Here is a 72,089-nt window from a genome sequence, read left to right as displayed (position 1 = left end):
CATATCTGGCTCCCTCGCTTGCTCTCTTATCTGGCTTGCTCGCTCTCATATCTGGATCGTTTGCATGCTCTCATATCTGGCTTACTCGCTTGCTCTCATATCTGGCCCGCTCGCTTGCTCTCTTGTCTGACTCTCTCGCTCTCATATCTGGCTCGCATATCTGGCTCGCTCGCTATAATATCTGGCTCGCTCACTTGCTCTCATGTCTGGCTCGCTCGCTCTCATATCTGGCTCGCTCGCTTGCTCTCATGTCTGGCTTGCTCGCTCTCATATCTGGCTCGCTCGCTTGCTCTCATGTCTGGCTCGCTCACTCTCATATCTGGTTCACTCGCTTGCTCTCATGTCTGGCTCACTCGCTCTCATATCTGGCTCGCTCGCTTTCTCTCTTGTCTGGCTCGTTCTCTTATATGGCTCGCTCGCTAGCATATCTGGCTCACTGTCTTGCTCTCATATCTATCATGCTCGCTTGCGCTCTTGTCTGGCTCGCTCTCTTATCTGGCTCGCTCGCTCTCATATCTGGCTTGCCCGCTTGCTCTCATATATGGCTCGCCCGCTTGCTCTCATATCTGGCTCGCTCTCTTATCTGGCTCGCTCGCTCTCATATCTGGCTTGCCCGCTTGCTCTCATATCTGGCTGGCTCGCTTGTTCTCATATCTGGCTCGCTCGCTTGCTCTCTGGTCTGTCTCGCTCTCTTATATGGCTCGCTCTCATATCTGGCTTGCTCGCTCTCACATCTGGCTCGCTCGCTTGCTCTCATATCTGGCTCGCTCTCTTATCTGGTTTGCTCGCATATCTGGCTCGCTCGCTCTCACATCTGGCTCGCTCGCTTGCTCTCATATCTTGCTCGCTCGCTTGCTCTCTTGTCTGGATCGATCTCTTATCTGGCTCGCTCTCACATCTGGCTCACTCGCTTGCTCTCATATCTGGCTCGCTCGCTTGCTCTCTTGTCTGGCTTGCTCCCTTATCTTGCTCGCTCGCTCTCATATCTGGTTCGCTCGCTTGCTCTCATGTCTGGCTCGCTCACTCTCATATCTGGCTCGCTCACTTGCTCTCATGTCTGGCTCACTCGCTCTCATATCTTGCTCGCTCGCTTGCTCTGTTGTCTGGCTCGCTCACTTATATGGCTCACTCGCTCGCATATCTGGCTCACTCGCTTGCTCTCATATCTGGCTCGCTCGCTAGCGCTCTTGTCTGGCTCGCTCTCTTTTTTTTTTTTAATAACAATTTATTGAACTGTTTTATAAAGTAAATGTACATACATTTATGTCATGCAGTCACATAGTAAGATCATAGAAGGTATCTGTGCGGTACAGATTCCTGCAACATAATAAAAGAGACTTACATATTCCTAAAATGTGATTATGATGTACATATAGAGCAAACAAGGACCACAACCAGGATAAAACAATGTATCTCGTGCCACATCATGGTCTGTAAATTTTCAATCCAAATATAGAGATACCCAATCCAAAAACAAAGAACACAACATAGCATTGTGAAGCTATAAATTCTTATTTTCATAGAAGCAGGTAATCATTCCTCCACTACAGCAAGAGCTCCAAGAGTTCCCTTCAGGGACTCCAGAGCATACCATTCAGTCATCCGATATTTGAGCATCAGACGTCTCCTGTCCCCCTCAGGCATAATCTTTTCAATGACCCTTCTCCATTTAAGGAAAAACGACTTAGCAAGTTTGTCTGGGTCTTTAAGCGTCTCCCGTGATTCCATTCCCAAAAGATGCAGCAGAGTGTCTCTCACCTCAGTAAGTGTAGGTACTGTGTCTACAAGCCAATGGCGCAATAAACATTTCACTCCAATTAATAAGAAAATATGCACATCCTTGGAGGCCAGGGTGGTCGATGTACCACCTGATGTCGGCCGAGGTATATAGTGAAATATAAAGTGTAATGGGTCTAGTGGTATATGGGTGTCAAAGATTTGAGATACAAAGGTCTGAATGTCCTTCCAGTAACCATCAAGACTATCGCAGACCCACAGGCAGTGCCAGAGGTCAGCTCCCTCCAGTAGACATTTTGGACACGCTTTTAGATAATGAGATGGGACTTCCCAGCGGGAAAAGTTAAAGGCGTATATAGCTTTATGTAGTAACTTAAAGTGCATCTCCCTCCAGTCCTCCCCCACTATCGCATCCCTTACATGTCGTAATCCCTGCAGTAGTTTAGACGTCAGGTCATCTGTGGAGATAGTCGGGGCCCAATGATCAAACACTCTGTCTGCCAGTCCTCTGGAACCATGGTCTCTCATTGTTTTATATATATGGGATAAGGGTAACGACTCAGAGCGCTGGCCTATCAAGTCCGCAAACTGTACCTCCCCCGGCAGTTCATCAAAATTCAAAGCCCTAGATCTACAGAAGGTTCTGACCTGGTAATACTGTAGTATCTGTGAGGTGGGCAAGTGATATCTGTCCCGTACCTCCGGCCATGACATGAAAGTCCCTCTTGGGGGCAGTAAGAGGTCTTTTATAGAGGTGATTCCCTCAGCCTTCCATTTATCGAACAGTTTATTAGAATGTCCAGGGAGGAAGGCTGGGGAATTCCACAGAGACATGACCGGAGAAATCCCAAAGGGTAAGTTATACATTTTTCTTATGGCTTTCCAAGCAGCGATTGTGTCCCTTAGCAGCGCACTATGTCTAACTGACAATGGTAATTCAGAGTATTTGGAATGTAGTAAAGCATTAAGGTTCCAAGGGGCCGCTAATTGTCCATCTACCGACAAGTCAGAGAAATGGGAGCTATGTAGTATCCAGTCTCTGGCATGTCTATATAGGGCCGCTAAGTTATAGGTACGGATACATGGCATGTTCAAGCCTCCCAGGGATTTACTGAGCTGCAATTTACTATAGGCAATACGCGACCTGCGTCCCCTCCACAAAAATTTGATTATGAGTGACTGAAGAGATCGGATATCCCCATGCCGGAGCAACAATGGTATTGTCTGTAGGGGGTATAGGAGCTTACCGAAGCACATCATCTTGACCAGGTGCGCTCTACCCACAACAGACAATGGAAGAGAGGCCCATCTGTCTAAGTCTTTTTTAATCTTATCAAAAATGGGTTTGTAGTTTAGATTGTACAGGTCCGTCGTGGTACGTCCTATCTGTATACCTAGGTACGTCATGTGCGAAGTCGGGACCTCCACCACCGGCATGGGCATCTGTGGTATTCTACCCGTCCCCAAGAATAGCAGCTGGCATTTGGTGGGGTTTATCCTAAAACCGGAAAAAGTGCCAAAATCTTGCAGTATGGATAAAACTGACGGGACGTGGAGATCTGGTGATTCAAGAAAGATCAGCATATCGTCTGCAAAACATGTCAATTTAAGTTCTTTAGGCCCCATCCTAATACCCTCGAACTCCGCGGAGGAGATCAGGTGACGCGCCAGAGGTTCCAAGGCCAAGTCGAAAAGAAGAGGTGATAATGGGCACCCCTGTCGCGTCCCCTTCTGCAGACGAATAGGCTTTGACAGAAAACCCGGGGTATATACTTTCGCTACCGGGGAACTGTACATGGTCTGAATGTACTCCCTAAACGTCCCTCTAACTCCGAATCCGTCCAAGACATCCCCCAGCCAATGCCAGCTGATGTTATCAAATGCTTTTTCAGCGTCTATAGCCAGCAAGGCCGGGGGAGTCCCGGTAGGATCTCGCCTGGCTGCCATGTCCTGGGCAGCAATAACCGCCCTAATATTAGTAACAGCTGACCTCCCCTTTACGAACCCCACCTGGTGCTCTCCAATCAGTTTTGGTAGGAATCTCGCCAGCCTATCAGCCAATATTTTAGAGAGCAGTTTGCAATCCTGATTAATGAGTGATATCGGCCGATAGGATGATGCTAAGTCAGCGGGCTTACCCGGCTTGGGTATAACCTTGATGTACGTCATGTCCCCAGACGGTAGCATACACTTGTCACTTAGTATAGAGTTAAACAATAATGTTAAGGTAGGGGCCACTTCCTCTCCCAACAATTTATATAAATCTGTTCCAAAGCCATCCGGCCCTGGTGCCTTACCTCTCTGCAGTCCACCGATAGACGCTGTGACGTCTTCTAAAGTAACCGGAGCATTCAAGTAAGCTAGATCTTCCTCAGATAAGCGAGGTAAATCGAGTGACTGCAAAAAGGCACGGCCCTTTTCCTTGTTTAAATCATCTCCCTGATATAGAGTTTGATAATAGTCACCCAAAATGGTATTTATTTCTTTAGGCAGCGTTGTTGATATACCCCCGGCATCTCGCAGGCATCTAATGTCAGTCATAGGTCTCCACCCCTTCGCCAAGTTTGCCAGTAGTTTACCTGCTTTATTCCCGTATTTATAAAATGTGGCATTTCTTTGGTCCCTAAATAAAGCATCTAACCTTTCCTGCTTATCCAAAAACTCAGACCTGGCGTCTACCCATTTGGCCTTGTTCTCCGAACTAGGAACCTCCAGAAATATGGTGTACGAATCCCTCAATGTTTGTGTTGCTGCCTTAAAGGCCGCCGCTGCTTGACGCTTTTTGTGTGAGACATACGCCATGACCCTTCCCCTTAGTACAGCCTTCGCTGTGTCCCAGAATAGTCTCGGATCACCTTCATGAGCAGAGTTCGTGGTCTTATAGTCCATCCACCATCCAAGTAGCTGCGCCCTAAAATCAGAGTCAGCAGCCATGGCCAGCGGGAAGCGCCACAAGATATCCTGTCCCTTGGGGATTACAGGTGACATATTCAATAGCACCGGGGCATGGTCAGAAATAACAATGTCTGCTATCTCAACATCTACAATTCTATTAAGCAAGGGAGGGGAAGCTAAAAAATAGTCTATACGAGACCACGTCTCCCATGCCGGTGAGTAAAAGCTAAACTCTCTCTCGTCTGGGTGTAAGTGTCTCCACGTATCTGTAAGGGTCGTACAGTCAAGTAAATCAGTCATCCAGGTCTCACCCCCCCTTCTTCGCATGGATCCCCCTGAGGAGCGCCTTCTATCCTCTCCACTAGAGTGTACCGTATTAAGGTCTCCCCCAATAAGTATATCTCTCTCCCTGTCACCCCGAATGGTGTCTTGCATGCCTCGAAAGAAAGAGGACTGATTGTCATTGGGTGCATACACACTGTATAAGCTCAGTCGCCCCATCGAAGAGTCAATAACAATGTGACACATTCTGCCCTCAGCGTCAACAGTCTTAGAGATGAGTGTGTGCGCAAATGCTCTATTAATCAGGATTAGAACCCCCGCCTTCCCATTCACCGCCGGGGAACCATACACCTCACCGACCCACATCTGACGCATCCTAAAAAAATCTCCTATCTCTAGGTGTGTTTCCTGCAGGAGTGCAACACTAGCTTTAAGTTTATGCAGGTGTCTCAGTACCATACGACGTTTAGTAGGGGAGCGCAAGCCCTTAACATTCCAGGTTATAAAAGTCATGTCCACTCACATCTCTCGGTGTCACTCTGAATAGATCTGGGGACAGGAAACATCTCAGCAGGCATTCCACATACCATCTCTGTGCATGACCTCTGGTAGAACCTAAGTAAAGTAGCTATGTAAACATAACCCAAAAAAAAACGTGAACCAAGAAAAATAATAACCAGTAGCATGTAACATCTCCCTCCAGTGCCTATATCATAATGGGCTTCACTTTTTTCGCTGATGGAAACCCGTGGGGCACTGAACCACACTAACTTGACCCCCATGGGGGCAAAAATAAAGAAACTCAAAAGGCGGCTCCCCGCCCCCCCCCCCCTCCCAAAGCTAAAACATCAAGATACATCCCCCCTTCCTCCTCCATATGATCTCTAATGTGAGAGCGGAGGATAGGACTAATCGATATGCAATGGAAAATCCCATTAAAGCTTGTTAATAACACATTATACAAAGGACTTTGTTCTATGTCCATCGTCCTCCCAAAGACTCCGAAAAACCTGTACGGGAAAAATGTATGTTAGGGCAGATCCAGAAAGGCACTATGCCTGAGAAACAAGAAGGGGGCACTGTTCGTGGCAAAAAAGGCTCTCAGAAGATCCCCCCTGAAAAGTCCGAAACTGCAAGAACAGTCTTTCAGTCAACCATCCAAGATGAAAGGGAAAAAAAAAAAAAAAAGAAGAAAAATAGGGCAAAGTTGGTAAACAGCACTCTCATCCTGTAGGTTCTGGTGATGATCCGGTCTTATCGTCCCTTCTGCGTTTTTGTGCTGATCTGGAAGAGGTCTCCATATCTTCTGTGGAGTCCAACAGCACGGCCGCCGCCTCAGGAGTCTGGTAAGTGGAAGAAGACCCGTCCTTCAGGAACACTCTCAAGATGGCCGGGTATTGTAGAGTAAATCGTATCTGTTTCTTGACAAGGCTGGTGCAGATGGGGGCAAAGGCTTTGCGCCTCTGGGCTACTTCTGCCGAATAGTCACCAAAAATGAGCAATTTATGGCCCTGAAAGAGCAGTGGAGTAGAGCGTTTCTTAAAGGTACGGAGGACCAATTCTTTGTCCGTATAGTTGAGAAAACGGGCAATTACTTGGCGCGTTTTTGGAGAGCGATTAGGCCTGTTAGCGTCCACCTGTGGCGGGGGGCCCACCCTATGTGCCCGTTCAATCAGGTAGCCACCGTCTAAGCCAAGCACTTTAGGTAGATCCACAGATATCAGCTTGCCAAGTTGGCTGTGTGGCACCGATTCCGGGAGCCCCACCACCCTCAAGTTGTTCCTCCTGGATCTATTTTCTAAATCCTCCACCTTGTCCTGGAGTGCTTGCTGGGCCTTAGAAAATAAGCGCATCTCCATTGACATAGTATCCATCTCATTGTCCATTTGAACATATCTGCGCTCCAACTCATTAATCTGTGAGGAGTGGGTGGCCACCTCTAATTTTAACTGCGCCACAGCCGTGGATATGGAAGACGCTATGGTGGCGGTAATCTGGGGAGACAACAAATTCGCCATCTCCATGACAAACTGCTTGGCGTTCATTCCCAGGGGCTGTATTAGAGTGTCAATCACCCCGCTTACTTGCGAGTCTTGGATCCTCTGTGGCATCTGTGGCATCTGCTGCTGCAGCGTCTCCACCTCCGGAGCTGGGCCGCTCGCCGCCATCTTGGGAGCCGTGCTGTCTTGTGGCTGCGGGCTGTGCGGAGGCTGGGAGGAAGCAATAGTGCCGCGGGTTACAAATCTCTCCATCGGAGAGTAGCCAGAGGAGATCCGGGCAGTAGATCACCCTCGTATTGCAGGTAAACTGGCTGGTTCAGCGGCGAATGTCCGGGGGTAGGACGGAGCTCCCGCGAATGCGACTACACCATCAGCGCGCCGGAACCGGAAGCTTGGCTCGCTCTCTTATCTGGCTCGCCCGCATATCTGGCTCACTCACTCTCACATCTGGCTCGCTCGCTTGCTCTCATGTCTGGCTTGCTCGCTCTCATATCTGGATCGCTCACTTGCTCTCACATCTGGCTCATTCGCTTGCTCTCATGTCTGGCTCGCTCGCTCTCATATCTGGATGGCTCGATTGCTCTCATATCTGGCTCGCTCGCTCTCATATCTGGCTCGCTGCCTCTCATATCTGTCTCGCTCGCTTGCTCTCATATCTGGCTCACTCACTCTCAAATCTGGCTCACTCGCTTGCTCTCTTGTCTGGCTCGCTCACTTATATGGCTCACTTGCTCGCATATCTGGCTCACTCGCTTGCTCTCATATCTGGCTCGCTCGCCTGCGCTCGTCTGGCTCGCTCTTTTATCTGGCTCTCCCGCATATCTGGCTCGCTCACTCTCACATATGGCTCGCTCTCATGTCTGGCTCGCTCGCTCTCATATCTGGATCGCTCGCTTGCTCTCATATCTGGCTCGCTCACTTGCTCTCATGTCTGGCTCGCTCGCTCTCATATCTGGATCGCTCGCTTGCTCTCATATCTGTCTCGCTCACTTGCTCTCATATCTGGCTCGTTCGCTCTCATATCTGTCTCGCTCGCTTGCCCTCTTGTCTGGTTCGCTCTCTTATCTGGCTCACTCTCATATTTGGCTTGCTTGCTCTCATATCTGGCTCACTCACTCACATCTGGCTCGCTCGCTTGCTCTCTTGTTTGTCTCGCTCGCATATCTGGCTCGCTCGCTCTCACATCTGGCTCGCTCGCTTGCACTCATATCTGTCTCGCTCGCTTGCTCTCTTGTCTGGCTTGCTCTATTATCTGGCTCGCTCGCTAGCATATCTGGCTCGCTCGCTTGATCTCATGTCTGGTTCGCTCGCTCTCATATCTGGCTCGCTCGCTTGCTCTCTTGTCTGGCTCGCTCTCTTATCTGGCTCGCTCGCATATCTGGCTTGCTCGCTCTCACATCTGGCTCGATCGCTTGCTCTCATATCTGGCTCGCTCGCTTGCTCTCTTGACTGTCTCGCTCTCTTATATGGCTCGCTCGCATATCTGGCTCGCTCGCTCTCACATCTGGCTCGCTCGCTTGCTCTCTTGTCTGGCTCGCTCTCTTATCTGGCTCGCTCGCTCTTATCTGGCTCGCTTGCTCGCATATCTGGCTCACTCGCTTTCATATCTGGCTCGCTCGCTTGCTCTCATGTCTGGCTCGCTCGCTGTCATATCTGGCTCGCTCGCTTGCTCTCATGTCTAGCTCGCTCTCTTATATAGCTCGCTCGCTTGCATGTCTGGCTCACTCGCTTGCTCTCATATCTGGCTCGCTCGCTTGAACTCTTGTCTGGCTCGCTCTCATGTCTGGTTTGCTCTCTTGCTCTCATATCTGGCTTGCTCGCTTGCTCTCTTGTCTGTCTCGCTCTCTTATATGGCTCACTCTCACATCTGGCTCGCTCGCTCTCACATCTGGCTCGCTTGCTTGCTCTCTTGTCTGGCTCGCTCTCTTATCTGGTTCACTCGCATATCTGGCTAGCTCGCTCTCATATCTGGCTCGCTCGCTTGCTCTCATGTCTCGCTCGCTCGCTCACATATCTGGCTTGCTCTCATGTCTGGCTCGCTCGCTCTCATATCTGTCTCGCTCGCTAGCTCTCTTGTCTGGTTCGCTCTCTTATCTGGCACGCTCTCATATCTGGCTTGCTCGCTTGCTCTCATATCTGGTTCGCTCGCTTGCTCTCATTTCTGGCTCGCTCTCTTGCTCTCATATCTGGCTCGCTCGCTTGCTGTCTTGTCTGGCATGCTCTCTTGCTCTCAAATCTGGCTCGCTCGCTTGCTCTCATATCTGGCTCGCTCGCTTGCTCTCTTGTCTGGCTCGCTCTCTTATCTGGTTCACTCACATATCTGGCTAGCTCGCTCTCATATCTGGCTCGCTTGCTCTCATGTCTCGCTCGCTCACATATCTGGCTCGCTCGCTTGCTCTCATGTCAGGCTCTCTCGCTCTCATATCTGGCTCGCTTGCTCACATATCTGGCTCGCTCGCTATTATATCTGGCTCGCACACTTGCTCTCATGTCTGGCTTGCTCGTTCTCATATCTGGCTCGCTCGCTTGCTCTCTTGTCTGGTTGGCTCTCTTATCTGGCTCGCTCTCATATCTGGCTCGCTCTCATATCTGGCTCGCTCGCTTGCGCTCATGTCAGGCTCGCTCGCTCTCATATATCGCTCGCTCGCTCTCATGTCTGGCTCGCTGGCTCTCATATCTGGCTCGCTCGCTTGCTCTCATGTCTGGCTCGCTCACTCTCATATCTAGTTCGCTCGCTTGCTCTCTTGTCTGGCTCGCTCTCTTATATGGCTCACTCGCATATCTGGCTCACTCGCTTGCTCTCATATCTGGCTCGCTCGCTTGCGCTCTTGTCTGGCTCGCTTGCTCTCATGTCTGGCTCGCTCGCTCTCATATCTGGCTCGCTCGCTTGCTCTTATGGCTGGCTCGCTCGCTCTCATATCTGGCTCGCTTGCTTGCTCTCATGTCTGGCTCGCTCCCTCTCATATCCGGCTTGCTCGCTTGCTCTCTTGTCTGGTTCACTCTCTTATCTGTCTCGCTCGCTTGCACTCATGTCTGGCTCGCTCGCTCTCATGTATGGCTCGCTCGCTCTCATGTCTGGCTCGCTCGCTCTCATATCTGGATCGCTCGCTTGCTCTCATATCTGGCTTGCTCGCTTGCTCTCATATCTGGCTCGCTCGCTTGCTCTCTTATCTAGCTTGCTCGCTCTCATATCTTGATCGTTCGCTTGCTCTCATATCTGGCTTACTCGCTTGCTCTCATATCTGGGTCGCTCGCTTGCTCTCTTGTCTGGCTCTCTCGCTCTCATATCTGGGTCGCTTGCTCACATATCTGGCTCGCTCGCTATTATATCTGGCTCGCACACTTGCTCTCATGTCTGGCTTGCTCGTTCTCATATCTGGCTCGCTTGCTCTCATGTCTGACTCACTCCCTCTCATATCCGGCTCGCTCTCTTATCTGGCTCACTCTCATATCTGGCTCGCTCGCTTGCGTTCATGTAAGGCTCGCTCGCTCTCATATATCGCTCGCTCGCTCTCATGTCTGGCTCGCTGGCTCTCTTGTCTGGCTCGCTCGCTTGCTCTCATGTCTGGCTCGCTCACTCTCATATCTGGTTCGCTCGCTTGCTCTCTTGTCTGGCTCGCTCTCTTATATGGCTCACTCGCATATCTGGCTCACTCGCTTGCTCTCATATCTGGCTCACTCGCTTGCGCTCTTGTCTGGCTCGCTTGCTCTCATGTCTGGCTCGCTCGCTCTCATATCTGGCTCGCTCGCTTGCTCTTATGGCTGGCTCGCTCGCTCTCATATCTGGCTCGCTTGCTTGCTCTCATGTCTGGCTCGCTCCCTCTCATATCCGGCTTGCTCGCTTGCTCTCTTGTCTGGTTCACTCTCTTATCTGGCTCGCTCTCATATCTGTCTCGCTCGCTTGCACTCATGTCTGGCTCGCTCGCTCTCATGTATGGCTCGCTCGCTCTCATGTCTGGCTCGCTCGCTCTCATATCTGGCTCGCTCGCTTGCTCTCATGTCTGGCTTGCTCGCTCTCATATCTGGCTCGCTCGCTTGCTCCCATGTCTGGCTCACTCGCTCTCATATCTGGCTCGCTCGCTTGCTCTCTTGTCTGGCTCGTTCTCTTATATGGCTCACTCGCTAGCATATCTGGCTCACTCTCTTGCTCTCATATCTATCACGCTCGCTTGCGCTCTTGTCTGGCTCGCTCTCTTATCTGGCTCGCTCGCTCTCATATCTGGCTTGCCTGCTTGCTCTCATATATGGCTTGCTCGCTTGCTCTCATATATGGCTCGCTCTCTTATCTGGCTCGCTCGCTCTCGTATCTGGCTTGCCCGCTTGCTCTCATATCTGGCTGGCTCGCTTGTTCTCATATCTGGCTCGCTCGCTTGCTCTCTGGTCTGTCTCGTTCACTTTTATGGCTCGCTCTCATATCTGGCTTGCTCGCTCTAACATCTGGCTCGCTCGCTTGCTCTCATATCTGGCTCGCTCGCTTGCTCTCATATCTGGCTCGCTCTCTTATCTGGTTTGCTCGCATATCTGGCTTGCTCGCTCTCACATCTGGCTCGCTCGCTTGCTCTCATATCTTGCTCGCTCGCTTGCTCTCTTGTCTGGCTCGATCTCTTATCTGGCTCGCTCTCACATCTGGCTCGCTCGCTCTCATATCTGGCTTGCTCGCTTGCTCTCTTGTCTGGCTTGCTCCCTTATCTGGCTCGCTCGCTCTCATATCTGGCTCGCTCGCTTGCTCTCATGTCTGGCTCGCTCACTCTCATATCTGGCTCGCTCACTTGCTCTCATGTCTGGCTCACTCGCTCTCATATCTGGCTCGCTCGCTTGCTCTGTTGTCTGGCTCGCTCACTTATATGGCTCACTCGCTCGCATATCTGGCTCACTCGCTTGCTCTCATATCTGGCTCGCTCGCTTATCTGGCTCACTAACTCTCACATCTGGCTCGCTCGCTTGCTCTCTTGTCTGGCTCGCTCTCTTATCTGGCTCGCTCTCATATCTGGCTCGCTCGCTTGCTCTCATATCTGGCTCGCTCGCTTGCTCTCATATCTGGCTCGCTCTCTTATCTGGTTTGCTCGCATATCTGGCTTGCTCGCTCTCACATCTGGCTCGCTCGCTTGCTCTCATATCTTGCTCGCTCGCTTGCTCTCTTGTCTGGCTCGATCTCTTATCTGGCTCGCTCTCACATCTGGCTCGCTCGCTCTCATATCTGGCTTGCTCGCTTGCTCTCTTGTCTGGCTTGCTCCCTTATCTGGCTCGCTCGCTCTCATATCTGGCTCGCTCGCTTGCTCTCATGTCTGGCTCGCTCACTCTCATATCTGGCTTGCTCACTTGCTCTCATGTCTGGCTCACTCGCTCTCATATCTGGCTCGCTCGCTTGCTCTGTTGTCTGGCTCGCTCACTTATATGGCTCACTCGCTCGCATATCTGGCTCACTCGCTTGCTCTCATATCTGGCTCGCTCGCTTATCTGGCTCACTCACTCTCACATCTAGCTCGCTCGCTTGCTCTCTTGTCTGGCTCGCTCTCTTATCTGGCTCGCTCTCATATCTGGCTCGCTCGCTTGCTCTCTTGTCTGGCTCGCTCTCTTATATGGCTCGCTCGCTCGCATATCTGGCTCACTCGCTTGCTCTAATATCTGGCTCGCTCACTTGCTCTCATATCTGGCTCGCTCGCTTTCATATCTGGCTCGCTCGCTTGCTCTCATGTCTGGCTCGCTTGCTCACATATCTGGCTTGCTTGCTTGCTCTCATGTCTGGCTCGCTCGCTCTCATATCTGTCTCGCTCGCTTGCTCTCTTGTCTGGTTCGCTCTCTTATCTGGCACGCTCTCATATCTGGCTTGCTCGCTTGCTCTCATATCTGGGTCGCTTGCTCTCATTTCTGGCTCGCTCTCTTGCTCTCATATCTGTCTCGCTCGCTTCTCTTTTGTCTGGTTCGCTCTCTTATCTGGCACGCTCTCATATCTGGCTTGCTCGCTTGCTCTCATTTCTGGCTCGCTCTCTTGCTCTCATATCTGTCTCGCTCGCTTGCTGTCTTGTCTGGCATGCTCTCTTGCTCTCATATCTGGCTCGCTCGCTTGCTCTCATATCTGGCTCGCTTGCTTGCTCTCTTGTCTGGCTCACTCTCTTATCTGGTTCACTCGCATATCTGGCTAGCTCGCTCTCATTTCTGGCTCGCTCGCTTGCTCTCATGTCTCGCTCGCTCGCTCACATATCTGGCTTGCTCGCTTGCTCTCATGTCTGGCTCGCTCGCTCTCATATCTGGCTTGCTCGCATGCTCTCATATCTGGTTCGCTCGCTTGCTCTCATTTCTGGCTCGCTCTCATATCTGGCTCGCTCGCTTGCTGTCTTGTCTGGCATGCTCTCTTGCTCTCAAATCTGGCTCGCTCGCTTGCTCTCATATCTGGCTCGCTCGCTTGCTCTCTTGTCTGGCTCGCTCTCTTATCTGGTTCACTCGCATATCTGGCTAGCTCGCTCTCATATCTGGCTCGCTCGCTCTCATGTCTCGCTCGCTCACATATCTGGCTCGCTCGCTTGCTCTCATGTCAGGCTCGCTCGCTCTCATATCTGGATCGCTCGCTTGCTCTCATATCTGGCTCCCTCGCTTGCTCTCTTATCTGGCTTGCTCGCTCTCATATCTGGATCGTTCGCATGCTCTCATATCTGGCTTACTCGCTTGCTCTCATATCTGGCCCGCTCGCTTGCTCTCTTGTCTGACTCTCTCGCTCTCATATCTGGCTCGCATATCTGGCTCGCTCGCTATAATATCTGGCTCGCTCACTTGCTCTCATGTCTGGCTCGCTCGCTCTCATATCTGGCTCGCTCGCTTGTTCTCATGTCTGGCTTGCTCGCTCTCATATCTGGCTCGCTCGCTTGCTCTCATGTCTGGCTCGCTCACTCTCATATCTGGTTCACTCGCTTGCTCTCATGTCTGGCTCACTCGCTCTCATATCTGGCTCGCTCGCTTGCTCTCTTGTCTGGCTCGTTCTCTTATATGGCTCGCTCGCTAGCATATCTGGCTCACTGTCTTGCTCTCATATCTATCACGCTCGCTTGCGCTCTTGTCTGGCTCGCTCTCTTATCTGGCTCGCTCGCTCTCATATCTGGTTTGCCCGCTTGCTCTCATATATGGCTCGCCCGCTTGCTCTCATATCTGGCTCGCTCTCTTATCTGGCTCGCTCGCTCTCATATCTGGCTTGCCCGCTTGCTCTCATATCTGGCTGGCTCGCTTGTTCTCATATCTGGCTCGCTCGCTTGCTCTCTGGTCTGTCTCGCTCTCTTATATGGCTCGCTCTCATATCTGGCTTGCTCGCTCTCACATCTGGCTCGCTCGCTTGCTCTCATATCTGGCTCGCTCTCTTATCTGGTTTGCTCGCATATCTGGCTCGCTCGCTCTCACATCTGGCTCGCTCGCTTGCTCTCATATCTTGCTCGCTCGCTTGCTCTCTTGTCTGGATCGATCTCTTATCTGGCTCGCTCTCACATCTGGCTCGCTCGCTTGCTCTCATATCTGGCTCGCTCGCTTGCTCTCTTGTCTGGCTTGCTCCCTTATCTTGCTCGCTCGCTCTCATATCTGGTTCGCTCGCTTGCTCTCATGTCTGGCTCGCTCACTCTCATTTCTGGCTCGCTCACTTGCTCTCATGTCTGGCTCACTCGCTCTCATATCTTGCTCGCTCGCTTGCTCTGTTGTCTGGCTCGCTCACTTATATGGCTCACTCGCTCGCATATCTGGCTCACTCGCTTGCTTTCATATCTGGCTCGCTCGCTAGCGCTCTTGTCTGGCTCGCTCTCTTATCTGGCTCGCCCGCATATCTGGCTCACTCACTCTCACATCTGGCTCGCTCGCTTGCTCTCATGTCTGGCTTGCTCGCTCTCATATCTGGATCGCTCACTTGCTCTCACATCTGGCTCATTCGCTTGCTCTCATGTCTGGCTCGCTCGCTCTCATATCTGGATGGCTCGATTGCTCTCATATCTGGCTCGCTCGCTCTCATATCTGGCTCGCTGCCTCTCATATCTGTCTCGCTCGCTTGCTCTCATATCTGGCTCACTCGCTCTCAAATCTGGCTCACTCGCTTGCTCTCTTGTCTGGCTCGCTCACTTATATGGCTCACTTGCTCGCATATCTGGCTCACTCGCTTGCTCTCATATCTGGCTCGCTCGCCTGCGCTCTTGTCTGGCTCGCTCTTTTATCTGGCTCTCCCGCATATCTGGCTCGCTCACTCTCACATATGGCTCGCTCTCATGTCTGGCTCGCTCGCTCTCATATCTGGATCGCTCGCTTGCTCTCATATCTGGCTCGCTCACTTGCTCTCATGTCTGGCTCGCTCGCTCTCATATCTGGATCGCTCGCTTGCTCTCATATCTGTCTCGCTCACTTGCTCTCATATCTGGCTCGCTCGCTCTCATATCTGTCTCGCTCGCTTGCCCTCTTGTCTGGTTCGCTCTCTTATCTGGCTCACTCTCATATTTGGCTTGCTTGCTCTCATATCTGGCTCACTCACTCACATCTGGCTCGCTCGCTTGCTTTCTTGTTTGTCTCGCTCTCATATCTGGCTCGCTCGCTCTCACATCTGGCTCGCTCGCTTGCACTCATATCTGTCTCGCTCGCTTGCTCTCTTGTCTGGCTTGCTCTATTATCTGGCTCGCTCGCTCGCATATCTGGCTCGCTCACTTGATCTCATGTCTGGTTCGCTCGCTCTCATATCTGGCTCGCTCGCTTGCTCTCTTGTCTGGCTCGCTCTCTTATCTGGCTCGCTCGCATATCTGGCTTGCTCGCTCTCACATCTGGCTCGATCGCTTGCTCTCATATCTGGCTCGCTCGCTTGCTCTCTTGACTGTCTCGCTCTCTTATATGGCTCGCTCGCATATCTGGCTCGCTCGCTCTCACATCTGGCTCGCTCGCTTGCTCTCTTGTCTGGCTCGCTCTCTTATCTGGCTCGCTCGCTCTTATCTGGCTCGCTCGCTCGCATATCTGGCTCACTCGCTTTCATATCTGGCTCGCTCGCTTGCTCTCATGTCTGGCTCGCTCGCTGTCATATCTAGCTCCCTCGCTTGCTCTCATGTCTGGCTCGCTCTCTTATATAGCTCGCTCGCTTGCATGTCTGGCTCACTCTCTTGCTCTCATATCTGGCTCGCTCGCTTGAACTCTTGTCTGGCTCGCTCTCATGTCTGGTTTGCTCTCTTGCTCTCATATCTGGCTTGCTCGCTTGCTCTCTTGTCTGTCTCGCTCTCTTATATGGCTCACTCTCACATCTGGCTCGCTCGCTCTCACATCTGGCTCGCTTGCTTGCTCTCTTGTCTGGCTCGCTCTCTTATCTGGTTCACTCGCATATCTGGCTAGCTCGCTCTCATATCTGGCTCGCTCGCTTGCTCTCATGTCTCGCTCGCTCGCTCACATATCTGGCTTGCTCTCATGTCTCACTCGCTAGCTCTCTTGTCTGGTTCGCTCTCTTATCTGGCACGCTCTCATATCTGGCTTGCTCGCTTGCTCTCATATCTGGTTCGCTCGCTTGCTCTCATTTCTGGCTCGCTCTCTTGCTCTCATATCTGGCTCGCTCGCTTGCTGTCTTGTCTGGCATGCTCTCTTGCTCTCAAATCTGGCTCGCTCGCTTGCTCTCATATCTGGCTCGCTCGCTTGCTCTCATATCTGGCTCGCTCGCTTGCTCTCTTGTCTGGCTCGCTCTCTTATCTGGTTCACTCACATATCTGGCTAGCTCGCTCTCATATCTGGCTCGCTTGCTCTCATGTCTCACTCGCTCACATATCTGGCTCGCTCGCTTGCTCTCATGTCAGGCTCGCTCGCTCTCATATCTGGATCGCTCGCTTGCTCTCATATCTGGCTTGCTCGCTTGCTCTCATATCTGGCTCGCTCGGTTGCTCTCTTATCTGGCTTGCTCGCTCTCATATCTGGATCGTTAGCTTGCTCTCACATCTGGCTTACTCGCTTGCTCTCATATCTGGCCCGCTCGCTTGCTCTCTTGTCTGGCTCTCTCGCTCTCATATCTGGCTCGCTTGCTCGCATATCTGGCTCGCTCGCTATAATATCTGGCTCGCTCACTTGCTCTCATGTCTGGCTCGCTCGCTCTCATATCTGGCTCGCTCGCTTGCTCTCATGTCTGGCTTGCTCGCTCTCATATCTGGCTCGCTCGCTTGCTCTCATGTCTGGCTCGCTCACTCTCATATCTGGTTCACTCGCTTGCTCTCATGTCTGGCTCACTCGCTCTCATATCTGGCTCGCTCGCTTGCTCTCTTGTCTGGCTTGTTCTCTTATATGGCTCGCTCGCTAGCATATCTGGCTTACTGTCTTGCTCTCAAATCTATCACGCTCGCTTGCGCTCTTGTCTGGCTCGCTCTCTTATCTGGCTCGCTCGCTCTCATATCTGGCTTGCCCGCTTGCTCTCATGTATGGCTTGCTCGCTTGCTCTCATATCTGGCTCGCTCTCTTATCTGGCTCGCTCGCTCTCGTATCTGGCTTGCCCGCTTGCTCTCATATCTGGCTGGCTCGTTTGTTCTCATATCTGGCTCGCTCGCTTGCTCTCTGGTCTGTCTCGCTCTCTTATATGGCTCGCTCTCATATCTGGCTTGCTCGCTCTCACATCTGGCTCGCTCGCTTGCTCTCATATCTGGCTCGCTCTCTTATCTGGTTTGCTCGCATATCTGGCTCGCTCGCTCTCACATCTGGCTCACTCGCTTGCTCTCATATCTTGCTCGCTCGCTTGCTCTCTTGTCTGGCTCGATCTCTTATCTGGCTCGCTCTCACATCTGGCTCGCTCGCTTGCTCTCATATCTGGCTCGCTCGCTCTCTTGTCTGGCTTGCTCCCTTATCTTGCTCGCTCGCTCTCATATCTGGCTCGCTCGCTTGCTCTCAGGTCTGGCTTGCTTACTCTCATATCTGGCTCGCTCACTTGCTCTCATGTCTGGCTCACTCGCTCTCATATCTGGCTCGCTCGCTTGCTCTGTTGTCTGGCTCGCTCACTTATATGGCTCACTCGCTCGCATATCTGGCTCACTCGCTTGCTCTCATATCTGGCTCGCTCGCTAGCGCTCTTGTCTGGCTCGCTCTCTTATCTGGCTCGCCCGCATATCTGGCTCACTCACTCTCACATCTGGCTCGCTCGCTTGCTCTCATGTCTGGCTTGCTCGCTCTCATATCTGGATCGCTCACTTGCTCTCACATCTGGCTCGTTCGCTTGCTCTCATGTCTGGCTCGCTCGCTCTCATATCTGGATGGCTCGATTGCTCTCATATCTGGCTCGCTCGCTCTCATATCTGGCTCGCTGCCTCTCATATGTCTCGCTCGCTTGCTCTCATATCTGGCTCACTCGCTCTCAAATCTGGCTCACTCGCTTGCTCTCTTGTCTGGCTCGCTCACTTATATGGCTCACTTGCTCGCATATCTGGCTCACTCGCTTGCTCTCATATCTGGCTCGCTCGCCTGCGCTCTTGTCTGGCTCGCTCTTTTATCTGGCTCTCCCGCATATCTGGCTCGCTCACTCTCACATATGGCTCGCTCTCATGTCTGGCTCGCTCGCTCTCATATCTGGATCGCTCGCTTGCTCTCATATCTGGCTCGCTCACTTGCTCTCATGTCTGGCTCGCTCGCTCTCATATCTGGATCGCTCGCTTGCTCTCATATCTGTCTCGCTCACTTGCTCTCATATCTGGCTCGCTCGCTCTCATATCTGTCTCGCTCGCTTGCCCTCTTGTCTGGTTCGCTCTCTTATCTGGCTCACTCTAATATTTGGCTTGCTTGCTCTCATATCTGGCTCACTCACTCTCACATCTGGCTCGCTCGCTTGCTCTCATATCTGGCTCGCTCGCTTGCTCTCTTGTTTGTCTTGCTCTCTTATATGGCTCGCTCGCATATCTGGCTCGCTCGCTCTCACATCTGGCTCGCTCGCTTGCACTCATATCTGGCTCGCTCGCTTGCTCTCTTGTCTGGCTTGCTCTATTATCTGGCTCGCTCGCTCGCATATCTGGCTCGCTCGCTTGATCTCATGTCTGGTTCGCTCACTCTCATAGCTGGCTCGCTCGCTTGCTCTCATGTCTGGCTCACTCGCTCTCATATCTGGCTCGCTCGCATGCTCTCTTGTCTGGCTCGCTCTCTTATCTGGCTCGCTCGCATATCTGGCTTGCTCGCTCTCACATCTGGCTCGATCGCTTGCTCTCATATCTGGCTCACTCGCTTGCTCTCTTGACTGTCTCGCATATCTGGCTCGCTCTCACATCTGGCTCGCTCGCTTGCTCTTGTCTGGCTCGCTCTCTTATCTGGCTCGCTCGCATATCTGGCTCGCTCGCTCTCATATCTGGCTCGCTCGCTTGCTCTCATGTCTGGCTCGCTCGCTCTCATATCTGGCTCGCTCGCTTGCTCTCATGTCTGGCTCGCTCTCTTATATAGCTTGCTCGCTTGCATGTCTGGCTCACTCGCTTGCTCTCATATCTGGCTCGCTCGCTTGCACTCTTGTCTGGCTCGCTCTCATGTCTGGTTTGCTCTCTTGCTCTCATATATGGCTTGCTCGCTTGCTCTCTTGTCTGTCTCGCTCTCTTATATGGCTCATAGTGTTGAGCGGCATAGGCCATATTCGAATTCGCGAATATATGGACGAATATTCGTCATATATTCGCGAATATTCGCATATTCGTTATATTCTCGTTTTATTTTCGCATATGCGAAAATTCACGTATGCGAAAAGTAACATGTGAAAATTCGCATATGCGAATTTTCGCATATACGAATTTTCGCACGCCAGTCTCACACAGTAGTATTACAGCCTTCTTTACGCCACACAAGCTGGAAGCAGAGAGGGGTGATCACTGTGATGTGTACTGTGAAGAAAAAAAAAAAAAAAAACGAATATTCGTAATTACGAATATATAACGCTATATTCGCGAATTCGCGAATATACGATATTCGCGAATAATATTCGAATTGCGAATATTCGCGAGCAACACTAATGGCTCACTCACATCTGGCTCGCTCGCTCTCACATCTGGCTCGCTAGCTTGCTCTCTTGTCTGGCTCGCTCTCTTATCTGGCTCCCTCGCTCGCATATCTGGCTCGCTCGCTCTCATATTTGGGTCGCTCGCTTGCTCTCATGTCTGGCTTGCTCGCTCTCATATCTGTCTCGCTCGCTTGCTCTCTTATCTGGTTCGCTCTCTTATCTGACTCGCTCTCATATCTGGCTCGCGCGCTTGCTCTCTCTTCTGGCTCGCTCTCATATCTGAATTGCACGCATGTCTGGCTCGCTCGCTCTCACATCTGGCTCGCTCGCTTGCTCTCTTATATGGCTCGCTCGCATATCTGGCACGCTCGCTTTCACATCTGGCTCGCTCGCTTGCTCGCATATCTGGCTCGCTCGCTCTCACATCTGGCTCGCTCACTTGCTCTCTCGCTCTCTTATATGGCTCGCTCGCATATCTGGCACGCTTGCTCTCACATCTGGCTCTCTCGCTTGCTCTTATATCTGGCTCACTCTCATATCTGGATCGCTCGCTTGCTCTCATATCTGGCTCGCTCGCTTGCTTCCTTGTCTGGCTCGCTCTCTTATCTGCCTCGCTCTCTCTCACATCTGGCTTGCTCTCATATCTGGCTGGCTCGCTTGCTCTCTTGTCTGGCTCGCTCTCTTATCTGGCTCGCTCGCATATCTGGCTCGCCCGCTCTCACATCTGTCTCGCTCGCTTGCTCTCATATCTGGCTCGCTCGCTTGCTCTCGTCTGGCTCGCTCTCTTATCTGTCTCGCTCTCACATCTGGCTCACTCGCTTGCTCTCATATCTGGCTCGCTCGCTTGCTCTCTTGTCTCTTGCTCTCTTATATGGCTCGCTCGCATATCTGGCACGCTTGCTCTCATATCTGGCTCTCTCGCTTGCTCTTATATCTGGCTCACTCTCTTATCTGGCTTGCTCGCTCGCATATCTGGCTCGCTCGCTTGCTTTCATATCTGGCTCTCTCTCATGTCTGGTTCGCTCGCTCTCATATCTGGCTCGCTCGCTTGCTATCTTATATGGCTCGCTCGCATATCTGGCACGCTCGCTTTCACATCTGGCTCGCTCGCTCGCTCTCACATCTGGCTCGCTCACTTGCTCTGTCTCTCTCGCTCTCTTATATGGCTCGCTCGCATATCTGGCACGCTTGCTCTCACATCTGGCTCTCTCGCTTGCTCTTATACCTGGCTCACTCTCTTATCTGGCTTGCTCGCTCGCATATCTGGATCGCTCGCTTGCTTTCATATCTGGCTCGCTCTCATGTCTGGCTCGCTCCTCTCATATCTGGATCGCTCGCTTGCTCTCATATCTGGCTCGCTCGCTTGCTTCCTTGTCTGGCTCGCTCTCTCTCACATCTGGCTTGCTCGCTTGCTCTCATATCTGGCTGGCTCGCTTGCTCTCTTGTCTGGCTCGCTCTCTTATCTGGCTCGCTCGCATATCTGGCTCGCCCGCTCTCACATCTGTCTCGCTCGCTTGCTCTCATATCTGGCTTGCTCGCTTGCTCTCTTGTCTGGCTCGCTCTCTTATCTGTCTCGCTCTCACATCTGGCTCGCTCGCTCTCATATCTGGCTCGCTCGCTTGCTCTCTTGTCTCTCGCTCTCTTATATGGCTCGCTCGCATATCTGGCACGCTTGCTCTCACATCTGGCTCTCTCGCTTGCTCTTATATCTGGCTCACTCTCTTATCTGGCTTGCTCGCTCGCATATCTGGCTCGCTCGCTTGCTTTCATATCTGGCTCGCTCTCATGTCTGGTTCGCTCGCTCTCATATCTGGATCGCTCGCTTGCCCTCATATCTGGCTCGCTCGCTTGCTCTCTTGTCTGGCTCGCTCTCTTATCTGTCTCGCTCTCACATCTGGCTCGCTCGCTTGCTCTCATATCTCGCTCGCTTGCTCTTTTGTCTGGCTCGCTCTCTTATCTGCCTCGCTCTCTCTCACATCTGGCTTGCTCGCTCGATTGCTCTCTTGTCTGGCACGCTCTCTTATCTGGCTCGCTCGCATATCTGGCTCGCCCGCTCTCACATCTGGCTCGCTCGCTTGCTCTCATATCTGGCTCACTCGCTTGCTCTCTTGTCTGGCTCGCTCTCTTATCTGTCTCGCCCTCACATCTGGCTCGCTCGCTTGCTCTCATATCTGGCTCGCTCGCTTGCTCTCTTGTCTGGCTCGCTCGCATATCTGGCTCACTCACTTGCTCTCATATTTGGCTCGCTCGCTTGCGCTCATGTCTGGCTCGCTCTCATATCTGGCTCGCTTGCTCTCATGTCTGGCTCGCTCGCTCTCATATCTGGCTCGCTCGCTCTCATATCTGGCTCGCTCGCTTGCTCTCATGTCTAGCTCGCTCGCTCTCATATCTGGCTTGCTTTCATGTCTGGCTCGCTCTCATATCTGGCTCGCTCGCTCTCATATCTGTCTCGCTTGCTTTCTCTCTTGTCTGGTTCGCTCTCTTATCTGGCTCGCTCTCATATCTGGCTTGCTCGCTTGCTATCATATCTGGCTCGCTTTCTCTCTTGTCTGGCTCGCTCGCATATCTGGCTTGCTTGCATGCTATCATAACTGGCTCGCTCGTTCTCATATCTGGCTCGCTCGCTTTCTCTCATATCTGGCTTACTCGCTTGCTCTTTTGTCTGGCTCGCTCTCTTATCTGGCTTGCTCGCTCGCATATCTGGCTAGCTCGTTCTCATATCTGACTCGCTCTCTTGCTCACTTGTCTGGCTCGCTCACTTATATGTCTCGCTCGCTCGCATATCTGGCTCGCTCGCTTGCTCTCATGTCTTGCTCGCGTTCATATCTGGCTCGCTAGCTTGCACTCATTTCTGGCTCGCTTGCTTGCTCTCATGTCTGGCTCTGCTTCTGACAAGGCTGTTCTTTGGTGGGCCTAGGCGACATCACAATCTCCATGGTTACTTACACAACAAAGGTGAGATGTTATTTACACCTGGCCACGCCAACGGTATTGAGTAGCATATCACAGTGCTAAGGGTCCTGCATGCAACAATCTTACAATGGGGAATAGCTGTGCTGAGTTTGTCAAGTGCACCCATGTTGTTTGCAACTCCATCAATACACACATATGTATGTATGTATGTACATAGGCGTGCGCAGCCTATTGCATTAGGGTGTGCACCCTAAAGCACAAACTCACGCTGCGCGCGTGTATATATATATATATATATATATACGCACACAGTTACTATAGTTCCCCCACATTAGGTGCAGTATAGTTCCCCCACATTAGGTGCAGTATAAGTCCCGCCAGACTAGGTGCAGTATAAGTCCCACCACATTAGGTTGGCAGTATAGTTCCCCACATTAGGTTGGCAGTATAGTTCCCCACATTAGGTGCAGTATAGTTCCCCCACATTAGGTGCAGTATAGTTCCCCCACATTAGGTGCAGTATAGTTCCCCACATTAGGTGCAGTATACTTCCCCCACATTAGGTGCAGTACAGTTTCCCCACATTAGGTTGGCAGTATAGTTCCCCACATTAGGTGCAGTATAGTTCCCCCCACATTAGGTGCAGTACAGTTCCCCCACATTAGGTGCAGTACAGTTCCCCCACATTAGGTGCAGTACAGTTCCCCCACATTAGTTGCAGTACAGTTCCCCCACATTAGGTGCAGTACAGTTCCCCCACATTAGGTGCAGTACAGTTCCCCCACATTAGGTGCAGTACAGTTCCCCCACATTAGGCTGGCAGTATAGTTCCCCTACATTAGGTGCAGTATAGTTCCCCCACATTAGGTGCAGTATAGTTCCCCACATTAGGTGCAGTATAGTTCCCCCACATTAGGTGCAGTATAGTTCCCCCACATTAGGTGCAGTATAGTTCCCCACATTAGGTGCAGTATAGTTCCCCACATTAGGTGCAGTATAGTTCCCCCACATTAGGTTGGCAGTATAGTTCCCCACATTAGGTGCAGTATAGTTCCCACATTAGGTGCAGTATGTTCCCCCACATTAGGTGCGGTATAATTTGCCACATTACGTGCAGTATAGTTCCCCACATTAGGTGCAGTATAGTTCCCCCACATTAGGTGCAGTATAGTTCCCCCACATTAGGTGCAGTATAGTTCCCCCACATTAGGTGCAGTATAGTTCCCCACATTAGGTGCAGTATAGTTCCCCACATTAGGTGCAGTATAGTTCCCCCACATTAGGTTGGCAGTACAGTTCCCACATTAGGTGCAGTATGTTCCCCCACATTAGGTGCAGTATAGTTCCCACATTAGGTACAGTATAGTTCCCACATTAGGTGCAGTATAATTCGCCACATTAGGTGCAGTACAGTTCCCTACAAAAGCAAAATAGACATGGAGGCCACCAGCATCTGGGGGTGCTACCTTCCTACTGGCAGGAATAGGGGGTTAATATGAGGGTACTACCTTCTTACTGGGGGGGGGGGGTTAATCTGGGGGTACTACTATCCTACTGGGGGGAGGGGGTTAATCTGGGGGTACTACCTGCCTACTCGGGGCACCAGATTAACCCCCTCCCCACCTGTAGGAATGCAGTACCCCCCAGATTAACCCTATCCCCCCACCCTGTTAGAAGGTAGTACCCCCTGATTACCCCCTCCCCCAGTAGGATGGTAGAACCCCCCAGTTTAACCCCCTCTCCCCCCCTGTAGGAATGAAGTACCTCCCAGATTAACCCTATCCCCCCAGACCCAGTAGGCAGGTTGAAATAACATTCACTCACTCAGCGCGGTAATCCTGCGAACCGCGTACCGTCACGTCACGCTCTGGGGCCGGCGTCCTTGAATACAGCGTGACGTCCTGAAGGTCATGTGACGGCAGTAACGTGCCGTCACATGACCGAACCAACTGAAGGTGAGCCAGAGCGGAGCGGGGCACAAACAGGAGCAGGAGGCAGCGCTGTGCGGTGCGCCTGACGGGGGGGGGCGGAGGTCTGGGCTGGTGAAGGACGGTCGGGCACAGATGGGGGGTGCTGCGGAGCGTCTTGGTGTCACCCGGTGCGGGCCGCACCCGGGTCGCAACGCCACTGGATTAAGGTGTGCCTGGGCACACCCGGCACACCCCGTGTGCACGCCTATGTGTATGTATGTGTATCTATCTATCTCTATATATATATTTATCTTTCTCTCTCTCTATTTATATATTTTTTTTTCTTTTATATATATATATATATATATATATATATATATATATATCAAAAGCAAAGTAGAAGCGGCACTCCAAAATATCAATAAAGCGTGGATTTATTCACACATCTGTGAGGAAAGCGACGTTTGCGGCTCGACAATAGAGCCTTGCTCAAGCATGCTTGAGAAAGGCTCTATTGTCGAGCCGAAACGTCGCTTTCTGCACAGATGTTTGAATAAATCCACGCTTTATTTATATTTTGGAGTGCCGCTTCTACTTTGCTTTTGATATTACTTGGGAATTGGTCTGTTCCTGAAGCTGTGCACCCACACGGATCTGGAATCCTTGAGCAAGGTGCTCCCCTTCATCTAAATTTTATATATATATATATATATATATATATATATATAGATAGATAGATAGATAGATATATATTGATATATATATATATATATATAGAGAGAGAGAGAGAGAGAGAGAGAGAGAGAGAGATGGAAACACGTTTTTAAACATGTTTTCACCTTTTTTTACCTTCTTTTTTTTCTTCTCTCCATGTTTTCCTTCTTTCCTCCTTTTTTCCTATGCTGCTGATTCTTATTTTTCTTCTTTTTCAGACCCTATCATTGCACTATTGCTTATTCAATACCACCAGCAGATGGAGACACTATATTACAACATTAGTTGTGAGCAGCAGTTTGTACAAACAAATGCCTCATAGCTGATGTCCTATCCATTATTGCAATGGATGGCTGGCTGGCAACATTTGTTTTTATTATTCCAATACCACAGTACCAATGCATGGTCAATCAACAGCAATGACACCCCCATGTCAATTAACAAGATTCAGCACCCACTACCTGAAAGACAGCTACCTATCATGTCATGTCCAACCTGCACAGGTGTGCTGGTTGCTGAGCTTATTCCATTAAAGAGGACATTCAGCAGCAGCAGCAGCAGTCCTGTGCCTGGTCGCTCCAACAGGGGCCAGACACAAGCGGCACCACCTATTGTCTTTTGCCTGCAGTAAGGGCCCACTGGACTAGCCAGCAAGCAGCTGAAGCAGCAAATAAACAGGTAATCTTTCTTTCCAACACTGAAACCTGGTGGTGCACTTAATCTATGGTATCAGATAGGTGACAGATCATATATTAACCTCTTCAGGACATAGGGCGTATGGATACGCCCTGCATCCCGAGTCCTTAAGGACCGAGGGCGTATCCATACGCCCGTGGGAATTCCGGCCCCCACCGCTAGCCGGTTGGGGACCGGAGCCGGATGCCTGCTGAAATCGTTCAGCAGACATCCCGGCATATCGCCCAGGGGGGTCATTATGCCCCCCCATGTCGGCGATCGCCGCAGATCGCTGGACAATTCAGTCCAGCGATCTGCGGCAATTCCGGGTCAATCGGGTCTCCAGTGACCCGATGACCCGGAATATCTGGCTGTTCGGGGCCGTCTCTGACGGCCCCGAACAGCCAGAGCCTGCAGGGGTGATGTGGCACTGGTGCCACCTCACGATCGCCCTGATTCGTCGGCCGGATTACCGGCCGACCAATCAGGGCGCCTGCTGCGGGTGTCACTCCCGCACCCACTCCGCCACTCTTCCGGAGGACGTGAGCGGGTGCGGGACGTGCACCCCGGGTGCTGGGGACCCCGATCCCCGGCGCCCCTGTTGGGATCGGGGCCCCAGGAGCAGCTGCGGCGGCGGGACTGACCTGCAGCGTCTGGATCGTTGGAGGTGAGTGACAGCCTCCTGCTGTTGCTTAGCAACAGCTCCCAGCATGCAAAAAGGGCATGCTGGGAGCTGTAGTTATGCAACAGCAGGAGGCAGACCACCACAACTCCCAGCATTCCCTTATGGGCATGCTGGGACTTATGGTTTTGCAACAGCTGGAGGCACATTCTTTCTATGGAAAAGTGTACCTTCAGCTGTTGTATAACTACAACTCCCAGGTTGCACAAACAGCTAAAGTGCATGCTGGGAGTTGTAGTGGTGCATCTGCTGGTTGCATAACTACAACTCCCAGCATGCCCGTTGGCTGTCGGTGACTGCTGAGAGTTGTAGTTTTGCAACAGCTGAAGGCACACTGGTTGTGAAACTCAGAGTTTTTTTTTACCTAACTCAGTGTTTCACGACCGGTGTGCCTCCAGCTGTTGCAAACTACAACTCTCAGCAGTCACCGTACACTATGCACCGTACATGCTGGGAGTTGTAGTTTTGCAACAGCTGGAGGCACACTGGTTGTGAAACACTGAGTTAGGTCACAAACTCAGTGATACATAACCAGTGTGCCTACAGTTGTTGCAAAACTGCAACTCTCAGCAGTCACCGACAGCCAACGGGCATGCTGGGAGTTGTAGTTATGCAACAGCTGGATGTCCCCCCCAATGTGAACGTACAGGGTACACTCACATGGGCGGAGGATTACAGTAAGTATCTGGCTGCAAATTTGAGGTGCCGCAAACTTTCTGCTGCAGCTCAAATTGCCAGCGAGAAACTACTGTGAACCCCCGCCCGTGTGACTGTACCCTAAAAACACTACACTACACTACCACAAAAAATAAAATAAAAAGTAAAAAACACTACGTATACACATACCCCTACACAGCCCCCCCCCCTCCCCAATAAAAATGAAAAACGTCTGGTACGCCACTGTTTCCAGAACGGAGCCTCCAGCTGTTGCAAAACAACTCCCAGTATTGTCGGACAGCCGTTGACTGTCCAGGCATGCTGGGAGTTTTGCAACAGCTGGAGGCACCCTGTTTGGGAATCACTGGCGTAGAATACCCCTATGTCCACCCCTAAGCAATCCCTAATTTAGGCCTCAAATGCGCATGGCGCTCTCACTTTGGAGCCCTGTCGTATTTCAAGGCAACAGTTAAGGGTCACATATGGGGTATCGCCGTACTTGGGAGAAATTGGGTTACAAATTTTGGGGGGTATTTTCTGCTTTTACCCTTTTTAAAAATGTTAAATTTTTGGGAAAACAAGCATTTTAGGTAAAAAAAAATTTTTTTTTTTACATATGCAAAAGTCGTGAAACACCTGTGGGGTATAAAGGTTCACTTAACCCCTTGTTACGTTCCCCGAGGGGTCTAGTTTCCAAAATGGTATGCCATGTGGGGGGTTTTTTGCTGTCCTGGCACCATAGGGGCTTCCTAAATGCGGCATGCCCCCAGAGAAAAATTTGCGTTCAAAAAGCCAAATGTGACTCCTTCTCTTCCTTGACCTGTAGTGCGCCAGCAGAGCACTTTTCACCCCCATATGGGGTGTTTTCTGAATCGGGAGAAATTGGGCTTCAAATTTTTAGGGGTGTTTTCTGCTATTACCCTTTTTAAAAATAAAAATTTTTCGGGAAAACAAGCATTTTAGGTAAAAAATTTTTTTTTTTTTTTTTTACATTTGCAAAAGTCGTGAAACACCTGTGGGGTATTAAGGTTCACTTTATCCCATGTTACATTCCCCGAGGGGTCTAGTTTCCAAAATGGTATGCCATGTGGTTTTTTTTGTTTGCTGTTCTGGCACCATAAGGGCTTCCTAAAGGTAACATGCCCCCCAAAAACCATTTCAGAAAAACGTACTCTCCAAAATCCCCTTGTCGCTCCTTCCCTTCTGAGCCCTCTACTGCGCCCGCCGAACACTTTACATAGACATATGAGGTATGTCCTTACTCGAGAGAAATTGGGCTACAAATACAAGTAAAAATTTTGTCCTTTTACCCCTTGTAAAAATTCTAAAATTGGGTCTACAAGAACATGTGAGTGTAAAAAATGAAGATTGTGAATTTTCTCCTTCACTTTGCTGCTATTCGTGTGAAACACCTAAAGGGTTAAAACGCTGACTGAATGTCATTTTGAATACTTTGGGGGGTGTAGTTTTTATAATGGGGTAATTTATGGGGTATTTCTAATATGAAGACCCTTCAAATCCACTTCAAACGTGAACTGGTCCCTGAAAAATACTGAGTTTGAAAATTTTGTGAAAAATCGGAAAATTGCTGCTGACCGTTGAAGCCCTCTGGTGTCTTCCAAAAGTAAAAACACGTAAATTTTATGATGCAAACATAAAGTAGACATATTGTATATGTGAACCAAAAAAAAATGTATTCGTAATATCCATTTTCCTTACAAGCAGAGAGCTTCAAAGTTAGAAAAATGCAAAATTTTCAAATTTTTCATCAAATTTACGGATTTTTCACCAAGAAAGGATGCAAGTATCGACAAAAATTTACCACTATGTTAAAGTATAATATGTCACGAAAAAACAATCTCGGAATCAGAATGATAACTAAAAGCATTCCAGAGTTATTAATGTTTAAAGTGACAGTGGTCAGATGTGCAAAAAACGCTCCGGTCCTTAAGGCCAAAATGGGCTCCGTCCTGAAGGGGTTAAGCTGATAAAAACAGACTTTTTTATTTTTATTTTTTTTTTAAACCTTCAGGTTTGAATTAAAACTTAATCGTTCAGGTTTACTTCACGTTTGCCTCTCAGATTTACTGAACTTAGTCACAATTCACCAAACTCATCATTAGGTTACTTTATCAACATATAACAAAATACACCCCAAAACAAAGTACATAGCATAACAACACACCACCCTCATACCCTCACAACGTGTCTCCATTTTAAAAACTTCCAAGTCCCCTCCGCATCATCCTCTCCAAATCTCTTCTTATCCCACAAATATACAGTATGCAATCTATCTAATATCATTCTCATACACTCTTCAACCGACACATCCTTCTTCTTAAATACCGTATTTATCGGGGTATACCACGCACCGGCCTATAACACGCACCCTCATTTTACCAAGGATATTTGGGTAAAAAAAGTTGTTTACCCAAATATCCATGGTAAAATGAGGGTGCGTGTGTGCGCGTGTATACCCCGATACACCCCCAGGAAATGCAGGGCGAGAGAGGCCGTCACTGCCCGCTTCTCTCCCCCTGCCTTTCCTGGGGTCTAGAGCCCTGCTGCCGGCCCTTCTCTCCCCCTGGCTATCGGCGCCGCTGCCCGTTCTGTCCCCCTGACTATCGGGGAGATAGTCAGGGGGAGAGAAGGGGCAGCGGCACCCATTGCCGGCGCCACTGCCCCATTGCCTCCCCCCATCCCCGGTGGCATAATTACCTGGGTCGGGTCCGCGCTGCTGCAGGCCTCCGGCGTGCAGCCCCTGCGTCGTTGCTATGAATGGCGCGGCGCACTGACGTCATGCGCCGCGCCGTGCAGCGCATAGCAACGACGAAGGGGACGCACGCCGGAGGCCTGCAGCAGCGCGGACCCGACCCAGGTAATTATGCCACCGGGGATGGGGGGAGGCAACGGGGCAGCGGCGCCGGCAATGGGTGCCGCTGCCCCTTCTCTCGCCGGTACCGATAGTCAGGGGGACAGAACGGGCAGCGGCGCTGATAGCCAGGGGGTGAGAAGGGCCGGCAGCAGGGCTCTAGACCCCAGGGAAGGCAGGGGGAGAGAAGCGGGCAGCGACGGCCTCTCTCCCCCTGCCTTTCCTGGGGTGGTATCGGCGTATAACACGCACATAGACTTTAGGCTAAAAATTTTAGCCTAAAAAGTGCGTGTTATACGACGATAAATACGGTATATACAAATTCCTAACATCCCACAATACCTCCTTAATTATTGCTAACAACACATATAACATTCTCTCCTTCCTCCCACCTACCACCCCCAGACCAAACATAATCACTTCAAAAGACCACTTTCTTACCCCCATAAATTCTTTAGCCAACGGACCAATTCCCTTCCACACTTCTTGCGCTCTATCACAATTCCAAAACAAATGCATAATAATCTCATTCCCTCCACAACCCTCTCTCGGACATCTCTCACTTCTTCCAATCCCCCGACTCTTCTGTACCTCTCTCACTGGCAATGCACCATGCAAACTCTGCCATACAATCTCTCTCTGTCTATTAGTCATACCATCTGTCTCCAAACTCTTCCACACTTTACTCACATTCTATTCTCTCACCATATTAATATTACACTGAACATCCTTCACCCTAATACACTTCACCATACTCTTCTTCTCCTTTAACACATCCTGTCTCACACCTATCAAACCAAACTTTCTCATGAACACCTCAACAAACCCATACCAACCAGGACTCACCAAAGCATACGGCTTTCTCAGATCTCTCTCCATCCACCCTAATCTGCATAACACACCCCCTCCTAGAAACCTCATCATACAAGATTCAACACCCACTACCTGAAAGACTTCTACCTATCATGTCATGTCCAACCTGCACAGGTGTGCTGGTTGCTGAGCTTATTCAATTAAAGAGGACATTCAGCAGCAGCAGCAGTCCTGTGCCTGGTCGCTCCAACAGGGGCCAGACACAAGCGGCACCACCTATTGTCTTTTGCCTTCAGTAGGGGCCCACTGGACTAGCCAGAAAGCAGCTGCAGCAGTAGTAAATAAACAGGTAATCTTTCTTTCCAACACTGAAACCTGGTGGTGCACTTAATATATGCTACCAGATAGGGGACATATCAGATATTAAACTGATATAAACAGACACTACATTTGATACCAGCCAAAAGGAAAGATGAGAAGTGATAACTGTGAAAGGGGAGGAACCAACGCTGTCCCCTTCACATGCACCATCACTACTTGTAGGAAGGGAGGCTGGCTGGCAGCCTCCCATACACACTCTGGCTGGGTGGCAGTCACCCACCAGTACACACAGCAGACCCTAAACCCATATCATTATTGCTAAGCAGGAAGATGGGAGTCCATTTCACTCTGATGGACCATTTTTAAATGCAATCCATAACCTGGCTTTGGCAGGAACCCTTCTTACTCCTCCTACTTGCATTTGATACTGGGTTTAGGATCTGCATAGGAAACACACACACACACACACACACACAAGCACACACTTACCTGTGTTGCCTGCTGACGCCTCCTTGGCTGTCCCCAAACGGTATAAAACCAACAGCCACGGGAAGCTGTAAGGATAGAGGACATACCTGCATCCTATTGGACTCACTTGTCTTGGTTAAATCCAGCTTATTTGACAACCTATGGTGCTGCTGCTTCTGCTCATGGCAGTGCTGCTTCTGACAAGGCTGTTCTTTGGTGGGCCTAGGCGACATCACAATCTCCATGGTTACATACACAACAAAGGTCAGATGTTGTTTACACCTGGCCATGCCAGTGGTATTGAGTAGCATATCACAGTGCTAAGGGTCCTGGATGCAACAATCTTTCAATGGGGAATAGCCGCACTGAGTTTGTCAAGTGCACCCATGTTTGCAACTCCAACAATACACACATATGTATGTATGTCTGTCTATCTATCTATCTATCTATCCACCCATCTATCTCTATATATATTTATCTCTCTCTCTCTATATGTCTATATATATATATATATATATATATTATTTTTTTCTTTCTTTTAAATATATATATATATATATGTATATACATATAGAGAGAGAGAGAGATGGAAATACTTTTTAAACATGTTTTCACCTCATTTTTACCTTCTTTCCTCCTTTTTTCCTATGCTGCTGCTTCTTATTTTTCTTCTTTTTCAGACCCTATCATTGCACTATTGCTCATTCAATACCACCAGCAGATGGAGACACTATATTACAACATTAGTTGTGAGCAGCAGTTTGTACAAACAAATGTCTCATAGCTGATGTCCTATCCACCTAGGCACATAGGCACCACCTATTGTCTTTTGCCTGCAGTAGGTGCCCACTGGACTAGCCAGCAAGCAGCTGCAGCAGCAGCAGCAAATAAACAGGTAATCTTTCTATCCAACACTGAACCCTGGTGGTGCATTTAATATATGCTATCAGATAGGGGACATATCAGATATTAAACTGATATAAACAGACACCACATTTGATACCAGCCAAAAGGAAGGATGAGAAGTGATAACTGTGAAAGGGGAGGAACCAACGCTGTCCCCTTCACATGCACCATCATCACTACTTGTAGGAAGGGAGGCTGGCTGGCAGTCACCCACCAGTACACACAGCAGACCCTAAACCCATATCATTATTGCTAAGCAGGAAGATGGGAGTCCATTTCACTCTGATGGACCATTTTTAAATGCAATCCATAACCTGGCTTTGGCAGGAACCCTTCTTACTCCTCCTACTTGCATTTGATACTGGGTTTAGGATCTGCATAGGAAATACACACACCCACACAAGCACACACTTACCTGTGTTGCCTACTGACGCCTCCTTGGCTGTCCCCAAACGGTATAAAACCAACAGCCACAGGAAGCTGTAAGGATAGAGGACATACCTGCATCCTATTGGACTCACTTGTCTTGGTTAAATCCAGCTTATTTGACAACCTATGGTGCTGCTGCTTCTGCTCATGGCAGTGCTGCTTCTGACAAGGCTGTTCTTTGGTGGGCCTAGGCGACATCACAATCTCCATGGTTACATACACAACAAAGGTCAGATGTTGTTTACACCTGGCCATGCCAGTGGTATTGGGTAGCATATCACAGTGCTAAGGGTCCTGGATGCAACAATCTTTGAATGGGGAATAGCCGCACTGAGTTTGTCAAGTGCACCCATGTTTGCAACTCCAACAATACACACATATGTATGTATGTATATATGTATGTATGTGTATCTATCTATCTATCCACCCATCTATCTCTATATATATTTATCTCTCTCTCTCTCTCTCTCTCTCTATATGTATATATATATATACATATATATAATTTTTTTCTTTTAAATATATATATATATATATATGTATATATGTATATACATATATATAGAGAGAGAGAGATAGAAATACTTTTTTTAAACATGTTTTCACCTCATTTTTACCTTCTTTTTTTTCTTCTCTCCATGTTTTCCTTCTTTCCTCCTTTTTTTCCTATGCTGCTGCTTCTTATTTTTCTTCTTTTTCAGACCCTATCATTGCACTATTGCTTATTCAATACCACCAGCAGATGGAGACACTATATTACAACATTAGTTGTGAGCAACAGTTTGTACAAACAAATACCTCATAGCTGATGTCCTATCCACCTATCCATCTAGGCACCACCTATTGTCTTTTGCCTGCAGTAGGGGCCCACTGGACTAGCCAGCAAGCAGCTGCAGCAAATAAACAGATAATCTTTCTTTCCAACACTGAAACCTGGTGGTGCACTTAATATATGCTACCAGATAGGGGACATATCAGATATTAAACTGATATAAACAGACACTACATTTGATACCAACCAAAACGAAGGATGAGCAGTGATAACTGTGAAAGGGGAGGAACCAATGCTGTCCCCTTCACATGCACCATCACTACTTGTAGGAAGGGAGGCTGGCTGGCAGCCTCCCATACACACTCTGGCTGGGTGGCAGTCACCCACCAGTACACACAGCAGACCCTAAACCCATATCATTATTGCTAAGCAGGAAGATGGGAGTCCATTTCACTCTGATGGACCATTTTTAAATGCAATCCATAAACTGGCTTTGGCAGGAACCCTTCTTACTCCTCCTACTTGCATTTGATACTGGGTTTAGGATCTGCATAGGAAACACACACACACACACAAGCACACACTTACCTGTGTTGCCTGCTGACGCCTCCTTGGCTGTCCCCAAACGGTATAAAACCAACAGCCACGGGAAGCTGTAAGGATAGAGGACATACCTGCATCCTATTGGACTCACTTGTCTTGGTTAAATCCAGCTTATTTGACAACCTATGGTGCTGCTGCTTCTGCTCATCGCAGTGCTGCTTCTGACAAGGCTGTTCTTTGGTGGGCCTAGGCGACATCACAATCTCCATGGTTACATACACAACAAAGGTCAGAAGTTGTTTACACCTAGCCATGCCAGTGGTATTGAGTAGCATATCACAGTGCTAAGGGACCTGGATGCAACAATCTTTCAATGGGGAATAGCCGCACTGAGTTTGTCAAGTGCACCCATGTTTGCAACTCCAACAATACACACATATCTATGTATGTATGTATGTATGTGTGTATGTGTGTATGTGTGTATGTGTGTATGTGTGTATGTATGTGTATCTCTCTATCTATCTATCTATCTATCTATCCACCCATCTATCTCTATATATATTTATCTCTCTCTCTATATATGTATATATGTATATATATAATTTTTTTTCTTTTAAATATATATATATATATATATATATATATATATTTATAGAGAGAGAGAGATGGAAATAATTTTTTAAACATGTTTTCACCTCATTTTTACCTTCTTTTTTTTCTTCTCTCCATGTTTTCCTTCTTTCCTCCTTTTTCATATGCTGCTGCTTCTTATTTTTCTTCTTTTTCAGACCCTATCATTGCACTATTGCTTATTCAATACCACCAGCAGATGGAGACACTATATTACAACATTAGTTGTGAGCAGCAGTTTGTACAAACAAATGCCTCATAGCTGATGTCCTATCCACCTAGGCACATAGGTACCACCTATTGTCTTTTGCCTGCAGTAGGGACCCACTGGACTAGCCAGCAAGCAGCTGCAGCAGTAGCAGCAAATAAACAGGTAATCTTTCTTTCCAACACTGAAACCTGGTGGTGCACTTAATATATGCTACGAGATAGGGGACATATCAGATATTAAACTGATATAAACAGACACCACATTTGATACCAGCCAAAAGGAAGGATGAGAAGTGATAACTGTGAAAGGGGAGGAACCAACGCTGTCCCCTTCACATGCACCATCACTACTTGTAGGAAGGGAGGCTGGCTGGCAGCCTCCCATACACACTCTGGCTGGGTGGCAGTCACCCACCAGTACACACAGCAGACCCTAAACCCATATCATTATTGCTAAGCAGGAAGATGGGAGTCCATTTCACTCTGATGGACCATTTTTAAATGCAATCCATAACCTGGCTTTGGCAGGAACCCTTCTTACCCCTCCTACTTGCATTTGATACTGGGTTTAGGATCTGCATAGGAAACACACACACACACACACACACACACACACACACACACACACACACACATACAAGCACACACTTACCTGTGTTGCCTGCTGACGCCTCCTTGGCTGTCCCCAAACGGTATAAAACCAACAGCCACGGGAAGCTGTAAGGATAGAGGACATACCTGCATCATATTGGACTCACTTGTCTTGGTTAAATCCAACTTATTTGACAACCTATGGTGCTGCTACTTATGCTCATGGCAGTGCTGCTTCTGACAAGGCTGTTCTTTGGTGGGCCTAGGCGACATCACAATCTCCATGGTTACATACACAACAAAGGTCAGATGTTGTTTACACCTGGCCATGCCAGTGGTATTGAGTAGCATATCCCAGTGCTAAGGGTCCTGGGTGCAACAATCTTTCAATGGGGAATAGCCGCACTGAGTTTGTCAAGTGCACCCATGTTTGCAACTCCAACAATACACACATATGTATGTATGTATGTATGTGTGTATGTGTGTATGTGTGTATGTATGTCTATCTATCTATCCACCCATCTATCTCTATATATATTTATCTCTCTCTCTCTCTATATGTATATATATATATATATATATATATAATTTTTTTTCTTTTAAATATATATATATATATATATATGTATATACATATATAGAGAGAGAGAGATGGAAATACTTTTTTAAACATGTTTTCACCTCATTTTTACCTTCTTTTTTTCTTCTCTCCATGTTTTCCTTCTTTCCTATGCTGCTGCTTCTTATTTTTCAGACCCTATCATTGCACTATTGCTTATTCAATACCACCAGCAGATGGAGACACTATATTACAACATTAGTTGTGAGCAGCAGTTTGTACAAACAAATGCCTCATAGCTGATGTCCTATCCACCTAGGCACCACCTATTGTCTATTGCCTGCAGTAAGGACCCACTGGACTAGCCAGCAAGCAGCTGCAGCAAATAAACAAATAATCTTTCTTTCCAACACTGAAACCTGGTAGTGCATTTAATATATGCTATCAGATAGGGGACATATCAGATATTAAACTGATATAAACAGACACCACATTTGATACCAGCCAAAAGGAAGGATGAGAAGTGATAACTGTGAAAGGGGAGGAACCAACGCTGTCCCCTTCACATGCACCATCATTACTTGTAGGAAGGGAGGCTGGCTGGCAGCCTCCCATACACACTCTGGCTGGGTGGCAGTCACCCACCAGTACACACAGCAGACCCTAAACCCATATCATTATTGCTAAGCAGGAAGATGGGAGTCCATTTCACTCTGATGGACCATTTTTAAATGCAATCCATAACCTGGCTTTGGCAGGAACCCTTCTTACTCCTCCTACTTGCATTTGATACTGGGTTTAGGATCTGCATAGGAAACACACACACACACACACACACACACACACACACACACACACATACAAGCACACACTTACCTGTGTTGCCTGCTGACGCCTCCTTGGCTGTCCCCAAACGGTATAAAACCAACAGCCACGGGAAGCTGTAAGGATAGAGGACATACCTGCATCCTATTGGACTCACTTGTCTTGGTTAAATCCAACTTATTTGACAACCTATGGTGCTGCTACTTCTGCTCATGGCAGTGCTGCTTCTGACAAGGCTGTTCTTTGGTGGGCCTAGGCGACATCACAATCTCCATGGTTACATACACAACAAAGGTCAGATGTTGTTTACACCTGGCCATGCCAGTGGTATTGAGTAGCATATCCCAGTGCTAAGGGTCCTGGGTGCAACAATCTTTCAATGGGGAATAGCCGCACTGAGTTTGTCAAGTGCACCCATGTTTGCAACTCCAACAATACACACGTATGTATGTATGTATGTATGTATGTATGTATGTATGTGTATCTATCTATCTATCTATCTATCTATCTATCTATCTATCCACCCATCTATCTCTATATATATTTATCTCTCTCTCTCTCTCTCTCTCTATATGTATATATATATATATATATATATATATATAATTTTTTTTTCTTTTAAATATATATATATATATATATATATATATATATATATATATACATATAGAGAGAGAGAGAGATGGAAATACTTTTTTAAACATGTTTTCACCTCATTTTTACCTTCTTTTTTTCTTCTCTCCATGTTTCCTTCTTTCCTATGCTGCTGCTTCTTATTTTTCTTCTTTTTCAGACCCTATCATTGCACTATTGCTTATTCAATACCACCAGCAGATGAAGACACTATATTACAACATTAGTTGTGAGCAGCAGTTTGTACAAACAAATGCCTCATAGCTGATGTCCTATCCACCTAGGCACATAGGCACCACCTATTGTCCATTGCCTGCAGTAGGGGCCCACTGGACTAGCCAGCAAGCAGCTGCAGCAAATAAACAGATAATCTTTCTTTCCAACACTGAAATCTGGTGGTGCACTTAATATCTGCTATCAGATAGGGGACATATCAGATATTAAACTGATATAAACAGACACCACATTTGATACCAGCCAAAAGGAAGGATGAGAAGTGATAACTGTGAAAGGGGAGGAACCAACACTGTCCCCTTCACATGCACCATCACTACTTGTAGGAAGGGAGGCTGGCTGGCAGCCTCCCATACACACTCTGGCTGGGTGGCAGTCACCCACCAGTACACACAGGAGACCCTAAACCCATATCATTATTGCTAAGCAGGAAGATGGGAGTCCATTTCACTCTGATGGACCATTTTTAAATGCAATCCATAACCTGGCTTTGGCAGGAACCCTTCTTACTCCTCCTACTTGCATTTGATACTGGGTTTAGGATCTGCATAGGAAACACACACACACACACACACACACACACACAAGCACACACTTACGTGTGTTGCCTGCTGACGCCTCCTTGGCTGTCCCCAAACGGTATAAAACCAACAGCCACGGGAATATGTAAGGATAGAGGACATACCTGCATCCTATTGGACTCACTTGCCTTGGTTAAATCCAGCTTATTTGACAACCTATGGTGCTGCTGCTTCTGCTCATGGCAGTGCTGCTTCTGACAAGGCTGTTCTTTGGTGGGCCTAGGCGACATAACAATCTGCATGGTTACATACACAACAAAGGTCAGATGTTGTTTACACCTGGCCATGCCAGTGGTATTGAGTAGCATATCACAGTGCTAAGGGTCCTGGATGCAACAATCTTTCAATGGGGAATAGCCGCACTTAGTTTGTCAAGTGCACCCATGTTTGCAACTCCAACAATACACACATATTTATGTATGTATGTATGTATGTATGTATGTATGTATGTATGTATGTGTATCTATCTATCTATCTATCTATCCACCCATCTATCTCTATATATATTTATCTCTCTCTCTCTATATGTATATATGTATATATAATTTTTTTTTTCTTTTAAATATATATATATACATATATAGAGAGAGAGAGATGGAAATACTTTTTTAAACATGTTTTCACCTCATTTTTACCTTCTTTTTTTTCTTCTCTCCATGTTTTCCTTCTTTCCTCCTTTTTTCATATGCTGCTGCTTCTTATTTTTCTTCTTTTTCAGACCCTATCATTGCACTATTGCTTATTCAATACCACCAGCAGATGGAGACACTATATTACAACATTAGTTGTGAGCAGCAGTTTGTACAAACAAATGCCTCATAGCTGATGTCCTATCCACCTAGGCACATAGGCACCACCTATTGTCTTTTGCCTGCAGTAGGGACCCACTGGACTAGCCAGCAAGCAGCTGCAACAGCAAATAAACAGGTAATCTTTCTTTCCAACACTGAAACCTGGTGGTGCACTTAATATATGCTACCAGATAGGGGACATATCAGATATTAAACTGATATAAACAGACACCACATTTGATACCAGCCAAAAGGAAGGATGATAAGTGATAACTGTGAAAGGGGAGGAACCAACGCTGTCCCCTTCACATGCACCATCACTACTTGTAGGAAGGGAGGCTGGCTGGCAGCCTCCCATACACACTCTGGCTGGGTGGCAGTCACCCACCAGTACACACAGCAGACCCTAAACCCATATCATTATTGCTAAGCAGGAAGATGGGAGTCCATTTCACTCTGATGGACCATTTTTAAATGCAATCCATAACCTGGCTTTGGCAGGAACCCTTCTTACTCCTCCTACTTGCATTTGATACTGGGTTTAGGATCTGCATAGGAAACACACACACACACACACACAAGCACACACTTACCTGTGTTGCCTGCTGACGCCTCCTTGGCTGTCCCCAAACGGTATAAAACCAACAGCCACGGGAAGCTGTAAGGATAGAGGACATACCTGCATCCTATTGGACTCACTTGTCTTGGTTAAATCCAACTTATTTGACAACCTATGGTGCTGCTACTTCTGCTCATGGCAGTGCTGCTTCTGACAAGGCTGTTCTTTGGTGGGTCTAGGCGACATCACAATCTCCATGGTTACATACACAACAAAGGTCAGATGTTGTTTACACCTGGCCATGCCAGTGGTATTGAGTAGCATATCCCAGTGCTAAGGGTCCTGGGTGCAACAATCTTTCAATGGGGAATAGCCGCACTGAGTTTGTCAAGTGCACCCATGTTTGCAACTCCAACAATACACACATATGTATGTATGTGTGTATGTGTGTATGTGTGTATGTATGTCTGTATGTCTATCTATCTATCTATCTATCTATCTATCTATCTATCTATCCACCCATCTATCTCTATATATATTTATCTCTCTCTCTCTATATGTATATATATATATATATATATATATATAATTTTCTTTTCTTTTAAATATATATATATATATATATATATATATGTATATACATATAGAGAGAGAGAGAGATGGAAATACTTTTTTTTAACATGTTTTCACCTCATTTTTACCTTTTTTTTTCTTCTCTCCATGTTTTCCTTCTTTCCTATGCTGCTGCTTCTTCTTTTTCAGACCCTATCATTGCACTATTGCTTATTCAATACCACCAGCAGATGGAGACACTATATTACAACATTAGTTGTGAGCAGCAGTTTGTACAATCAAATGCCTCATAGCTGATGTCCTATCCACCTAGGCACATAGGCACTACCTATTGTCTATTGCCTGCAGTAGGGACCCACTGGACTAGCCAGCAAGCAGCTGCAGCAAATAAACAGATAATCTTTCTTTCCAACACTGAAACCTGGTGGTGCATTTAATATATGCTATCAGATAGGGGACATATCAGATATTAAACTGATATAAACAGACACCACATTTGATACCAGCCAAAAGGAAGGATGAGAAGTGATAACTGTGAAAGAGGAGGAACCAACGCTGTCCCCTTCACATGCACCATCATTACTTGTAGGAAGGGAGGCTGGCTGGCAGCCTCCCATACACACTCTGGCTGGGTGGCAGTCACCCACCAGTACACACAGCAGACCCTAAACCCATATCATTATTGCTAAGCAGGAAGATGGGAGTCCATTTCACTCTGATGGACCATTTTTAAATGCAATCCATAACCTGGCTTTGGCAGGAACCCTTCTTACTCCTCCTACTTGCATTTGATACTGGGTTTAGGATCTGCATAGGAAACACACACACACACACACACACACACACACACACACACACATACAAGCACACACTTACCTGTGTTGCCTGCTGACGCCTCCTTGGCTGTCCCCAAACGGTATAAAACCAACAGCCACGGGAAGCTGTAAGGATAGAGGACATACCTGCATCCTATTGGACTCACTTGTCTTGGTTAAATCCAACTTATTTGACAACCTATGGTGCTGCTACTTCTGCTCATGGCAGTGCTGCTTCTGACAAGGCTGTTCTTTGGTGGGCCTAGGCGACATCACAATCTCCATGGTTACATACACAACAAAGGTCAGATGTTGTTTACACCTGGCCATGCCAGTGGTATTGAGTAGCATATCCCAGTGCTAAGGGTCCTGGGTGCAACAATCTTTCAATGGGGAATAGTCGCACTGAGTTTGTCAAGTGCACCCATGTTTGCAACTCCAACAATACACACGTATGTATGTATGTATGTATGTATGTATGTATGTATGTGTATCTATCTATGTGTATCTATCTATCTATATCTATCTATCTATCTATCTATCCACCCAACTATCTCTATATATATTTATCTCTCTCTCTCTCTATATGTATATATATATATATATATATATATATATATAATTTTTTTTTCTTTTAAATATATATATATATATATATATATATATATATATATATGTATATACATATAGAGAGAGAGAGAGATGGAAATACTTTTTTAAACATGTTTTCACCTCATTTTTACCTTCTTTATTTCTTCTCTCCATGTTTTCCTTCTTTCCTATGCTGCTGCTTCTTATTTTTCTTCTTTTTCAAACCCTATCATTGCACTATTGCTTATTCAATACCACCAGCAGATGGAGACACTATATTACAACATTAGTTGTGAGCAGCAGTTTGTACAAACAAATGCCTCATAGCTGATGTCCTATCCACCTAGGCACATAGGCACCACCTATTGTCTTTTGCCTGCAGTAGGGGCCCACTGGACTAGCCAGCAAGCAGCTGCAGCAAATAAACAGATAACCTTTCTTTCCAACACTGAAACCTGGTGGTGCACTTAATATCTGCTATCAGATAGGGGACATATCAGATATTAAACTGATATAAACAGACACCACATTTGATACCAGCCAAAAGGAAGGATGAGAAGTGATAACCGTGAAAGGGGAGGAACCAACGCTGTCCCCTTCACATGCACCATCACTACTTGTAGGAAGGGAGGCTGGCTGGCAGCCTCCCATACACACTCTGGCTGGGTGGCAGTCACCCACCAGTACACACAGCAGACCCTAAACCCATATCATTATTGCTAAGCAGGAAGATGGGAGTCCATTTCACTCTGATGGACCATTTTTAAATGCAATCCATAACCTGGCTTTGGCAGGAACCCTTCTTACTCCTCCTACTTGCATTTGATACTGGGTTTAGGATCTGCATAGGAAACACACACACACACACACACACACACACACACAAGCACACACTTACCTGTGTTGCCTGCTGACGCCTCCTTGGCTGTCCCCAAACGGTATAAAACCAACAGCCATGGGAAGCTGTAAGGATAGAGAACATACCTGCATCCTATTGGACTCACTTGTCTTGGTTAAATCCAACTTATTTGACAACCTATGGTGCTGCTACTTCTGCTCATGGCAGTGCTGCTTCTGACAAGGCTGTTCTTTGGTGAGCCTAGGCGACATCACAATCTCCATGGTTACATACACAACAAAGGTCAGATGTTGTTTACACCTGGCCATGCCAGTGGTATTGAGTAGCAGATCACAGTGCTAAGGGTCCTGGGTGCAACAATCTTTCAATGGGGAATAGCCGCACTGAGTTTGTCAAGTGCACCCATGTTTGCAACTCCAACAATACACACATATCTATGTATGTATGTATGTGTGTATGTGTGTATGTGTGTATGTGTGTATGTGTATCTCTCTATCTATCTATCTATCTATCCGCCCATCTATCTCTATATATATTTATCTCTCTCTCTCTATATGTATATATTTATATATATAATTTTTTTTTCTTTTAAATATATATATATATATATATATATATACATATATAGAGAGAGAGAGAGATGGAAATACTTTCTTAAACATGTTTTCACCTCATTTTTACCTTCTTTTTTTTCTTCTCTCCATGTTTTCCTTCTTTCCTCCTTTTTTCATATGCTGCTTCTTCTTATTTTTCTTCTTTTTCAGACCCTATCATTGCACTATTGCTTATTCAATACCACCAGCAGATGGAGACACTATATTACAACATTAGTTGTGAGCAGCAGTTTGTACAAACAAATGCCTCATAGCTGATGTCCTATCCACCTAGGCACATAGGCACCACCTAATGTCTTTTGCCTGCAGTAGGGACCTACTGGACTAGCCAGCAAGCAGCTGCAGCAGCAAATAAACAGGTAATCTTTCTTTCCAACACTGAAACCTGGTGGTGCACTTAATATATGCTACCAGATAGGGGACATATCAGATATTAAACTGATATAAACAGACACCACATTTGATACCAGCCAAAAGGAAGGATGATAAGTGATAACTGTGAAAGGGGAGGAACCAACGCTGTCCCCTTCAAATGCACCATCACTACTTGTAGGAAGGGAGGCTGGCTGGCAGCCTCCCATACACACTCTGGCTGGGTGGCAGTCACCCACCAGTACACACAGCAGACCCTAAACCCATATCATTACTGCTAAGCAGGAAGATGGGAGTCCATTTCACTCTGATGGACCATTTTTAAATGCAATCCATAACCTGGCTTTGGCAGGAACCCTTCTTACTCCTCCTACTTGCATTTGATACTGGGTTTAGGATCTGCATAGGAAACACACACACACACACACAAGCACACACTTACCTGTGTTGCCTGCTGACGCCTCCTTGGCTGTCCCCAAACGGTATAAAACCAACAGCCACGGGAAGCTGTAAGGATAGAGGACATACCTGCATCCTATTGGACTCACTTGTCTTGGTTAAATCCAACTTATTTGACAACCTATGGTGCTGCTACTTATGCTCATGGCAGTGCTGCTTCTGACAAGGCTGTTCTTTGGTGGGCCTAGGCGACATCACAATCTCCATGGTTACATACACAACAAAGGTCAGATGTTGTTTACACCTGGCCATGCCAGTGGTATTGAGTAGCATATCCCAGTGCTAAGGGTCCTGGGTGCAACAATCTTTCAATGGGGAATAGCCGCACTGAGTTTGTCAAGTGCACCCATGTTTGCAACTCCAACAATACACACATATGTATGTATGTATGTGTGTATGTATGTCTATCTATCTATCTATCTATCCACCCATCTATCTCTATATATATTTATCTCTCTCTCTCTCTCTCTCTCTATATGTATATATATATATATAATTTTTTTTTCTTTTAAATATATATATATATATATATATATATATATGTATATACATATAGAGAGAGAGAGAGATGGAAATACTTTTTTAAACATGTTTTCACCTCATTTTTACCTTCTTTTTTTCTTCTCTCCATGTTTTCCTTCTTTCCTATGCTGCTGCTTATTATTTTTCTTCTTTTTCAGACCCTATCATTGCACTATTGCTTATTCAATACCACCAGCAGATGGAGACACTATATTACAACATTAGTTGTGAGCAGCAGTTTGTACAAACAAATGCCTCATAGCTGATGTCCTATCCACCTAGGCACATAGGCACTACCTATTGTCTATTGCCTGCAGTAGGGACCCACTGGACTAGACAGCAAGCAGCTGCAGCAAATAAACAGATAATCTTTCTTTCCAACACTGAAACCTGGTGGTGCATTTAATATATGCTATCAGATAGGGGACATATCAGATATTAAACTGATATAAACAGACACCACATTTGATACCAGCCAAAAGGAAGGATGAGAAGTGATAACTGTGAAAGGGGAGGAACCAACGCTGTCCCCTTCACATGCACCATCATTACTTGTAGGAAGGGAGGCTGGCTGGCAGCCTCCCATACACACTCTGGCTGGGTGGCAGTCACCCACCAGTACACACAGCAGACCCTAAACCCATATCATTATTGCTAAGCAGGAAGATGGGAGTCCATTTCACTCTGATGGACCATTTTTAAATGCAATCCATAACCTGGCTTTGGCAGGAACCCTTCTTACTCCTCCTACTTGCATTTGATACTGGGTTTAGGATCTGCATAGGAAACACACACACACACACACACACACACACACACACACATACAAGCACACACTTACCTGTGTTGCCTGCTGACGCCTCCTTGGCTGTCCCCAAACGGTATAAAACCAACAGCCACGGGAAGCTGTAAGGATAGAGGACATACCTGCATCCTATTGGACTCACTTGTCTTGGTTAAATCCAACTTATTTGACAACCTATGGTGCTGCTACTTCTGCTCATGGCAGTGCTGCTTCTGACAAGGCTGTTCTTTGGTGGGCCTAGGCGACATCACAATCTCCATGGTTACATACACAACAAAGGTCAGATGTTGTTTACACCTGGCCATGCCAGTGGTATTGAGTAGCATATCCCAGTGCTAAGGGTCCTGGGTGCAACAATCTTTCAATGGGGAATAGCCGCACTGAGTTTGTCAAGTGCACCCATGTTTGCAACTCCAACAATACACACATATGTATGTATGTATGTATGTGTGTATGTGTGTATGTATGTCTATCTATCTATCTATCTATCCACCCATCTATCTCTATATATATATTTATCTCTCTCTCTCTATATGTATATATATATATATATATATAAATTTTTTTTCTTTTAAATATATATATATATATATATATATATATATATATATATATATACATATAGAGAGAGAGAGAGATGGAAATACTTTTTTAAACATATTTTCACCTCATTTTTACCTTCTTTTTTTCTTCTCTCCATGTTTTCCTTCTTTCCTATGCTGCTGCTTCTTATTTTTCTTCTTTTTCAGACCCTATCATTGCACTATTGCTTATTCAATACCACCAGCAGATGGAGACACTATATTACAACATTAGTTGTGAGCAGCAGTTTGTACAAACAAATGCCTCATAGCTGATGTCCTATCCACCTAGGCACATAGGCACTACCTATTGTCTATTGCCTGCAGTAGGGACCCACTGGACTAGACAGCAAGCAGCTGCAGCAAATAAACAGATAATCTTTCTTTCCAACACTGAAACCTGGTGGTACATTTAATATATGCTATCAGATAGGGGACATATCAGATATTAAACTGATATAAACAGACACCACATTTGATACCAGCCAAAAGGAAGGATGATAAGTGATAACTGTGAAAGGGGAGGAACCAACGCTGTCCCCTTCACATGCACCATCACTACTTGTAGGAAGGGAGGCTGGCTGGCAGCCTCCCATACACACTCTGGCTGGGTGGCAGTCACCCACCAGTACACACAGCAGACCCTAAACCCATATCATTATTGCTAAGCAGGAAGATGGGAGTCCATTTCACTCTGATGGACCATTTTTAAATGCAATCCATAACCTGGCTTTGGCAGGAACCCTTCTTACTCCTCCTACTTGCATTTGATACTGGGTTTAGGATCTGCATAGGAAACACACACACACACACACACACACACACACACAAGCACACACTTACCTGTGTTGCCTGCTGACGCCTCCTTGGCTGTCCCCAAACGGTATAAAACCAACAGCCATGGGAAGCTGTAAGGATAGAGGACATACCTGCATCCTATTGGACTCACTTGTCTTGGTTAAATCCAACTTATTTGACAACCTATGGTGCTGCTACTTCTGCTCATGGCAGTGCTGCTTCTGACAAAGCTGTTCTTTGGTGAGCCTAGGCGACATCACAATCTCCATGGTTACATACACAACAAAGGTCAGATGTTGTTTACACCTGGCCATGCCAGTGGTATTGAGTAGCATATCACAGTGCTAAGGGTCCTGGGTGCAACAATCTTTCAATGGGGAATAGCCGCACTGAGTTTGTCAAGTGCACCCATGTTTGAGAAACTCCAACAATACACACATATCTATGTATGTATGTATGTGTGTATGTGTGTATGTGTGTATGTGTATCTCTCTATCTATCTATCTATCCACCCATCTATCTCTATATATATTTATCTCTCTCTCTCTATATGTATATATGTATATATATAATTTTTTTTTCTTTTAAATATATATATATATATATATACATATATAGAGAGAGAGATGGAAATACTTTTTTAAACATGTTTTCACCTCATTTTTACCTTCTTTTTTTTCTTCTCTCCATGTTTTCCTTCTTTCCTCCTTTTTTCATATGCTGCTGCTTCTTATTTTTCTTCTTTTTCAGACCCTATCATTGCACTATTGCTTATTCAATACCACCAGCAGATGGAGACACTATATTACAACATTAGTTGTGAGCAGCAGTTTGTACAAACAAATGCCTCATAGCTGATGTCCTATCCACCTAGGCACATAGGCACCACCTATTGTCTATTGCCTGCAGTAGGGGCCCACTGGACTAGCCAGCAAGCAGCTGCAGCAAATAAACAGATAATCTTTCTTTCCAACACTGAAACCTGGTGGTGCATTTAATATATGCTATCAGATAGGGGACATATCAGATATTAAACTGATATAAACAGACACCACATTTGATACCAGCCAAAAAGAAGGATGAGAAGTGATAACTGTGAAAGGGGAGGAACCAACGCTGTCCCCTTCACATGCACCATCATTACTTGTAGGAAGGGAGGCTGGCTGGCAGCCTCCCATACACACTCTGGCTGGGTGGCAGTCACCCACCAGTACACACAGCAGACCCTAAACCCATATCATTATTGCTAAGCAGGAAGATGGGAGTCCATTTCACTCTGATGGACCATTTTTAAATGCAATCCATAACCTGGCTTTGGCAGGAACCCTTCTTACTCCTCCTACTTGCATTTGATACTGGGTTTAGGATCTGCATAGGAAACACACACACACACACACACACACACACACACACACATACAAGCACACACTTACCTGTGTTGCCTGCTGACGCCTCCTTGGCTGTCCCCAAACGGTATAAAACCAACAGCCACGGGAAGCTGTAAGGATAGAGGACATACCTGCATCCTATTGGACTCACTTGTCTTGGTTAAATCCAACTTATTTGACAACCTATGGTGCTGCTACTTCTGCTCATGGCAGTGCTGCTTCTGACAAGGCTGTTCTTTGGTGGGCCTAGGCGACATCACAATCTCCATGGTTACATACACAACAAAGGTCAGATGTTGTTTACACCTGGCCATGCCAGTGGTATTGAGTAGCATATCCCAGTGCTAAGGGTCCTGGGTGCAACAATCTTTCAATGGGGAATAGCCGCACTGAGTTTGTCAAGTGCACCCATGTTTGCAACTCCAACAATACACACATATGTATGTATGTATGTATGTGTGTATGTGTGTATGTGTGTATGTGTGTATGTATGTCTATCTATCTATCTATCTATCTATCTATCTATCTATCTATCCACCCATCTATCTCTATATATATTTATCTCTCTCTCTCTCTATATGTATATATATATATGTATATATATATATAATTTTTTTTTCTTTTAATATATATATATATATATATATATATATATGTATATACATATAGAGAGAGAGAGAGAGATGGAAATACTTTTTTAAACATGTTTTCACCTCATTTTTACCTTCTTTTTTTCTTCTCTCCATGTTTTCCTTCTTTCCTATGCTGCTGCTTCTTATTTTTCTTCTTTTTCAGACCCTATCATTGCACTATTGCTTATTCAATACCACCAGCAGATGGAGACACTATATTACAACATTAGTTGTGAGCAGCAGTTTGTACAAACAAATGCCTCATAGCTGATGTCCTATCCACCTATGCACATAGGCACCACCTATTGTCTATTGCCTGCAGTAGGGGCCCACTGGACTAGCCAGCAAGCAGCTGCAGCAAATAAACAGATAATCTTTCTTTCCAACACTGAAACCTGGTGGTGCATTTAATATATGCTATCAGATAGGGGACATATCAGATATTAAACTGATATAAACAGACACCACATTTGATACCAGCCAAAAGGAAGGATGAGAAGTGATAACTGTGAAAGGGGAGGAACCAACGCTGTCCCCTTCACATGCACCATCATTACTTGTAGGAAGGGAGGCTGGCTGGCAGCCTCCCATACACACTCTGGCTGGGTGGCAGTCACCCACCAGTACACACAGCAGACCCTAAACCCATATCATTATTGCTAAGCAGGAAGATGGGAGTCCATTTCACTCTGATGGACCATTTTTAAATGCAATCCATAACCTGGCTTTGGCAGGAACCCTTCTTACTCCTCCTACTTGCATTTGATACTGGGTTTAGGATCTGCATAGGAAACACACACACACACACACACACACACACACACATACAAGCACACACTTACCTGTGTTGCCTGCTGACGCCTCCTTGGCTGTCCCCAAATGGTATAAAACCAACAGCCACGGGAAGCTGTAAGGATAGAGGACATACCTGCATCCTATTGGACTCACTTGTCTTGGTTAAATCCAACTTATTTGACAACCTATGGTGCTGCTACTTCTGCTCATGGCAGTGCTGCTTCTGACAAGGCTGTTCTTTGGTGGGCCTAGGCGACATCACAATCTCCATGGTTACATACACAACAAAGGTCAGATGTTGTTTACACCTGGCCATGCCAGTGGTATTGAGTAGCATATCCCAGTGCTAAGGGTCCTGGGTGCAACAATCTTTCAATGGGGAATAGCCGCACTGAGTTTGTCAAGTGCACCCATGTTTGCAACTCCAACAATACACACATATGTATGTATGTATGTATGTGTGTATGTGTGTATGTGTGTATGTGTGTATGTATGTCTATCTATCTATCTATCTATCTATCTATCTATCCACCCATCTATCTCTATATATATTTATCTCTCTCTCTCTCTATATGTATATATATATATGTATATATATATATAATTTTTTTTCTTTTAAATATATATATATATATATATATATATATATATGTATATACATATAGAGAGAGAGAGAGAGATGGAAATACTTTTTTAAACATGTTTTCACCTCATTTTTACCTTCTTTTTTTCTTCTCTCCATGTTTTCCTTCTTTCCTATGCTGCTGCTTCTTATTTTTCTTCTTTTTCAGACCCTATCATTGCACTATTGCTTATTCAATACCACCAGCAGATGGAGACACTATATTACAACATTAGTTGTGAGCAGCAGTTTGTACAAACAAATGCCTCATAGCTGATGTCCTATCCACCTATGCACATAGGCACCACCTATTGTCTATTGCCTGCAGTAGGGGCCCACTGGACTAGCCAGCAAGCAGCTGCAGCAAATAAACAGATAATCTTTCTTTCCAACACTGAAACCTGGTGGTGCATTTAATATATGCTATCAGATAGGGGACATATCAGATATTAAACTGATATAAACAGACACCACATTTGATACCAGCCAAAAGGAAGGATGAGAAGTGATAACTGTGAAAGGGGAGGAACCAACGCTGTCCCCTTCACATGCACCATCATTACTTGTAGGAAGGGAGGCTGGCTGGCAGCCTCCCATACACACTCTGGCTGGGTGGCAGTCACCCACCAGTACACACAGCAGACCCTAAACCCATATCATTATTGCTAAGCAGGAAGATGGGAGTCCATTTCACTCTGATGGACCATTTTTAAATGCAATCCATAACCTGGCTTTGGCAGGAACCCTTCTTACTCCTCCTACTTGCATTTGATACTGGGTTTAGGATCTGCATAGGAAACACACACACACACACACACACACACACACACACATACAAGCACACACTTACCTGTGTTGCCTGCTGACGCCTCCTTGGCTGTCCCCAAATGGTATAAAACCAACAGCCACGGGAAGCTGTAAGGATAGAGGACATACCTGCATCCTATTGGACTCACTTGTCTTGGTTAAATCCAACTTATTTGACAACCTATGGTGCTGCTACTTCTGCTCATGGCAGTGCTGCTTCTGACAAGGCTGTTCTTTGGTGGGCCTAGGCGACATCACAATCTCCATGGTTACATACACAACAAAGGTCAGATGTTGTTTACACCTGGCCATGCCAGTGGTATTGAGTAGCATATCCCAGTGCTAAGGGTCCTGGGTGCAACAATCTTTCAATGGGGAATAGCCGCACTGAGTTTGTCAAGTGCACCCATGTTTGCAACTCCAACAATACACACATATGTATGTATGTATGTATGTGTGTATGTGTGTATGTGTGTATGTGTGTATGTGTGTATGTGTGTATGTATGTCTATCTATCTATCTATCTATCTATCTATCTATCCATCTATCCATCTATCCACCCATCTATCTCTATATATATTTATCTCTCTCTCTCTATATGTATATATATATATATATATATATATAAAAAAAAATTCTTTTAAATATATATATATATATATATATATATATATATATATATGTATATACATAGAGAGAGAGAGATGGAAATACTTTTTTAAACATGTTTTCACCTCATTTTTACCTTCTTTTTTTCTTCTCTCCATGTTTTCCTTCTTTCCTATGCTGCTGCTTCTTATTTTTCTTCTTTTTCAGACCCTATCATTGCACTATTGCTTATTCAATACCACCAGCAGATGGAGACACTATATTACAACATTAGTTGTGAGCAGCAGTTTGTACAAACAAATGCCTCATAGCTGATGTCCTATCCACCTAGGCACATAGGCACCACCTATTGTCTATTGCCTGCAGTAGGGGCCCACTGGACTAGCCAGCAAGCAGCTGCAGCAAATAAACAGATAATCTTTCTTTCCAACACTGAAACCTGGTGGTGCATTTAATATATGCTATCAGATAGGGGACATATCAGATATTAAACTGATATAAACAGACACCACATTTGATACCAGCCAAAAGGAAGGATGAGAAGTGATAACTGTGAAAGGGGAGGAACCAACGCTGTCCCCTTCACATGCACCATCATTACTTGTAGGAAGGGAGGCTGGCTGGCAGCCTCCCATACACACTCTGGCTGGGTGGCAGTCACCCACCAGTACACACAGCAGACCCTAAACCCATATCATTATTGCTAAGCAGGAAGATGGGAGTCCATTTCACTCTGATGGACCATTTTTAAATGCAATCCATAACCTGGCTTTGGCAGGAACCCTTCTTACTCCTCCTACTTGCATTTGATACTGGGTTTAGGATCTGCATAGGAAACACACACACACACACACACACACACACACACACACACATACAAGCACACACTTACCTGTGTTGCCTGCTGACGCCTCCTTGGCTGTCCCCAAATGGTATAAAACCAACAGCCACGGGAAGCTGTAAGGATAGAGGACATACCTGCATCCTATTGGACTCACTTGTCTTGGTTAAATCCAACTTATTTGACAACCTATGGTGCTGCTACTTCTGCTCATGGCAGTGCTGCTTCTGACAAGGCTGTTCTTTGGTGGGCCTAGGCGACATCACAATCTCCATGGTTACATACACAACAAAGGTCAGATGTTGTTTACACCTGGCCATGCCAGTGGTATTGAGTAGCATATCCCAGTGCTAAGGGTCCTGGGTGCAACAATCTTTCAATGGGGAATAGCCGCACTGAGTTTGTCAAGTGCACCCATGTTTGCAACTCCAACAATACACACATATGTATGTATGTATGTATGTGTGTATGTGTGTATGTGTGTATGTGTGTATGTATGTCTATCTATCTATCTATCCACCCATCTATCTTTATATATATTTATCTCTCTCTCTCTATATGTATATATATATATATATATATATATATATATATAATTTTTTTTTCTTTTAAATATATATATATATATATATATATATATATATATATATGTATATACATATAGAGAGAGAGAGAGAGATGGAAATACTTTTTTAAACATGTTTTCACCTCATTTTTACCTTCTTTTTTTCTTCTCTCCATGTTTTCCTTCTTTCCTATGCTGCTGCTTCTTATTTTTCTTCTTTTTCAGACCCTATCATTGCACTATTGCTTATTCAATACCACCAGCAGATGGAGACACTATATTACAACATTAGTTGTGAGCAGCAGTTTGTACAAACAAATGCCTCATAGCTGATGTCCTATCCACCTAGGCACATAGGCACCACCTATTGTCTATTGCCTGCAGTAGGGGCCCACTGGACTAGCCAGCAAGCAGCTGCAGCAAATAAACAGATAATCTTTCTTTCCAACACTGAAACCTGGTGGTGCATTTAATATATGCTATCAGATAGGAGACATATCAGATATTAAACTGATATAAACAGACACCACATTTGATACCAGCCAAAAGGAAGGATGAGAAGTGATAACTGTGAAAGGGGAGGAACCAACGCTGTCCCCTTCACATGCACCATCATTACTTGTAGGAAGGGAGGCTGGCTGGCAGCCTCCCATACACACTCTGGCTGGGTGGCAGTCACCCATCAGTACACACAGCAGACCCTAAACCCATATCATTATTGCTAAGCAGGAAGATGGGAGTCCATTTCACTCTGATGGACCATTTTTAAATGCAATCCATAACCTGGCTTTGGCAGGAACCCTTCTTACTCCTCCTACTTGCATTTGATACTGGGTTTAGGATCTGCATAGGAAACACACACACACACACACACACACACACACACACATACACATACAAGCACACACTTACCTGTGTTGCCTGCTGACGCCTCCTTGGCTGTCCCCAAACGGTATAAAACCAACAGCCACGGGAAGCTGTAAGGATAGAGGACATACCTGCATCCTATTGGACTCACTTGTCTTGGTTAAATCCAACTTATTTGACAACCTATGGTGCTGCTACTTCTGCTCATGGCAGTGCTGCTTCTGACAAGGCTGTTCTTTGGTGGGCCTAGGCGACATCACAATCTCCATGGTTACATACACAACAAAGGTCAGATGTTGTTTACACCTGGCCATGCCAGTGGTATTGAGTAGCATATCCCAGTGCTAAGGGTCCTGGGTGCAACAATCTTTCAATGGGGAATAGCCGCACTGAGTTTGTCAAGTGCACCCATGTTTGCAACTCTATCTATCTATCTATCTATCTATCCATCTATCCATCTATCCACCCACCCATCTATCTCTATATATATTTATCTCTCTCTCTCTATATGTATATATATATATATATATATATATATATATATATATAATTTTTTTTTCTTTTAAATATATATATATATATATATATATGTATATACATATAGAGAGAGAGAGAGATGGAAATACTTTTTTAAACATGTTTTCACCTCATTTTTACCTTCTTTTTTTCTTCTCTCCATGTTTTCCTTCTTTCCTATGCTGCTGCTTCTTATTTTTCTTCTTTTTCAGACCCTATCATTGCACTATTGCTTATTCAATACCACCAGCAGATGGAGACACTATATTACAACATTAGTTGTGAGCAGCAGTTTGTACAAACAAATGCCTCATAGCTGATGTCCTATCCACCTAGGCACCACCTATTGTCTATTGCCTGCAGTAGGGGCCCACTGGACTAGCCAGCAAACAGCTGCAGCAAATAAACAGATAATCTTTCTTTCCAACACTGAAACCTGGTGGTGCATTTAATATATGCTATCAGATAGGGGACATATCAGATATTAAACTGATATAAACAGACACCACATTTGATACCAGCCAAAAGGAAGGATGAGAAGTGATAACTGTGAAAGGGGAGGAACCAACGCTGTCCCCTTCACATGCACCATCATTACTTGTAGGAAGGGAGGCTGGCTGGCAGCCTCCCATACACACTCTGGCTGGGTGGCAGTCACCCACCAGTACACACAGCAGACCCTAAACCCATATCATTATTGCTAAGCAGGAAGATGGGAGTCCATTTCACTCTGATGGACCATTTTTAAATGCAATCCATAACCTGGCTTTGGCAGGAACCCTTCTTACTCCTCCTACTTGCATTTGACACTGGGTTTAGGATCTGCATAGGAAACACACACACACACACACACACATACAAGCACACACTTACCTGTGTTGCCTGCTGACGCCTCCTTGGCTGTCCCCAAATGGTATAAAACCAACAGCCACGGGAAGCTGTAAGGATAGAGGACATACCTGCATCCTATTGGACTCACTTGTCTTGGTTAAATCCAACTTATTTGACAACCTATGGTGCTGCTACTTCTGCTCATGGCAGTGCTGCTTCTGACAAGGCTGTTCTTTGGTGGGCCTAGGCGACATCACAATCTCCATGGTTACATACACAACAAAGGTCAGATGTTGTTTACACCTGGCCATGCCAGTGGTATTGAGTAGCATATCCCAGTGCTAAGGGTCCTGGGTGCAACAATCTTTCAATGGGGAATAGCCGCACTGAGTTTGTCAAGTGCACCCATGTTTGCAACTCCAACAATACACACATATGTATGTATGTATGTATGTATGTGTGTATGTGTGTATGTGTGTATGTGTGTATGTATGTCTATCTATCTATCTATCTATCTATCCACCCATCTATCTCTATATATATTTATCGCTCTCTCTATATATGTATATATATATATATATATATATATATATATATATATAATTTTTTTTTCTTTTAAATATATATATATATATATATATATATATATATATATATATGTATATACATATAGAGAGAGAGAGAGATGGAAATACTTTTTTAAACATGTTTTCACCTCATTTTTACCTTCTTTTTTTCTTCTCTCCATGTTTTCCTTCTTTCCTATGCTGCTGCTTCTTATTTTTCTTCTTTTTCAGACCCTATCATTGCACTATTGCTTATTCAATACCACCAGCAGATGGAGACACTATATTACAACATTAGTTGTGAGCAGCAGTTTGTACAAACAAATGCCTCATAGCTGATGTCCTATCCACCTAGGCACATAGGCACCACCTATTGTCTATTGCCTGCAGTAGGGGCCCACTGGACTAGCCAGCAAGCAGCTGCAGCAAATAAACAGATAATCTTTCTTTCCAACACTGAAACCTGGTGGTGCATTTAATATATGCTATCAGATAGGGGACATATCAGATATTAAACTGATATAAACAGACACCACATTTGATACCAGCCAAAAGGAAGGATGAGAAGTGATAACTGTGAAAGGGGAGGAACCAACGCTGTCCCCTTCACATGCACCATCATTACTTGTAGGAAGGGAGGCTGGCTGGCAGCCTCCCATACACACTCTGGCTGGGTGGCAGTCACCCACCAGTACACACAGCAGACCCTAAACCCATATCATTATTGCTAAGCAGGAAGATGGGAGTCCATTTCACTCTGATGGACCATTTTTAAATGCAATCCATAACCTGGCTTTGGCAGGAACCCTTCTTACTCCTCCTACTTGCATTTGATACTGGGTTTAGGATCTGCATAGGAAACACACACACAAACACACACACATATATACAAGCACACACTTACCTGTGTTGCCTGCTGACGCCTCCTTGGCTGTCCCCAAACGGTATAAAACCAACAGCCACGGGAAGCTGTAAGGATAGAGGACATACCTGCATCCTATTGGACTCACTTGTCTTGGTTAAATCCAACTTATTTGACAACCTATGGTGCTGCTACTTCTGCTCATGGCAGTGCTGCTTCTGACAAGGCTGTTCTTTGGTGGGCCTAGGCGACATCACAATCTCCATGGTTACATACACAACAAGGGTCAGATGTTGTTTACACCTGGCCATGCCAGTGGTATTGAGTAGCATATCCCAGTGCTAAGGGTCCTGGGTGCAACAATCTTTCAATGGGGAATAGCCGCACTGAGTTTGTCAAGTGCACCCATGTTTGCAACTCCAACAATACACACATATGTATGTATGTATGTATGTGTGTATGTGTGTATGTGTGTATGTATGTCTATCTATCTATCTATCTATCTATCCATCTATCCACCCATCTATCTCTATATATATTTATCTCTCTCTCTCTATATGTATATATATATATATATATATATATATATATATAATTTTTTTTTCTTTTAAATATATATATATATATATATATATATATATATATATATATGTATATACATAGAGAGAGAGAGATGGAAATACTTTTTTAAACATGTTTTCACCTCATTTTTACCTTCTTTTTTTCTTCTCTCCATGTTTTCCTTCTTTCCTATGCTGCTGCTTCTTATTTTTCTTCTTTTTCAGACCCTATCATTGCACTATTGCTTATTCAATACCACCAGCAGATGGAGACACTATATTACAACATTAGTTGTGAGCAGCAGTTTGTACAAACAAATGCCTCATAGCTGATGTCCTATCCACCTAGGCACATAGGCACCACCTATTGTCTATTGCCTGCAGTAGGGGCCCACTGGACTAGCCAGCAAGCAGCTGCAGCAAATAAACAGATAATCTTTCTTTCCAACACTGAAACCTGGTGGTGCATTTAATATATGCTATCAGATAGGGGACATATCAGATATTAAACTGATATAAACAGACACCACATTTGATACCAGCCAAAAGGAAGGATGAGAAGTGATAACTGTGAAAGGGGAGGAACCAACGCTGTCCCCTTCACATGCACCATCATTACTTGTAGGAAGGGAGGCTGGCTGGCAGCCTCCCATACACACTCTGGCTGGGTGGCAGTCACCCACCAGTACACACAGCAGATCCTAAACCCATATCATTATTGCTAAGCAGGAAGATGGGAGTCCATTTCACTCTGATGGACCATTTTTAAATGCAATCCATAACCTGGCTTTGGCAGGAACCCTTCTTACTCCTCCTACTTGCATTTGATACTGGGTTTAGGATCTGCATAGGAAACACACACACACACACACACACACACACACACACATACACATACAAGCACACACTTACCTGTGTTGCCTGCTGACGCCTCCTTGGCTGTCCCCAAACGGTATAAAACCAACAGCCACGGGAAGCTGTAAGGATAGAGGACATACCTGCATCCTATTGGACTCACTTGTCTTGGTTAAATCCAACTTATTTGACAACCTATGGTGCTGCTACTTCTGCTCATGGCAGTGCTGCTTCTGACAAGGCTGTTCTTTGGTGGGCCTAGGCGACATCACAATCTCCATGGTTACATACACAACAAAGGTCAGATGTTGTTTACACCTGGCCATGCCAGTGGTATTGAGTAGCATATCCCAGTGCTAAGGGTCCTGGGTGCAACAATCTTTCAATGGGGAATAGCCGCACTGAGTTTGTCAAGTGCACCCATGTTTGCAACTCTATCTATCTATCTATCTATCTATCCATCTATCCATCTATCCACCCACCCATCTATCTCTATATATATTTATCTCTCTCTCTCTATATGTATATATATATATATATATATATATATATATATATATAATTTTTTTTTCTTTTAAATATATATATATATATATATATATGTATATACATATAGAGAGAGAGAGAGATGGAAATACTTTTTTAAACATGTTTTCACCTCATTTTTACCTTCTTTTTTTCTTCTCTCCATGTTTTCCTTCTTTCCTATGCTGCTGCTTCTTATTTTTCTTCTTTTTCAGACCCTATCATTGCACTATTGCTTATTCAATACCACCAGCAGATGGAGACACTATATTACAACATTAGTTGTGAGCAGCAGTTTGTACAAACAAATGCCTCATAGCTGATGTCCTATCCACCTAGGCACCACCTATTGTCTATTGCCTGCAGTAGGGGCCCACTGGACTAGCCAGCAAACAGCTGCAGCAAATAAACAGATAATCTTTCTTTCCAACACTGAAACCTGGTGGTGCATTTAATATATGCTATCAGATAGGGGACATATCAGATATTAAACTGATATAAACAGACACCACATTTGATACCAGCCAAAAGGAAGGATGAGAAGTGATAACTGTGAAAGGGGAGGAACCAACGCTGTCCCCTTCACATGCACCATCATTACTTGTAGGAAGGGAGGCTGGCTGGCAGCCTCCCATACACACTCTGGCTGGGTGGCAGTCACCCACCAGTACACACAGCAGACCCTAAACCCATATCATTATTGCTAAGCAGGAAGATGGGAGTCCATTTCACTCTGATGGACCATTTTTAAATGCAATCCATAACCTGGCTTTGGCAGGAACCCTTCTTACTCCTCCTACTTGCATTTGACACTGGGTTTAGGATCTGCATAGGAAACACACACACACACACACACACATACAAGCACACACTTACCTGTGTTGCCTGCTGACGCCTCCTTGGCTGTCCCCAAATGGTATAAAACCAACAGCCACGGGAAGCTGTAAGGATAGAGGACATACCTGCATCCTATTGGACTCACTTGTCTTGGTTAAATCCAACTTATTTGACAACCTATGGTGCTGCTACTTCTGCTCATGGCAGTGCTGCTTCTGACAAGGCTGTTCTTTGGTGGGCCTAGGCGACATCACAATCTCCATGGTTACATACACAACAAAGGTCAGATGTTGTTTACACCTGGCCATGCCAGTGGTATTGAGTAGCATATCCCAGTGCTAAGGGTCCTGGGTGCAACAATCTTTCAATGGGGAATAGCCGCACTGAGTTTGTCAAGTGCACCCATGTTTGCAACTCCAACAATACACACATATGTATGTATGTATGTATGTATGTGTGTATGTGTGTATGTGTGTATGTGTGTATGTATGTCTATCTATCTATCTATCTATCTATCCACCCATCTATCTCTATATATATTTATCGCTCTCTCTATATATGTATATATATATATATATATATATATATATATATATATAATTTTTTTTTCTTTTAAATATATATATATATATATATATATATATATATATATATATGTATATACATATAGAGAGAGAGAGAGATGGAAATACTTTTTTAAACATGTTTTCACCTCATTTTTACCTTCTTTTTTTCTTCTCTCCATGTTTTCCTTCTTTCCTATGCTGCTGCTTCTTATTTTTCTTCTTTTTCAGACCCTATCATTGCACTATTGCTTATTCAATACCACCAGCAGATGGAGACACTATATTACAACATTAGTTGTGAGCAGCAGTTTGTACAAACAAATGCCTCATAGCTGATGTCCTATCCACCTAGGCACATAGGCACCACCTATTGTCTATTGCCTGCAGTAGGGGCCCACTGGACTAGCCAGCAAGCAGCTGCAGCAAATAAACAGATAATCTTTCTTTCCAACACTGAAACCTGGTGGTGCATTTAATATATGCTATCAGATAGGGGACATATCAGATATTAAACTGATATAAACAGACACCACATTTGATACCAGCCAAAAGGAAGGATGAGAAGTGATAACTGTGAAAGGGGAGGAACCAACGCTGTCCCCTTCACATGCACCATCATTACTTGTAGGAAGGGAGGCTGGCTGGCAGCCTCCCATACACACTCTGGCTGGGTGGCAGTCACCCACCAGTACACACAGCAGACCCTAAACCCATATCATTATTGCTAAGCAGGAAGATGGGAGTCCATTTCACTCTGATGGACCATTTTTAAATGCAATCCATAACCTGGCTTTGGCAGGAACCCTTCTTACTCCTCCTACTTGCATTTGATACTGGGTTTAGGATCTGCATAGGAAACACACACACAAACACACACACATATATACAAGCACACACTTACCTGTGTTGCCTGCTGACGCCTCCTTGGCTGTCCCCAAACGGTATAAAACCAACAGCCACGGGAAGCTGTAAGGATAGAGGACATACCTGCATCCTATTGGACTCACTTGTCTTGGTTAAATCCAACTTATTTGACAACCTATGGTGCTGCTACTTCTGCTCATGGCAGTGCTGCTTCTGACAAGGCTGTTCTTTGGTGGGCCTAGGCGACATCACAATCTCCATGGTTACATACACAACAAGGGTCAGATGTTGTTTACACCTGGCCATGCCAGTGGTATTGAGTAGCATATCCCAGTGCTAAGGGTCCTGGGTGCAACAATCTTTCAATGGGGAATAGCCGCACTGAGTTTGTCAAGTGCACCCATGTTTGCAACTCCAACAATACACACATATGTATGTATGTATGTATGTGTGTATGTGTGTATGTGTGTATGTATGTCTATCTATCTATCTATCTATCTATCCATCTATCCACCCATCTATCTCTATATATATTTATCTCTCTCTCTCTATATGTATATATATATATATATATATATATATATATATAATTTTTTTTTCTTTTAAATATATATATATATATATATATATATATATATATATATATATATGTATATACATAGAGAGAGAGAGATGGAAATACTTTTTTAAACATGTTTTCACCTCATTTTTACCTTCTTTTTTTCTTCTCTCCATGTTTTCCTTCTTTCCTATGCTGCTGCTTCTTATTTTTCTTCTTTTTCAGACCCTATCATTGCACTATTGCTTATTCAATACCACCAGCAGATGGAGACACTATATTACAACATTAGTTGTGAGCAGCAGTTTGTACAAACAAATGCCTCATAGCTGATGTCCTATCCACCTAGGCACATAGGCACCACCTATTGTCTATTGCCTGCAGTAGGGGCCCACTGGACTAGCCAGCAAGCAGCTGCAGCAAATAAACAGATAATCTTTCTTTCCAACACTGAAACCTGGTGGTGCATTTAATATATGCTATCAGATAGGGGACATATCAGATATTAAACTGATATAAACAGACACCACATTTGATACCAGCCAAAAGGAAGGATGAGAAGTGATAACTGTGAAAGGGGAGGAACCAACGCTGTCCCCTTCACATGCACCATCATTACTTGTAGGAAGGGAGGCTGGCTGGCAGCCTCCCATACACACTCTGGCTGGGTGGCAGTCACCCACCAGTACACACAGCAGATCCTAAACCCATATCATTATTGCTAAGCAGGAAGATGGGAGTCCATTTCACTCTGATGGACCATTTTTAAATGCAATCCATAACCTGGCTTTGGCAGGAACCCTTCTTACTCCTCCTACTTGCATTTGATACTGGGTTTAGGATCTGCATAGGAAACACACACACACACACACACACACACACACACACACACACACACACACACACACATACAAGCACACACTTACCTGTGTTGCCTGCTGACGCCTCCTTGGCTGTCCCCAAACGGTATAAAACCAACAGCCACGGGAAGCTGTAAGGATAGAGGACATACCTGCATCCTATTGGACTCACTTGTCTTGGTTAAATCCAACTTATTTGACAACCTATGGTGCTGCTACTTCTGCTCATGGCAGTGCTGCTTCTGACAAGGCTGTTCTTTGGTGGGCCTAGGCGACATCACAATCTCCATGGTTACATACACAACAAAGGTCAGATGTTGTTTACACCTGGCCATGCCAGTGGTATTGAGTAGCATATCCCAGTGCTAAGGGTCCTGGGTGCAACAATCTTTCAATGGGGAATAGCCGCACTGAGTTTGTCAAGTGCACCCATGTTTGCAACTCCAACAATACACACATATGTATGTATGTATGTATGTATGTGTGTATGTGTGTATGTGTGTATGTGTGTATGTATGTGTGTATGTGTGTATGTGTGTATGTATGTCTATCTATCTATCTATCCACCCATCTATCTCTATATATATTTATCTCTCTCTCTATATATATGTATATATATATATATAATTTTTTTCTTTTAAATATATATATATATATATATATATATATATATATATATATATGTATATACATATAGAGAGAGAGAGAGAGAGAGATGGAAATACTTTTTTAAACATGTTTTCACCTCATTTTTACCTTCTTTTTTTCTTCTCTCCATGTTTTCCTTCTTTCCTATGCTGCTGCTTCTTATTTTTCAGACCCTATCATTGCACTATTGCTTATTCAATACCACCAGCAGATGGAGACACTATATTACAACATTAGTTGTGAGCAGCAGTTTGTACAAACAAATGCCTCATAGCTGATGTACTATCCACCTAGGCACATAGGCACCACCTATTGTCTTTTGCCTGCAGTAGGGACCCACTGGACTAGCCAGCAAGCAGCTGCAGCAGCAAATAAACAGGTAATCTTTCTTTCCAACACTGAAACCTGGTGGTGCACTTAATATATGCTACCAGATAGGGGACATATCAGATATTAAACTGATATAAACAGACACCACATTTGATACCAGCCAAAAGGAAGGATGAGAAGTGATAACTGTGAAAGGGGAGGAACCAACGCTGTCCCCTTCACATGCACCATCACTACTTGTAGGAAGGGAGGCTGGCTGGCAGCCTCCCATACACACTCTGGCTGGGTGGCAGTCACCCACCAGTACACACAGCAGACCCTAAACCCATATCATTATTGCTAAGCAGGAAGATGGGAGTCCATTTCACTCTGATGGACCATTTTTAAATGCAATCCATAACCTGGCTTTGGCAGGAACCCTTCTTACTCCTCCTACTTGCATTTGATACTGGGTTTAGGATCTGCATAGGAAACACACACACACACACACACAAGCACACACTTACCTGTGTTGCCTGCTGACGCCTCCTTGGCTGTCCCCAAACGGTATAAAACCAACAGCCACGGGAAGCTGTAAGGATAGAGGACATACCTGCATCCTATTGGACTCACTTGTCTTGGTTAAATCCAACTTATTTGACAACCTATGGTGCTGCTACTTCTGCTCATGGCAGTGCTGCTTCTGACAAGGCTGTTCTTTGGTGGGCCTAGGCGACATCACAATCTCCATGGTTACATACACAACAAAGGTCAGATGTTGTTTACACCTGGCCATGCCAGTGGTATTGAGTAGCATATCCCAGTGCTAAGGGTCCTGGGTGCAACAATCTTTCAATGGGGAATAGCCGCACTGAGTTTGTCAAGTGCACCCATGTTTGCAACTCCAACAATACACACGTATGTATGTATGTATGTATGTATGTATGTATGTGTATCTATCTATCTATCTATCTATCCACCCAACTATCTCTATATATATTTATCTCTCTCTCTCTCTATATGTATATATATATATATATATATATATAATTTTTTTTTTCTTTTAAATATATATATATATATATGTATATACATATAGAGAGAGAGAGAGATGGAAATACTTTTTTAAACATGTTTTCACCTCATTTTTACCTTCTTTATTTCTTCTCTCCATGTTTTCCTTCTTTCCTATGCTGCTGCTTCTTATTTTTCTTCTTTTTCAAACCCTATCATTGCACTATTGCTTATTCAATACCACCAGCAGATGGAGACACTATATTACAACATTAGTTGTGAGCAGCAGTTTGTACAAACAAATGCCTCATAGCTGATGTCCTATCCACCTAGGCACATAGGCACCACCTATTGTCTTTTGCCTGCAGTAGGGACCCACTGGACTAGCCAGCAAGCAGCTGCAGCAGCAAATAAACAGGTAATCTTTCTTTCCAACACTGAAACCTTGTGGTGCACTTAATATATGCTACCAGATAGGGGACATATCAGATATTAAACTGATATAAACAGACACCACATTTGATACCAGCCAAAAGGAAGGATGATAAGTGATAACTGTGAAAGGGGAGGAACCAACGCTGTCCCCTTCACATGCACCATCACTACTTGTAGGAAGGGAGGCTGGCTGGCAGCCTCCCATACACACTCTGGCTGGGTGGCAGTCACCCACCAGTACACACAGCAGACCCTAAACCCATATCATTACTGCTAAGCAGGAAGATGGGAGTCCATTTCACTCTGATGGACCATTTTTAAATGCAATCCATAACCTGGCTTTGGCAGGAACCCTTCTTACTCCTCCTACTTGCATTTGATACTGGGTTTAGGATCTGCATAGGAAACACACACACACACACACACACAAGCACACACTTACCTGTGTTGCCTGCTGACGCCTCCTTGGCTGTCCCCAAACGGTATAAAACCAACAGCCACGGGAAGCTGTAAGGATAGAGGACATACCTGCATCCTATTGGACTCACTTGTCTTGGTTAAATCCAACTTATTTGACAACCTATGGTGCTGCTACTTATGCTCATGGCAGTGCTGCTTCTGACAAGGCTGTTCTTTGGTGGGCCTAGGCGACATCACAATCTCCATGGTTACATACACAACAAAGGTCAGATGTTGTTTACACCTGGCCATGCCAGTGGTATTGAGTAGCATATCCCAGTGCTAAGGGTCCTGGGTGCAACAATCTTTCAATGGGGAATAGCCGCACTGAGTTTGTCAAGTGCACCCATGTTTGCAACTCCAACAATACACACATATGTATGTATGTGTGTATGTGTGTATGTGTGTATGTATGTCTATCTATCTATCTATCTATCCACCCATCTATCTCTATATATATTTATCTCTCTCTCTCTCTCTCTATATGTATATATATATATATATATATATATATAATTTTTTTTTCTTTTAAATATATATATATATATATATATATATATATATATATATATATATGTATATACATATAGAGAGAGAGAGAGATGGAAATACTTTTTTAACCCCTTCCCGCAGAATGTCATATATAAACGCCGGGTTGTGCAGTGCGTTCGCGCATCCCGGCGTTTATAAATGACATGCAGTTAACCCGGCGATGCGCAGCATCGCACGGGTTAACTGGCAGAAGTCCCGCTGTTTCCAGCAGGGGACAACTTCTGCTTCACCCCCAGGACCATCAATTGATGGTCCTGGTCAGCGATCACTGTGATTGGTCCCTGTGGACCAATCACAGTGATCTGGGGTGAAAGTTCAGATCCCCCGCACTGCTCGCCCCTGGAAGTCGGGCAGAACGGGGGACGATGGCTGCGGGGGCTCGCGGGGACCTGCGGCATTCGGGGGGAACACGTGGGGACCGGCGGACTTACCTGATCCAGCGGCGGGACCGAGGAGCAGCGCGGGACCGGCCACGTGGACGAGCAGCGACGGGTAAGTATGTGGTCCTCAGAGGCAGCAGTGAAGATCTTCACTGCTGCTTCTAGGAGTCTGAAAACTACAACTCCCAGCATGCCTAGACAGCCTTTGGCTGTCAGGGCATGCTGGGAGTTGTAGTTTTGCAACATCTGGAGGGCCTCAGTTTGGAGACCATTGTATAATGGTCTCCAATCTGTGCTCTTCCAGCTGTTGCAAAACTACAACTCCCAGCATGCACTGACTGTCCAGGCATGCAGGGAGTTTTAGTTCAGCAACATCTGGCCCTTCAGATGTTGCCGAACTACAACTCCCAGCATGCCCTTCAGCTGTCTGGGCATGCTGGGAGTTGTAGTTTTGCAACAGCTGGAGACACACTGGTTGGGACACATTGTTTCTAACTCAGTGTTTCCTAACCTGTGTGCCTCCAGCTGTTGCAAAACTATAACTCCCAGCATGCACTAAAAGACCATGCATGCTGGGAGTTGTAGTTTTGCAACATCTGGAGGGCCCCAGTTTGGAGACCATTGTATAATGGTCTCCAATCTGTGCTCTTCCAGCTGTTGCAAAACTACAACTCCCAGTATGCACTGACTGTCCAGGCATGCTGGGAGTTTTAGTTCAGCAACATCTGGCCCTTCAGATGTTGCCGAACTACAACTCCCAGCATGCCCTTCAGCTGTCTGGGCATGCTGGGAGTTGTAGTTTTGCAACAACTGGAGACACACTGGTTGGGAAACATTGTCTGTTTCTAACTCAGTGTTCCCTAACCTGTGTGCCTCCAGCTGTTGCAAAACTATGACTCCCAGCATGCACTAACAGACCATGCATGCTGGGAGTTGTGGTTTTGCAACAGCTGATGCAAGCCCCCCCCCGCCCCGCCACCCCCGTGAATGTACAGGGTACATTCACATGGGCGAGGCTTTTACAGTGGGTTTCTCGCATCTTGAGATGCAGCAAATTTTGCGCTGAGAAACTCGCTGTAATCCCCCGCCCATGTGACTGTACCCTAAAAACACTACACTACACTAACACAAAATAAAATAAAAAGTTAAAAACACTACATATACACATACCCCTACACAGCCCCCCTCCCCCAATAAGAACGTCCGGTACACCACTGTTTCCAAAGCAGAGCCTCCAGCTGTTGAAAAACAACAACTCCCAGTATTGTCGGACAGCCGTTGACTGTCCAAGCATGCTGGGAGTTTTGCAACAGCTGGAGGCACCCTGTTTGGGAATCACTGGCGTAGAATACCCCTATGTCCACCCCTATGCAAATCCCTAATTTAGGCCTCAAATGCACATGGCGCTCTCACTTTGGAGCCCTGTCGTATTTCAGGGCAACAGTTTAGGGCGACATATGGGGTATCGCTGTACTCGGGAGAAATTGCGTTACAAGGTTTGGGGGGCTTTTTCTTCTTTAACCCTTCATGAAAAGGAAATGTTGGGGTCTACACCAGAATGTTAGTGTAAATTTTTTTTATTTTTGACACTAACATGCTGATGTTGCCCTATACTTTACATTTTCACAAGAGGTAAAAGGGAAAAAAGCCCCCCAAAATTTGTAACGCAATTTCTCCCGACTACAGAGATACCCCATATGTGAGCGCAAAGTCCTCTGGGGGCGCACAACAAGGCCCAGAAGGGAGAGCGCACCATGTACATTTGAGGTGATTTGCACAGGGGTGGCTGATTGTTACAGCGGTTTTGACAAACGCGAAAAAAACAAAACCCCACATGTGACCCCATTTCGGAAACGACACCCCTCACGGAATGTAATGAGGGGTGCAGTGAGAATTTACCCCCCACAGGTGTCTGACGGATCTTTGGAACAGTGGTCCATGAAAATGAAAACTTGTACAGCCCACTGTTCCAAAGATCTGTCAGACACCAGTGGGGGGCAAATGCTCACTGTACCCCTTGTTACGTTCCTCAAGGGGTCTAGTTTCCAAAATGGTATGCCATGTGTGTTTTTTTTTTTGCTGTTCTGGCACCTTAGGGGCTTCCTAAATGCGACATGCCCCCCGAGCAAAATTTGCTCTCAAAAAGCCAAATATGACTCCTTCTCTTCTGAGCATTGTAGTTCGCCCATAGTGCACTTCAGGTCAACTTATGGGGTACCTCCATACTCAGAAGAGATGGGGTTACAAATTTTGGGGGGTATTTTCTGCTATTAACCCTTGCAAAAAGGTGAAATTAGGGGGGAAACACACATTTTAGTGGAAATTTTTTTTTTTTTTTTTTAACATATGCAAAAGTCATGAAACACCTGTGGGGTAATAAGGCTCACTTTATTCCTTATTACATTCCTCAAGGGGTCTAGTTTCCAAAATGGTATGCCATGTGGGTATTTTTTGCTGTTCTGGCACCATAGGGGCTTCCTAAATGCGACATGCCCCCCGAGCAAAATTTGCTCTCAAAAAGCCAAATATGACTCCTTCTCTTCTGAGCATTGTAGTTCACCCATAGTGCACTTCAGGTCAACTTATGGGGTACCTCCATACTCAGAAGAGAAGGGGTTACAAATATTGGGGGGTATTTCCTGCTATTGACCCTTGGAAAAATGTGAAATTTGGGGGGAAACACACATTTTAGTGAAAAAAAAAATTTTTTTTTACATATGCAAAAGTCGTGAAACACCTGTGGGGTATTAAGGCTCACTTTATTCCTTGTTACGTACCTCAAGGGGTCTAGTTTCCAAAATGGTATGGCATGTGAGGGTTTTTTGCTGTTCTGGCACCATAAGGGCTTCCTAAATGCAACATGCCCCCAAAAACCATTTCAGAAAAACGTACTCTCCAAAATCCCCTTATCGCTCTTTCCCTTCCGAGCCCTCTACTGCGCCCGCCGAACACTTTACATAGACATATGAGGTATGTGCTTACCCGAGAGAAATTGGGCTACAAATATAAGTATACATTTTCTCCTTTTACCCCTTGTAAAAATTTAAAAATTGGGTCTACAAGAACATGCGAGTGTAAAAAATGAAGATTGTGAATTTTCTCCTTCACTTTGCTTCTATTCCTGTGAAACACCTAAAGGGTTAAAATGATGACTGAATGTCATTTTGAATACTTTGGGGGGTGCAGTTTTTATAATGGGGTCTTTTGTGGGGTATTTCTAATAAGAAGACCCTTCAAATCCACTTCAAACCTGAACTGGTCCCTGAAAAATAGTGAGTTTGAAAATTTTGTGAAAAATTGGAAAATTGCTGCTGAACTTTGAAGCCCTCTGGTGTCTTCCAAAAGTAAAAACTTGTCACTTTTATGATGCAGACATAAAGTAGACATATTGTATATGTGAATAAAAAATTTTTTTATTTGTAATATACATTTTCCTTACAAGCAGAGAGCTTCAAAGTTAGAAAAATGCTAAATTTTCAAATTTTTCATCAAATTTTAGGATTTTTCACAAAGAAAGGATGCAAGTTACCACAAAAATTTACCACCATGTTAAAGTAGAATATGTCACGAAAAAACAATCTCAGAATCAGAATGATAACTAAAAGCATTCCAGAGTTATTAATGTTTAAAGTGACAGTGGTCAGATGTGCAAAAAACGCTCTGGTCCTTAAGGCCAAAATGGGCTTGGTCCTGAAGGGGTTAAACATGTTTTCACCTCATTTTTACCTTCTTTTTTTCTTCTCTCCATGTTTTCCTTCTTTCCTATGCTGCTGCTTCTTATTTTTCTTCTTTTTCAGACCCTATCATTGCACTATTGCTTATTCAATACCACCAGCAGATGGAGACACTATATTACAACATTAGTTGTGAGCAGCAGTTTGTACAAACAAATGCCTCATAGCTGATGTCCTATCCACCTAGGCACATAGGCAATACCTATTGTCTATTGCCTGCAGTAGGGACCCACTGGACTAGACAGCAAGCAGCTGCAGCAAATAAACAGATAATCTTTCTTTCCAACACTGAAACCTGGTGGTGCATTTAATATATGCTATCAGATAGGGGACATATCAGATATTAAACTGATATAAACAGACACCACATTTGATACCAGCCAAAAGGAAGGATGAGAAGTGATAACTGTGAAAGGGGAGGAACCAACGCTGTCCCCTTCACATGCACCATCATTACTTGTAGGAAGGGAGGCTGGCTGGCAGCCTCCCATACACACTCTGGCTGGGTGGCAGTCACCCACCAGTACACACAGCAGACCCTAAACCCATATCATTATTGCTAAGCAGGAAGATGGGAGTCCATTTCACTCTGATGGACCATTTTTAAATGCAATCCATAACCTGGCTTTGGCAGGAACCCTTCTTACTCCTCCTACTTGCATTTGATACTGGGTTTAGGATCTGCATAGGAAACACACACACACACACACACACACACACACACATACAAGTACACACTTACCTGTGTTGCCTGCTGACGCCTCCTTGGCTGTCCCCAAACGGTATAAAACCAACAGCCACGGGAAGCTGTAAGGATAGAGGACATACCTGCATCCTATTGGACTCACTTGTCTTGGTTAAATCCAACTTATTTGACAACCTATGGTGCTGCTACTTCTGCTCATGGCAGTGCTGCTTCTGACAAGGCTGTTCTTTGGTGGGCCTAGGCGACATCACAATCTCCATGGTTACATACACAACAAAGGTCAGATGTTGTTTACACCTGGCCATGCCAGTGGTATTGAGTAGCATATCCCAGTGCTAAGGGTCCTGGGTGCAACAATCTTTCAATGGGGAATAGCCGCACTGAGTTTGTCAAGTGCACCCATGTTTGCAACTCCAACAATACACACATATGTATGTATGTATGTATGTGTGTATGTGTGTATGTGTGTATGTGTGTATGTGTGTATGTATGTCTATCTATCTATCTATCTATCCACCCATCTATCTCTATATATATATTTATCTCTCTCTCTCTATATGTGTATATATATATATATATATATATATATATAAAAAAATTTTTTCTTTTAAATATATATATATATATATAGAGAGAGAGAGAGATGGAAATACTTTTTTAAACATGTTTTCACCTCATTTTTACCTTCTTTTTTTCTTCTCTCCATGTTTTCCTTCTTTCCTATGCTGCTGCTTCTTATTTTTCTTCTTTTTCAGACCCTATCATTGCACTATTGCTTATTCAATACCACCAGCAGATGGAGACACTATATTAAAACATTAGTTGTGAGCAGCAGTTTGTACAAACAAATGCCTCATAGCTGATGTCCTATCCACCTAGGCACATAGGCACCACCTATTGTCTATTGCCTGCAGTAGGGGCCCACTGGACTAGCCAGCAAGCAGCTGCAGCAAATAAACAGATAATCTTTCTTTCCAACACTGAAACCTGGTGGTGCATTTAATATATGCTATCAGATAGGGGACATATCATATATTAAACTGATATAAACAGACACCACATTTGATACCAGCCAAAAGGAAGGATGAGAAGTGATAACTGTGAAAGGGGAGGAACCAACGCTGTCCCCTTCACATGCACCATCATTACTTGTAGGAAGGGAGGCTGGCTGGCAGCCTCCCATACACACTCTGGCTGGGTGGC

At 45.5% G+C, this 72,089-nt stretch overlaps 4 pseudogenes; all 4 read right to left on the bottom strand.

Annotated features, from left to right (window-relative positions):
- Positions 1–31,457: 31,457 nt before the first annotated feature.
- On the bottom strand, positions 31,458–31,560 carry LOC130359976 (U2 spliceosomal RNA; annotated as a pseudogene).
- Positions 31,561–39,737: 8,177 nt separating this feature from the next.
- Positions 39,738–39,845, bottom strand: LOC130360033 (U2 spliceosomal RNA; annotated as a pseudogene).
- A 4,126-nt stretch (positions 39,846–43,971) lies between these two features.
- LOC130360035 (U2 spliceosomal RNA) lies at positions 43,972–44,079 on the bottom strand (annotated as a pseudogene).
- A 20,986-nt stretch (positions 44,080–65,065) lies between these two features.
- On the bottom strand, positions 65,066–65,173 carry LOC130360031 (U2 spliceosomal RNA; annotated as a pseudogene).
- Between the last annotated feature and the right edge of the window lie 6,916 nt (positions 65,174–72,089).

Source organism: Hyla sarda, chromosome 2 (assembly GCF_029499605.1).
Source record: "Hyla sarda isolate aHylSar1 chromosome 2, aHylSar1.hap1, whole genome shotgun sequence".
Taxonomy (NCBI): Eukaryota; Metazoa; Chordata; class Amphibia; order Anura; family Hylidae; genus Hyla; species Hyla sarda.
This window is presented reverse-complemented; position numbering and strand designations above follow the sequence as displayed.